Consider the following 64,268-nt stretch of genomic DNA (forward strand, 5'->3'; position numbering starts at 1 on the left):
GAGAAACTCCTCCCAGGTCCCAGAACTTCTGTGAACCCCTGTTTGGGACCCGCCTAAGGGTCTAGGATCCTCAGCCCACAGCCTTCTGGCTTGAGGGACTCACAGCAAATGTCCAGTCTCAACCGGCTGCCCGCCTTTATCCATAAACCCTCCCGGGACCGACAGCCCAGCGAGACTGTGTGCCAGGCTGTAACATTTCCTGTCTTTTTTCGGGGGCGAGAGAGCTCCTTGGAGGAAAGGGCGAAAGACTGAAGGATGGCTCCTTACTGGCTTCCTTCTGCCTGCGTCTCTGGTTTTGGAGGCGGCCTCGGTGTTCCCAGGTTTAAGGGTAGGGGGCAGCATCGTCTCCGACACCTAGATCAGAGACTGATGGCCAGGACTGCAGCTGTAGGGCGGGGACAACCCGGTATCCCGGCCCCAGGAGAGTGGCGCGTGCGCAGCCCGCGGGACTTCGCGTGAGGGGGCTCCGGACCGCGAGCTTTCGCGTCCTTTACAGAAACAGCCACGCAGCTTTGAGCAGCCTACACATACTTTATTTCGATTTTAGCCCAAGCCAGGTCTCCCTGAAGTCCTGCCTCCTGGACGCTCCACTCGCGCCCGGTCCTAGAAAACCACCCGGACCAGCGGTCACCTGCCTGAGGAGCGTCCGGCGTCCCCGAAGCCCCACGCCTGCGGCGGCCAGGCTCAGCAGTAGGGGTTGAGCACGCGGCAGGAGCAGGCGCTGCGGAAGAAGCGGCAGTGGCAGTAGGCGCACGGGTCGCAGCAGGCTGGCGCTGGCGGCTTGCAGCTGAAGCGGGTGGCCACGCAGGGCGTGGGCGGCGGGGGCTTGGGCTGCGCCACCTTCTTCACTGAAGCTTCTTTCTGCGGGGGAAACGCCAAGCAAGCTGCCTTAACCGGCCACGCCCACCCCCCTCGTCCTCACCTCTGCCTGGGAGTTCGTCCGGCTGTGAAGGCCCCGGACCAGACGCCCCCGCCTGGCTGCCCACTGCCCGCTGAAATCGTGCCCACACGGACCCCAGAGGGTCCCCTCCTGCTCCCCCAAGCAGGTGCCCCCCCCCCCCGCCCCCTCTATTCGTGGCTCCGGCCTGGCCCTCTTTTCTCCCTAGGGGGACCTACTCAGCTCCAGTTTTTGACTACTATCTGTGTTTTCCGCCTTCCAATCTATCTGCAGTCTCTGCCAGTTCTGCGTTCACAATAGACCCAGAGTGACCCACTTCTCCATTTCCACCGTTGCTCCCCTGAGCCATACCACCATCTTTTCCCCTCTGTCACTCTGGGCCCCTTAACGTAAGCAGTCCACTGAGTGCACTAAAGGGACCCTCTAGGAAGACCTATGATCATACCCCACACTAGCTTAAACACTCCCAGTAGTTTCTCTTTGCGCTTAGACTGAAACAGAAACTTTCTTTTGGCCCTTGAGACCCTCTGTGGTTTGGCCCCGGCCCACCTCCCAGGCTTGACTTTACCAAGCTGTGTCACTGGCCTTCCTTCTGTGCATGGAACATAGCAAAGTTCCTGCTGCAGGACCTTTGAGCTTGCTGCTCCCATTCCTAGGGACATTCTTTGCTAGCTGTCCCATATAGGTGGCTACTGGGTACTTGAAATGTGTCTAGTGGAACTGAGGAAATGAATTTTCAAATTTTATTTAATTTTAATTAATTTAAACTTAAAATTTAAAACTGAAGCAGCATTAATTTTTTTTTCCATTAAACACAACTTTGTTTTGTTAGGACTACATTTCACTTTGTTGAAAATGGAACATTGGAATTGAGATGTGCTGTAAGTGTAAACTGTGCACCAGATGTCAAAGATTTAACACACAAAGAATGTAACATATTTCAATAACTTTAAAAAGTAATTACATATTGAGATGTTAATATTTTGAATATAAAATATATAATGTTAAATAAAATATTAAGATTGTACCTGTTTCTGTTTACTTTTAAAAAACGTGGCTATAGAAAATTTGAAGTTATATATGTGGCTCACGTTGTATATCTATTGGACATTGCTGCTCTCTAGGTTACTGAGTTTTTCAGTCTTTACCTAAATGCTACTTCCTTAGGCCTTCCCTGACCACTCTTTCCTTCACTCTCTCATTACCATGCTGTATTTCTTTACAGCCTTTATCATCTGAATTTAGTTACCCACTTATTGATTTGCTTGCTGTTTACCTGTTTTTCCCCACAAGAATGTAAACTTCCTGAGAGCAGGGATGTATCTTTCTTGTTCACTGCTATATTCCCAGTGTCTAGTATGTAAATTTATTTGTCAATTATATATTCTTATCTGTCAATAATCTGATCTGCTTATTCACTTTACAGCCAGCAAAACAAGCTCAGAGAGGAGCAGGCACTTTTCTCAAGATCACTTATTTCTAGGTGCTACCTCCTAATGCCTAGTCCAATATTCCTTGCTCTGGTTACAGTTCATCTGATAAACTGAGGCACACTAAAACAGGAATAAGGTGTGCATTTCAACAATGCCTTAATCCAGTATTTCCCAAAGTGTGGGAACCTGTATTAATGGTGGTATGATTTTAGGTGGTACATGAATATTAAATGAGCCTGAATTACATAGAAACAATTCTTTTTTCAATCTCTTTCAACCTGAAAGGCTCAGTTTGGTGCTAGTATGTCTTTAATGCCTCTCCAACACTTTCCAATCTGCCTGTTAATACAGAGATCAGGCCTCACATTTAGAGCCTTTGGCAGGCTAATACCATCCAGCTAGAATTCACTAACAATGTTTTATTTTCACTTTACCTATTTTTATAATTACCTTCTATTTATGGCAAGTGATACTGGTTTCCTATCATAATTATATACAGTTGACCCTTGAACAACGTGGGAGTTAGAGGAACAACGTGACCCCAGAGCAGTCCAAAATTTGCATATAACTTCTGACTCCCCCAAACTTAACTATGAATAGCCAGCTGCTGACTGGAAGCCTTACTGATACTATAAAGTCAGTTAACACATATTTTGTATGTTATATGTCTTATATACTGCGTTCTTACAATAAAGTAAGCTAGAGAAAAGAAAATGTTACTAAGACAATCAGAAGGAAGAGAAAATACATTTATAGCACTGTACTGAATTTTGAAATACTGTAAGTTTACATCAAAGATGAATTGTCTGTCTCAAATGGCTGCTGCAGACCTCAGTCTGTGGTACACATGAAGCAATTTAACTTTTTCTTGTAATGTCATGACTTTTCTCTGCTTCTTGGGAGCACTTCCAGCATCACTAGTGGCACTTCATATGGGTCCCATGGTATCATTCAAGTTTTATAGTACTGCATTAAACACGAAAAATACTGGAGAACTGTGAGAGACCACTTTTTACTGCAATACCCAATTTGCTAGAGAGATGAACTAACTTGGAGATGATTTGCGTCATATGGTGTTTTAAGCAGATACTGGCAATACCTGAGTTCACTGCAATGGCAACAGGAGGTGGCTATGAAATTATTACAGTAGTACAAGATGTACTATAGTTAATTTTATGCAGTTATGATTTAATACATCTTTAAATTTGTTTATATTTCAACTGTGAATGAAGCCTCGTATGATCTGTAATTATAAATGTATTGATAAATTTTTTTTTTTTTTTTTTTTTTTTTTGAGACAGAGTCTCACTCTGTTGTCCAGGCTACAGTGAGTGCCGTGGCGTCAGCCTAGCTCACAGCAACCTCAAACTCCTGAGCTCAAGCGATCCTCCTGTCTCAGCCTCCCGAGTAGCTGGGACTGCAGGCATGCGCCACCATGCCTGGCTAATTTTTTCTATATATATTTTTAGCTGTCCATATAATTTCTTTCTATTTTTAGTAGAGGTGGGGTCTCGCTCTTGCTCAGGCTGGTCTCGAACTCCTGAGCTCAAACGATCCGCCCACCTCAGCCTCCCAGAGTGCTAGGATTACAGGCGTGAGCCACCGCGCCCGGCCCGTATTGATAAATTTTAAGTTTTTATAATAGATTTGTATATATTTTATGGTAGAAAATGATAAAATAGACTAGTATCTACATATATTTTATGTATTCATAACATACCTAACTTTTTCTTAAGTTTTTCAATATTTCTAGTCTACAAGTTTCACCTGCGAGTTTTTCAAATTGTCACAGATCTCCAAAAAATTTTTCCAATATATTTTTTGAAAGAAACATCCACATATAAGTGGACCTGCACACTTCAAACCTGTGTTGGTCAAGGGTCAACTGTATTTTTTTAAGTTTTAATTTTAATTTTAAATTTTATTATTATTTTGTGCTTTTTTGGAGACAGGCTCTCGCTCTGTCACCCAGGCTAGAGTGCAGTGGTGCAGTCCTAGCTCACTGCAACCTCAAACTCCTGGACTCAAGTGATCTTCCTGCCTCAGCCTTCTGAGTAGCTGAGACAACAAGTGTGCACCATGCCTGGCTATTTTTTTATTTTTTTGTAGAGATGGGGTCTTGCTATGTTGCTCAGGCTGGTCTCAAACACCTGGCCTCAAGCCATCCTCCCTCCTTGGCCCCCTAAAGTGCTAGAATTACAGGCATGAGCCACTGTGCTTGGCCTTAAGTCTTAATTTTAAATAAATAGGTGAAACTCAGATGTGGCAAAAGTTGTAAAAGTGGTTCTAAAATGACTGAGGTTTGGGAAACACTACATTCATCCAAAAGAATGAGTGATAGTGAAATTTCAGGCAGGAGGATAATTAATATAGGAAGCTGTTTTTTAGCAGATAAGCTATTTTGCTCCCTGGACTTCTGTAGGGGTCTGGCTCAGGGATCTAGGCCAGGAAGTCTTTAAGGTGGCTTTCAGTTTCTTTTGTTAATATGGGCCTGGAAAATCTTTCATTAAGTTCCCAGCCAGAGTTCGAGGCGTCCTCCCCTTTTAAGTTCAGTGTAACCCCTACAAGGAAAACTCCCAGGCCTACCTTAGAAGATTTCTTCTTTTCTGCTTCTTTTCTGCTGATCTTTTTGAATTTCTTGTTCAGAGCTTCAAAGAGAAACAGAAGGAACAAAGCCAGATGTTTCTGGGGGCCCTGGGCAGTGAAGTGGGAGGATGAGAGGGGGCTCTGGGAAGTCCTGGGGTCAGAGAGAAGAGGAGGGGTTGACTGGATGAGTCACACTGTGGGACTCAGGCCAGCAAGTTCTTGTTAGCCTGCCCGCTGACCTGGAGCCAGGGACTGAGGGCAAAGTGTCCTCTGAGGGAAGGCAAATGGGAAATCCAAGGAGGCCTTAGTCCTGTGGCATTTGTGAGGGGTCTGGTCCCTTGACCTAGTTGGCCCTGGGCCACTCAGAGCCACCCCAGGTTCCCCTTCTTTAGTCTCCAGTCTGGGTGCAAGAACTTTGTGACACCCAGAAAACAGACTTAGTATCGTGTACATGGATGCACCTGTATTTCCTATGTTCCTATTTGTCCATTTCTCAGAACTTTGGAGCCAGGCAGACCTGATTTGAATCCTGACTCTGCTGACAAAACAGCTGTATGGCCTTAGGTAACCTACTTAATCTCCTTGAGACTCAGTTTTCTCATCTGCAAAAAGGGTTCTGTAATACCTACCTTACAATGTTGTCTTGAGGATAAATGAGATATGTTTATAAAGTGAAAAGTCTGGCCCATTGAAGGTGATCAATGAATGTTGATGCCCCCTTTCCCGGCCCTTATTTCTCTGATATGTCTAGAATATCCTCTTTTCCTAGTAAAAGGCAAGGCAGTAAGGGATATTATTAATAGTTTTGAGCTTAGGTTCTATATTTAAGTACCTGAATTTGAATTCTGGCTCTGCTGATTAAGAATTGTGTGATCTCATGTTTATTACTTAACTTTCCTAAGCCTCAATTTCCTCAACTGTGAAATAAGAATAAAAACAGTACTCACCTCACAGTGCCTAACACAAACAGTATGTGTGTTATTATTAGGTGAAGTCAACCAGAAGATCTCCAATGCCAGGCTCTAATGCCTCTCATATTTTTCCCTGAACAGTAATTCTTAACCCTGGCATGACAGGCCCGGTTCATCTCAGCCTTGCTTATATTTTGTAGCATTTCCTAAAGTTTGTTATTGTTGAAAGGAGTTCTGTGATTCATTCAGTCTTAGAAATGCAGCTGAACCAAGTTCACCAAGTGTCTTGACTTCAGGCTTTTTCAGAGCCTCTAACATGCTAAACTGCATGTTAGATTAGTGACATGCAGGACTCTTCCAAATCAAATGAGTCAAGGGACACTTTATTCCCCCAGGATTAATTCAGGGAATGAGCAAGAAAGAGCTGTGACCACGGCAGTGGGTACTGGTAGCAGCCCAAAGAGCAGGCTTGACATCCTGCAGCCCCCTCCCATGGGTCAGAGCCCAGAGGCAGGCCCCAGGCCAGGCTACTTACCCACAATAGATACAGAAGAGAAATCCAATAGGTTCATGGAGGAGTTGCTCTTCAGGCTGCTGTCATCTTTGGGCTTCTCTTCAGGTGGTAGGTAGCTGTAGGTAGCGAAGAAGCACATGAAGACCAGCAGGGTAGCCAGGAGCAGGCGGGTGACATCCATCCCAGGAAGCCTGAGTGGGACAGAAAATGGTCAGGTAGGTGGGCCAGGGATAGTGGCAAGAGGATGTACCTTCCTGCTTTGGTTGCGTTTCTTTGGGCTGGTATTCTGACCCCATTCTGCAAGTGGAGCCAGAGGACTTGCACTAGCAAGGCTTAGGATGGGGAAGGGGAATTGATGAGGGAAGAAGAAAGAAAAGAGAAGATGGGAAGAGGAAGAGAGAAAGACAAGGACAAGAAGGAGATTAAAGCAAAGAGAAAAAGAATGCATTGCATTCATCTCTGCTGTCCAGAGGGTGAATTCTGGTATTTTTAAAGCTGGTGGCCCCAGGAAATGCTAGGCCTGGGCAGAGTTGTTAAAAGTCCTGTCTTGTAGTGGCAGAGGCTTTATGAAGGTGCACAGAATAAGGCTAACTAAGACTCAGTGAGAAAGTTGCAGGGAAAAATGGCTCCTTCAGACTAGTGTATATGTCACTAGACTTCCACGCCCAGAGGGAACAAATGCAGGTATGGTTTGTGTCAGGAGGATGGACCTGTGGACACAGGCTAACTGGATTGATTTGTTTATTTGCTAGCTGGATTCTGATAGAGGAAGATGGATCCTACAGTGGGTTTCTTTCCATGAGTGCCTGGGTTTGCCTCAATCATGGCTCAAAGCTTCAGCAGCATTTTTACCTTCCAGAGTATGGGGTCCCTACCCCTCACCCCGCATTTCTATATTTTATCTCTGGTCTGGGAAAAGACTGAGACTGCTTTTTTCAAGGTTCCCTCCACTCTAGCCATAAGGCCCTGTGGAGGAGAAGAGAATAAATAGTTTGCTCATGCTGGTCTTGCCCACTCCTGGGTTTCCCCTTATAGAAGCTTGGCCAGTTTATATCCTAATTTTCTCAGTCTTCAGCTGGATGGAGTCAAACTTTCTGCGTGTCTGTTACATTGCAGGAGGAGGGGATCCAAACAGCCACCTCCCACCCTCATTCCAAGCTTCTTGAAGTTGGAGGGGACAGTCCCGTCCTTTTGAAGTCCATCCTCTACCTCTCCCACCCCATTCTCCTGATTTCTTCAAATCTTTTTATCATTGGGCACTTGCCTGTCACAAACTGGCCACCAGTTTTCTTTCTCAAAGCCTAGTGAGCTGACAGAACAGGCACTGGGCTGGGAGTCAGGACTGCTGGATTCTTGTCTTGGTTCAGGCATTAGTAAGATGAATAGATTTGGGCAAATCCATTCTTTTTTCTGGGCTCCAATTTCTTTCTTGGTTAAATGAGTGGAGTGGGCTAGATCAGTGGTTTGCATTCATTTAGCAGGGAAACTCTTTCTTAAAAAAAAAATACTGATATGCATGCAGAATCCAAATATATACTGAAGAACTGGAATTGATAGTAGGAAAACGTGTGCTCTCTTTGATTCTAACTGATGCTGTTTGCTTCTGTGACTGTGCTTGCTTTTTTAGTTGTTTGATAAATATAGTTAATCAGAATGAAAAACAGGTAGGCATAAGAGCAAGGGTAACTCCATGATAGGCTAGGCTTCCTGGATGTGAGAAGCTAACAGCCTAGTTCTGCTTCTGTATATATGGCTTGCTGGCTTGGTGCTTAGCTTAAGTAGAGCCATGGCAGGCTTCACTAAAGTTAAGAAAAACAAGGCCCCGGGGAGGTAACCGCAAGTTACTTCCTGATAAAGGGCTGGAGAGTCCAGGGGCCCTCCAACCGACTAAGTAGATAAGAAGGGCAAGACATGATCAGCGCATGAACGGCTTGTGCAGAGCGTGTGTTCCCAGTATCGCTTGTAACCAAAAACTAGAAGGTATGCAACAACAGCCGCGCCGCCCCCCGCCCCCGTCGGAGACCCTCCTCTTCCCCTAAATGACGTTAACTACACCTGGCGCCGGCGCGAAAAGCCCGAAGCTTAGAGTCAACCAATCAGGAGCCAACGCGATCAGCCACTTCTAAAAGAACAAATAAACTAAAGGGGGATGGAGTGTAGACCAGTATGTCGTGTGCAGACTAACGTGTGGTGTGAAAACTAGCATACAGAAAAGTATAAAAGCTTAACCTTTACCCCAGGGCGGGGTCCTAGTTCGTGGAGAGGCCACTGCGTTGGTGCTCTGGGACTTGGACCCTAGCTCGAGCTAGCCAATAAACTCCTTTGCCTTTTTGCAGCCTCAATGACTCTGCCTCTCTGTTCCTGGGGCCAAGGGGAACCGGCTCTAACAATACAACAAAAAAGGCAATAAAGGGGTTTCTCAGACAGCTCATATCTTTGTTGTGTGGTGAAACAATACATATCCTTAGGCCCTAAAGGCCTGAAACATCTCCTGAAGCCCTAAGGTTTCCAGCTGCATGCAGTTTGATCTCTGAGGTGTAAGGTTTTTTTGAAGCAGCCGGTGCCAGAGAAAGAAAGACGAGCAGAGTTGAAAGGGAAAAGTAAAGAGGGTGCTCGCTTCAGCAGCACATATACTAAAATTGGAACCATACAGAGAAGATTAGCATGGTCCCTGCGCAAGGATGACACGAAAAAATAAATAAATTAAAAAAAAAAAAAAGAAAGAAAAAAAGAGGGCTTTATTGGAGCGCTCCCAGGTGGGGGTAACGAGTCCCGGAGAGAGGGACCCGGGCAGGGACCTGGGCGAGTCTCACGGGACCCACAAAGTGGGAACCAGAGAAGCCGCTCCGCCCAGAAGTCTGAGTGGGTTTATATAGGTTTTTAGGGCTGGGGGATGGGAGTTTCTTCAGCCAGGAGATGTCTGCGAGGAGTGAGGAATTTCTTTGTTTCAGCTTTGGGGCCGGTATTGAGGGATAGGAGGGACTTCTTTTTTCATTAGGGAAGGGAGGGGGTACCTGCCACCAGCCTTACATGAGATTCTTAGCCTCTCTATCCATAAAATTTAAACAAACAAACCGATAACAGAAAAGTCTGGGGACTGAGGTATAGTTATTTGCTTCATTCTCTGCTTCTCAGAACTTGTACTGTCCTCTATCAAAACCCTTATCATGTTGTTCATGTATTTGTCTCTGCCACTTGATTAAAAAATGTCATTTTTTACCCATTTTTATGACCCTGAATCTGGCACAGTAACCAGCCCAGAGCAATAACTCAACAAATGTGGCTGAATAAATGCTCACATCCTAAACTGATAGAGAAATGGAAAATTCCACTAGACAAAACCCTTCCCCTTCAGCAATCACCTATGTAACTGCTAAACAGCTGCACCTCTTGTTTCTGTAAACTGCTTGCAGCAACTTCCTGCTATGATAAAATAAAAGAGAAAGAAACCCGGAAGCAGGAGCTCAGAGTTTGGTGGTGAGCCCCCTCTGGGCCATTGGTCGTAATAAAACTTGATTTTCTACACCTTCCATGTGCCACTTGGTTTGTTCTCAGTCAGTTCTACAGTAACAGTTTGGTTCCCTGACCGGGAACTCCAACTGCGCTGGCCCCTTGAAGCCACCGGCTTGGGACAGGAGCGGCGGAAGGTCGGCTTTAATGACCTTGGTGGAGGCGGTGCCATCCGCCTTTTTGCGGAAACTCCCCTGCTCACTGGGGCCCCACCGACCGCCGACCACCGGGCCCTGAACCCACCCAGACGAATGTGAGGGTGCAGACGATCAGCCAGAAGATTTTGTTCATGGTAAGGTCCCGGGACCCTTCCCAGTCAGGCACGTCCTGCAGACGGAAGAGGAGCTTGATCACCTCCTTCAGGTAGAAGTTCCCTGGGAGGGAATGTTGTAGCCTCTTTTGTGTTACTATGTGTGCGAATGTGTAGGGTTCCGGCCCCTCGGCTAAGGAACTTGACTGGGTCCTGATCTGCGTATGCGTGGCAGCCTCCTGCGGCATAAAGGTGACCCACTCCCCAAAAGGGGGGTGACCTGGCCCGGGACTTACACGGGTGCACCTTATCCAAGACGTCCCTAAATCCCCACAAGGGGAGCAGCCAGGCAGACAACTGAAAGACCTCCCCACCCTTGTGTGACACCATTCACAACTTCATTATTGGAGAGACGGAGTCCAAGCCCATGGTCCTGAGGTGCACATTAAAGAATTTTAAGAAAGGATTTTCAGGTGACTATGGAGTTAAGATGACTCCTAATCGCCTTTGCACACTCAGTGAGGTCGAATGGCCCTCCTTTGGAGTTGGGTGGCCCGATATGGGCACACTTGATGTCCCGACTGTCCAGGCAGTTTGGAGAGCAGTCATGAACACTCCAGGACACCCAGACCAGTTCCAATACATCGAGTCTTGGCTAGAAATAGCCCAGACTCTGCCTCCCTGGGTTTCATTCTGCGTAGAAAATGGACAGAGTAGGGTTCTCTTCACCCAGAAGCCTGGAGGAGCTAGACGCAATCAAGTCCCAAGAAGTCAGATGTTAAAACTGTCCACCAGGGATCTCCGGAAGATGACTTGATTCTGCCTCCACCATATAATCCCACTGACCCGACCCCAAGGCCACCACCACCTATGGCCCCGGACACCACACCGCCATCTGTCTCATCGCCTCTGATGCCAGAGCCACTGGCTGGAGGGACCCTGTTGGCACACTGTCTCCACTCTGCCCAGAATCCAACTCCAGCCTTCCAATTACCAGTCCGTGAGGTCCGAGGCCAGCCCCGTGTGGTGGATGATGGACTGTCCGGCCTGGACAGCCAGTCCTCTACTATCAACCCTTCTCTACCACAGACCTCCTAAACTAGAAGCAACACACTCCCTCCTACACCGAGAAGCCCTCCTACACGGTGTTCAGGAAGGGGCTAAAAAGCCCACTAATATAAATAAGGTTGCTAAGGTTACACAGAAGGCAGACGAGACGCCTAGCGACTTCTATGAGCGCCTCTGTGAAGCATACAGGGTCTACACACCCTTTGACCTCGAGGCACCAGAAAACCAATGAATGATAAATGCAGCCTTTGTGGCACAGGACTACCCAGACGTATACTGCAAATTGGAGAAGTTGGAGGGTTTTGCTGGAATGAACATCACTCAACTGATGGAAGTGGCCCAGAAGGTCTATAGAAATCGGGATCGGGTTGCCCAGAGAGAAAGTGACAACAAAATGAGGCAAAAGGTCTCACTCCTAGCAGCAGCACTTGGAAATCCCACGGCCCCCCAGAAACCTGGCCAGCACCCAGAAAGAGGACCTTGAAGGAGGGGGACACTGAGACCAGACCAATGTGCTTACTGCAAGGAAACTGGACACTGGAAAAACGAATGCTCCCACTGGAAGACCACCCCCCACAAAGACAGAACTCTCCCCGAGGTTTCCAGCTGGAACCAGAAACTCAAGATCTCATTGGACTTGCTGGCTTCGGCTCGGAATAGGGCCGACCAGGTTCCTTCAGCCTTGGCCTCCAGGAACCCACAGTCCTTATGGATATGGGGGGGGAGGGCAACCAGTGACCTCCATGGTGCACACTGGAGCAGAACACTCGGTGGTGACAACTGCAATAGCCCCGTTCACCAGTCGGGAAACAACTATAGTAGGGGCCACCAGGGATGGAGTTGGCCAACCCTTCTGTCAAGCCCGAACTTGTCAGATGAGGGGACATAAAGTGACACATGAATTTCTATACCTCCAGGACTGTCCGATCCCTCTACTGGGGCGAGACTTCCTACACAAATTAGGAGCCCAGATCACCTTCCATCTGGAAGGTTCAGCCAGTCTCTCGCTCCAGGCCCCGGGATTCCTCATAGTGGCAATCACAATCCCAAGAGAGACAGAATGGCAATTATATAGTAAAGCCAGAGAGGAAAACAATCCTCTTGATTTCAGACAAGACAACCCCCCCGCCAGGCTTGGCACACCTGCAGCTACCTGTGATAGTGGAGATAAAGCTGGGAGCCCAACCCACAAGAAAACAACAATATCCTATCCCAAAGGAAGCCCAGGAAGGAATCCAAAAACACATAAACAGGCTCCAACAGGAAGGCATCATCACAGAATGCCAATCTCCCTGGAATACTCCTCTGCTCCCAGTGAAAAAGCCCAATGGGAGCTACCAGCTGGTCCAGGACTTATGGATGGATGATCAAGGAAGCCACAGTAACCCTCCATCCTGTGGTGCTCAACCCTTATACTCTTTTGGGACTCAATCCGCCAGATGCTGCATGGTTCACTTGCCTGGATCTGAAGGATGCATTCTTCTGCTTATGTGTGGCACCAGTAAGTCAACCTCTTTTTGCCTTTGAGTGGGAGGACCCCGGCTCTGGGAAGAAGAGACAGCTCACATGGACACGATTGCCACAAGGCTTCAAAAACTCACCAACCCTATTTGGAGAGGCACTAGCAGCAAATCTAGCCTCATATCCAAGGGAAGAGTTCGACTGCACTCTCCTGCAATATGTAGATGATCTCCTCCTGGCAAGCCAGACCAAGGAAAGTTGCCATCAAGCCACTCAGGCCCTACTCCAGCTGCTTGCCAAAAGAGGATATAAGGTCTCCTGGAAAAAGGCCCAAATCTGTAGGGAAAAGGTTAAATACCTAGGTTTCCACATCTCCCAGGGACGGAGAGCATTAGGACATGAATGGAAACACACAATCTGTACCATCCCAAGACCCCAAAATCGGAAACAACTTTGAGAATTTCTGGGAGTGGCAGGATTCCACTGCATCTGGATCCTAGGACTCTCATTACTAGCAAAACCACTCTATGAAATCCTATGCGATCCTGAGACCAGAAAATTCGAATGGGTGGAAGAACAAGAAGTCTTTAAGGACATAAAAACCTTCCTACAAAAGGCTCCAGCACTGGGACTGCCAGACCCCGCTAAGGACTTCAATTTGTTTGTGCATGAGCAAGAACATGTGGTGGTAGGGGTCCTGACTCAAACTGTGGGCCCATGGCAAAGGCCTGCGGCATATTTGTCCAAGCAATTAGACTCAGGGGCATCTGGATGGCCTTCATGCCTCCGAGCACTGGCGGCCACAGCAACCTTACTTAAAGAGGCAGACAAACTCACCCTGGGTCAGCAGAGCCACATGCGGATCCCACACACTGTTATAACCCTCCTCAGTAACATAGGGCACCAGTGGTTCTCCAGCAGCCGATTAGTCCAATATCAGGGACCGTTGTGTGAAAATCCACAGATAACCCTTGAAATCATGTGGACTTTCAATCCGGTTACCCTCCTGCCCAACGATCCAGGACTCCCAGACCATGATTGCATGGAGGTAATGGAAGAAGTTTATGCCAGTAGGCCAGACCTCAAAGACAGCCCCTGCCGGCCCCAGAATTGGAGCTTTTCATGGATGGCAGCAGCTATGTCAAGGATGGGAAACGGAGAGTGGGCTATACAGTCACTATACATGAGAAAGTGATCATGGCAGGATCACTGCCAACTAGGTGGTCCGCGCAAAGAGCAGAGCTATGGGCTCTGATCCAAGCCCTAAAACATGCAGAACATAAGAGGACAAACATTTACACTGACTGAAAATATGCCCTTGCCACCCTACATGTCCATGGAACACTCTAAAAGGAAAGGGAGCTACTCACAATAGGAGGCAAAGAAATCAAAAACAAAGAAGAAATCCTCCAATTACTGGAAGCCGTAGGGGAACCAAACCGAAGGAGATTGCAGTTATTCACTGCCGGGGGCATCAGAGGGGGACAGACCCAGTGGCCACCAGTAACCATTTGGCCAATCAGACAGCTAAAAATGCAGCTAATCAAGAGCCCCCTAAAGACAACCCCCAAGATATCAGTCAAATCCCACTAGCATCGGAATGGCCAGAGAAACCAAGTTATACAGTAGAGGAAGAGCAGTGGGCAGAACAAGAAGGTGCTACAAAGGATGAACTAGGATGGTGGCACCTATCGGACAACTGAGTCTTCAACCCTGGGAAATGAGCATATCGTATTACTTCCCAATATCACACTCTGTCCCACATGGGAAAAACAGCCCTCGCCAATTTGCTCAACAAATATTACTACATTGCCAGAGTCCCATCCCTTACTACAACCATCTGCGCTCACTGCCAAGTCTGTGCCAAGAATAATGTGACAACACAACACAGGCCTGTCCCAGGCATCCAGTACACAGGAACTTCCCCCTTCAAAGATGTAGAAATTGACTTTACTGAAGTAAAACCATGCAGGAGATACAAGTACCTGCTGGTTATGGTATGCACTTACTCAGGCTGAGTTGAGGCCATCCGCACATGGACTGAGAGGGCCAGGGAGGTAGTGAAAATCCTCCTAAAAGAAATCATACCCGGTATGGACTACCACTGTCATTCGGCCGTGATAACGGGCCCAGCTTCAAGGCAGAAATTACACAATCTCTGGCTAAAATGTTAGGAATCAAATGGAAACTCCATACTGCTTCTAGACCACAAAGTGCAGGGAAAGTAGAGCACATGAACCAAACCCTCAAAACCACTCTTGCAGGCGGACGTGGTGGCTCATGCCTGGAATCCTAGCACTCTGGGAGGCCGAGGCAGGAGGATCGCTCGAGGTCAGGAGTTCAAGACTAGCCTGAGCAAGAGTGAGACCCTGTCTCTACTAAAAAATAGAAAGAAATTAACTGGACAGCTAAAAATATATAGGAAAAAAATTAGCTGGGCATGATGGTGCATGCCTGTAGTCCCAGCTACTCAGGAGGCTGAGGCAGTAGGATTGCTTGAGCCCAGGAGTTTGAGGTTGCTGTGAGCTAGGCTGACGCCACGGCACTCTAGCCCAGGCAAGAGTGAGACTCTGTCTCAAAAAATGAAAAAATAAAAATAAAAAACCACTCTCGCAAGCTGTGTCAGGAAACATAAACTACTCTGGATATATCTACTTAATCTAGCACTCTTCAGAATCAGGTGTGCCCCAGGGCCAACAGGGTACTCACCCTTTGAAATTCTGTTTGGAAGATCCCCACCCATAATTAAAACTATCAAAGGAGACATCAGACACCCAGGGGAAATAAGTCTACATACATAACTTACCCTCCTGTCTAAAACCTTAAAACAAAACAACCACAGTGTCTTAGAAAGAGCTCCCATAGCCTCAGGACTCCCCCTCCATCCTCACCAACCTGGAGACTCAGTCTGGGTTAAAGACTGGAAAAAGACACCCTTAGAACCTACTTGGACAGGCCCTTATACTGTTGTTTTAGTCACCCCTACTGCTGTTAAAGTTACAGGTATCACACCTTGGATCCATCACTCTCAAGTGAAAAAGGCTGTGCCTGACAACCGCCTGGACTCCTGGACAGCGCGACAGGACCAAGAAAATCCACTCAAACTCCACCTGCGTTGGAAACCCACCAAGGCTGAGACACCAAGGACTGCATCAGGCAAAAGACCAACTGGCCCCAGGCATCGCCACCAGACTTATGGCCTTACTACTAGGACTCCGACTCTATACGACAACTCCTAGAGACTGGACAGTGGAGGGGGAGAATAACGTTTGTTATATTATATTGGGCCACTACAAGATGTTTCTTCTACCTTTGGCAATCACTCTAACCTGCTTATGCTTATCTACAAAGGCACACCCAACATGCTCATGCACAACAGGAAAAGCCTGTGTCCAAATGCTGTTGGGCCCCAGGTACTGTCATTCTGGTGGATTTACCTATACTATCTATATGCCAAGTAGTTGTTATACCATAGCCACCCAGTGTACCTATGGGGGAAAGTTGTTTTGGACTGGAACTATGACCGGAGATCCGGGAATATGTCCCTCCCAATATGGAAAGCAGGCATGTTGGACATATTATACTCATATAGGGATGTCAGATGGAGGGGGAGTTCAAGGTCAGGCAATAGATGAGTACAACAAAAAGTTAAAACAACTTATCAAAATAGGCTCAGCAATATCAGCACCATACAAACACCCCAATCTAAGTGGTATACAAAAACTTACAGACCTATTGAAACATCCCCATTAATTACTAAGTTCTTAAATATAACCCTTCAGGCCCTACCCAACCATACCTCATGCTGGATCTGTCTCCCACTCCAAAAATGAGTCTATGTTGGAATCCCAGTACCCCCAGAGTGGAATTGGAACAACAGTACATCAGAAGCAGGGACTAACTGGACTGTTCTCCTAGGGCCAGTAGCCAACAGTGTCAGCCTAGCTATTACCCAGAACAAGAACATTACATGTTACGGCCAGACACAAGGTAATGTCACAGTGGGAGAAGTTCCTGGAGAAATTTGCACACAAAACATAACCTCTCCCTCCGGTAATAATACAACCTGTGTCCCTAGAGGAATCTTCTTCCTCTGTGGGAACCAAGCTTACTCCTGCCTTCCAGATAACTGGACAGGGAGATGTGCACAAATCTTCCTCACACGGGACATATCTGTTTTCAATAATGAAGAGTTAGAAATAGCCTTGAGCCCTCCTCCAACAACTTGACAAAAGCGAGCCCTCCTAGCCAGCCTCCTAATTAGGGAGGGGAATTGCCACGGGAATAGAATATGCGGGTTAGGAACATAATTAAACATTTATTACAAACTATCTAGAGAACTAAATGAAGACATGGAATGGGTAGCACACTCCCTTCTATCCCTTCAAGCCCAAATAAACTCACTAGCCGCGGTAACCTTACAAAACTGCTGGGCTCTGGACCTCCTTACTGCTGAAAAGGGGGGACCTTGCATTTTCTTGGGAGAAGAATGCTGCTACTATGTAAATCAGTCACTAATAATAGCCACCAGAGTCAAAGAATTAAGGGAGAGAATTAGAAAAAGAAATCAAGACTTAGAACAGTCATGGGACTTCAACCTGGGATCATGGGCTACATGGTTACCACTCCTAGCAGGACCCATAATAACTATACTCCTCCTAATAACTTTGGGTCCCCTCATTTTTAACTCAATTACAAGATTCATAGAAAACACCATTTCACAAAGGACAGCCCGACTCCTAGTTTTACAAGGGCACCATCCATTACATGATGCATTTTGTAATAAGAATTTTGTAATAAGCATCAAAGGGGGCAAATGACAGAGAAATGGAAAATTCCACTAGATAAAACTCCGCTGCTATAAGATAAAAGACAAAGAAACCCAAAAACAGGCGCTCAGAGTTTGGTGCCGAGTCCCCCTGAGCCCACAGCATAATAAAACTTGATTCTCTATGTAAGGCTGGTGGCAGGTACCCCTCCCCTCCCTAATGAAAAAAGAAGAGGCCCCTCCTACTCCTCCATACCCTCCCCAAAGCTGAAACAAAGAAATTCCTTACTCCTTGCACCAACATCTCCTGGCCAAAGAAGCTCCCATCCCCCATCCCTAAAAACATATATATAAACACACTCAGACTTCTGGGTGTGGCGGCTTCTCTAGTTCCACTCGTGGGGCTGTGAAGCTTGCCCGGGTCCCTCTCTCGGGGACTCGTTACCCCCACCCAGGAGTGCTCCAATAAAGCCTTTTTACTTATCCCTTTCAACTCTGCTCGTCTTTCTTTCTCTGATGCCGGCTACTTCAAAGAAACCTTAAACTCTACACCTTCCTTGAGCCGCTCGGTTTGTTCTTGGTCAGTTCTGCGGTAACAAAACTAGGCTCCTCATTTTCCCAGCCTAGTAGGTTTCTGAAAAGAACATTATTGTCTCCTTAGCATCAATGATGATCTTCCTCCCTTTTTAAAGAGGATCTTGGTCTTAGATATACCTGTTGGGTGATGTGTGACCTAACCCCCAGCTCCAGGGGAAGCCTTGATTTATCCGTGACAAAGAGCATAATCCCATCCCATCTTCCCCAGTATTGGTTCAGGCATGAGCATGTGAGTAAAGATGGTATAACCAGAGGAAGCCCAGGCCTCTTTCTGATTGTTTAGGGACATTTTCTCTCACTAGATGTGTTAATGTAAAGCCAGCAGTCCTGGTTAGTGTTAGCAGCCATTTTATAAAGGGAGCCAACTTTAGGATGCAGCTGACATAGTGGAAGGCAGGCTGGACAGTGTAAAAAGAAAATCAAAGTCTTAGGGGCACCCCCAACTCCTTATGCCAAAGAGAAGCTAAAAGCCTCAGGCACTTGGGGAAAACTGGCCCTCCACAGGTCATTCATTAAAGACATTCCTTGCTAACCTCCCAGAAGCAAGAACATGCAAATTATACTTATGTCTAGCACCTAAAACTAAAGCCTATCCAATTCCACACTAATAATGAATTATAAGATTATCTTACAGGTAATAGAACTAGAGACAAGACAGAATCAGACATTCTTCCACTTACCCAGGAACATCTACATAATTGATGCTTCCTTCACTCCCTTATTTTATGTAAAATGTAGATTTCTTGGGCCTCACAAAAATGTAACCACTTTGCCTCATAACCCCCACCCGCCCTTCCCCACACCTTTCTCCTTCTCTCTGTATGCCTTTAAAATGCTGAAGTTTCCAACTTCCCCTTTGGGAAAACAGCCACAGCTTGTCTGTGATTTATTTGTGTTTTTTTCCTGGGCGCATCCTCAAAATCTTGGTTTAATAAACTTCCATTGATTGAGATTTTTGCTTCAGTCATTTACTTGGGTAAATAACAATAAGAAAGAACATTGGTAACACAATTAAGCTACTGGATCAGAACTTACCTGAAGCCCATGTTGTATCTGGACTTATCAGTTGGACAAGCCAATAAATTTTCTTTACTGTTTTTTTTTTTTTTTTTTAAGACTAGTCAAGTGCTCCTTTACTGTTTTTAAAAACCCAAAATAAGTGGTAAAGATCTCAGTAGATGGAGGTTTATTAACCCAAAATTTGAGGATGTGCCCAGGAAAAACACAAGCCACAGATGCATCTGTGACTGTTCCCCACCCCCCACCAACCCCCACCCCGAAGAGGGATTTGGGAATTCAGTATTTATTTATTTAATTAATTTATTTTTTGGATGAGTTGTGATGATATTTTATTTAGAAAAAGATAATCATTGATTTTAAGATTTTAAGTTTTCTTCCTTTTGAACGCCACACTAATTATACATAAGATAGTACCAGATAATAATAAAAGTATTTACATGCTGAATACAAAATAAATACAAAGTAATTATGGAACAAATTAGTTATTCCATCAATTCGCTTTGCTTTCCCATTGTCCATCCTGTTTCATTTTTCTTTGCCTTTTGTAAATCCTTTTCTTTCTTGTTTTCAAATCTATTTTTGGCTCTGGTTTTACCTACTGTATTTCTTTTTTTTTTACCTACTGTATTTCTATTGGTTTTCCTCAGCTGGTATAACAAACACATCTGCAGTGGGATCATGTGGAACAAGTGTCTCTCGCTTTCTCAGTTTGTGCACCTCTTTCACTTGCTGTTTCTCTTTGTATTTTGCAGCTGTGATGGATCTTATGACATGTTGATGCATGACTGGTGACTGGTGGTTAGGATTTTCATATAAAGTTGGTCCTCCAAAACTTCCCTGGATAATTTTTATGAGATTTAATACAAAATCGGGTCCTATTTCTCCAAAAGCAGCATCTTCTATGATCTGAAAATTCCAAAACCATATTCTATTATCCAAAATGGTAAAAGTAAACACATGGTCCACAAATGGTTGGCTTTTGAGATGATACGTGGTATACTAAAGATCCAAATTAAGAGTTCTTTTAACAAAGCATAGTGTGGTAATTAGTCAAAAGCAGGGTCAAAAGACAAAAAAGGCTGAGAACCTTTCAAACAGTTTCCAGTCATCTTAAGTTCAGCTAGGGTATGAATATTTTGAACAAAGAATTTAGCAGATGGTCCACGAGGTGAATTTGAAAGCCACATATAGAGACCCTCTTTTTTCTTAGCTTCAAACAGATGAATAGATGCATTTATTACAGTTTTTCATTTCACAGACCTCATTAATCACAAATAATTTATCTTTACGATCCATTTTAGTATCCGCTTTAGAATGAGGCATCAACATTCTCAAGGCCATCATTAAATGTCTTGTTCTGAAATTTATTCCTCTGGAAGAAAAGATGAGAATCTGTTCCTTATTTTTCCACCTGCCATTGCAAAGGGACCTGGGATAGGGTCTCCCTCTTCTTCCTCCACTTCCTCTGCGATGACAATAATGCCGATGATGCCCTGCTTAGCTGGCAGCTGGCGTCTTTTTTGTTTCTTTCTGACTTCTTCAGGTTGGGAACTCGGTATTTAAAGGGAGATGGCATACAGAAAGGCAAAGGAGGGAGGTGAGTAGTGAGGCAAATGGTTACATTCTTATGAGGCCCAGGAAATCTACATCTTATCTATGATAAAGTGGATGTTTGAACAGAAAAAGGGAGTAAAATAAGAATCAATTATGCAGATGTCCCTGGGTAGGCGAAAGAATGATTTATCTTGTCTCTGTTCTGAACCTGGGAAGATAAGCTTGTGATCAACATTATTAGGGTGGAACAGACTAGTTTTAGGAGCTAGACTTAGCCTGCAGACCCAAAGTTACAATCTGTGTGTCCTTGTTTATGGGAGGCCAGCAAAGAATTTCTTTATGAATGATCTGTGGGGCCAGTCCTTCATAGATGCCTGAGGCCTTTTGCCTTTCCGGGGAGATCTGGCTGATGCATAAAGTTAGTAACAGCTATTCATTTGGAAGAGGGTGTTGCATGACTCAGCCTCCAGGATTGATCTTCCCTTTTGCATAAGGAATTAGGTGCAGGGGGGTCCTGAGATTTTTATTTTCCTTTACATTTTAAACTAGTATGAGTCTTCTGTTACTCTCAACCCAAAGCATTCTTTTTTTTTAGACAGGATCTCACTTTGTGGCACAGGCTGGAGAGCAGTGGCATCATCATAGCTCACTGTAACCTTGAATGCCTGGGTTCAGGAGATCCTTCCCACCGCAGCCTCCCAAGCAGCTAGGACTACAGGTGCATGCCATCACATCTGGTTAATTTTTAAATTTTTTGTAGAGACAAAGGTCTCACTATGTTGCCCAGGTTGGTCTCGAACTTCTGGGCTCAACTGATCCCCGGTGTCAGCTTCCCAAAGTACTGGGATTATAGGCTTGAGCTCCTATTCCAGTTTGCCTTCCTGCCTGTTTTGGATCCCAGGGCCACTCGGATTCCAACTTCCTGCCCAGCTGAAAGGCTTTTTTAGCTTGGTCCAGTCTAGCCATCAGGGTTGCCTGGGATGGCTTGTAGGTTAGGACTGAGGAAAATGAGCTGAACTGTATTTGAACGAATCCCCTTCCTGTCCTTAGCAGCACCCCTCTAATGACACTGGCTGGGCCACTCAGCTTGGAGAGCAATTTCTCCTTCTCTCTTGTTCCTCACACCCAATCAATCAGTCACTAAGTTCTAGTGATTTTCATTCCCTCTATTTCTCACATCCATCGTTCCTTTTCCATTCCTTCTGTCCTAGGAGCACAACTCCTTCCCTCTGTTCTTCCGTAAGAGCCGCCTCACTGGCCTCCTTGTCTCCAGAACATATAACCAGGCTAAGCTTCCTTTTATAGCCCTATTTTCCTTCATTCACTCATTCATTCATTCACACATACATACATTCATCTATTCAACCAATATATGTTAAGTGCCTACTATTGACCAGTTCTCTGCTACATTCTTGGGTTACAATCATGACCTAGCCAGATATGATGCCTGTCCTCACAGAGCTGACATTCTAACTGGGAAGACTGACAACTAAATAAGTTATCCTAATAAAGCTGGTGCTATGGGAGACCTAAGCTAGTGTGGGTGCTAGGGAAGCTGAAAACAGAGGGATGAATTGCAGTTTGCCATGTTGGAGAAGAGGATAGAGGTGGTGATGGTAGTGTTGCAGAAACAGGAGTCAGATCACCTGAGTGAACCTGGCATTTAAATGGCTATGTGGCTGGCATGGTGGCTCATGCCTGTAATCCCAGCTACTCAGGAGGCTGAGGCAAAAGGATCACTGGAGGCGAGGAGTTTGAGATCAGCCTGGGCAACAAGCAAGATCCCATCTCTAAAAAAACTTTAAAAAAAATAGCTGAATGGCCCTGGGTCCATCTGGGCCTCAGCTTTCTCATCTATAAAATGAGAGGACAAGATTACATGACTCAGTACAGAGTATGAGGCACAGAGTAGAAATTTAATAAAGATTTGGTTAGTGAATGAAACAATCTAAGAATCTTTCTATTCTAAAATTCTATGAATCCTGTCTTAGTCCATTCAGGCTGCTATAACACAATACCATAGCCTAGGTGGCTTATACACAACAGAAATTTATTTCTCACAGTTCTGGAGGTTGGGAAGTCTAAGATCAAGGTGGCACCAGAGTAGATATGTAGTAAGGGCCCATTTCTGCACAGATAGTGGTCTTCTCACTCTGCCCATTTCTACACAGACAGTAGTCTTCTCACTCTAATCTCCCAAAGTGGACAGGGTCTCCCTTGGATCTCTTTTATAAGGCCACTAATCCCATTTATGAGAGCTCTGTTCCCAAGACCTATTTGTTAGGTTTACTTAGAGTGGGAACCCGAAAAATATCATAAAGCCTGTGAAACAAAAGCCGCATAAGTCTGAAGAGTCCAAGGTTATAAATCTAACTTCGACCACAGACAGCTGCAGCGACACAGGCTTTCCTATCCCCCCTGATAAAGACAAAGCCACCCCCTCTCCTATCTCTGCAGGTATTAATCACTTCCCCCAGAAAAACCCTCTACAAAACCCAAGTCTCTCCCCTCCCTTGGGTGGGTGGATGCTCTTTGGCCTCCACCCATCTGCACCCAGATGCTCAAAATAAAACAGCATTTTGCTACACATGAGGTTTCGTGTGTGTCTCTCTCAGCTCTGGACCTAACACTATTCACTTTCAAAGGGCCCCACCTCCTAATACTATCACCATGGGGGGTGAGGATTTCAACATGTGAATTTGGGAGGGCATAAACATTCAGACCATAGCAAATCTCTGATTTCTGTTTCTTGCCTCCTGGTCATTGTTCTATTGGGGCAGGTTAAATAGTTATACAAAGAAAGATTTTATAAAGTCCACTTATTGTGTATCCTTAAGAGTAGAAGAATTTATAAATGCAGGAGTGTGACTGAATCTGACTAAGCCCTGGAGAAAAGGGCATGAAAAATCATGACTAAATTCGATGATTTATGTAACCTAGGAATCTCGTTCACATGTGTGTATGTATGCGTGTGTGTCTATACACACATGCATGCTGTGTAAGAACTCTGATTGAGGGAATACAGGAGACAATAGTGTGCAGACCATCCCTGAGTGGGGTACACTAAGTGTATAGACTGTATACTGAGAGCATCCCCTTAGCTACGGTGATGGGGATAGCTTGTTATCTTAATCCTTTAGGGCCAGGGCCTTGGTCCCCAAAGGTAAGGAAAGGATCATAATCTCCCAGTGATGGGAGATGGCTAACTACCTAGTGGAACAGAGGTATAGTGAAAGATGAGAACTGAAGAAAAGGTGAAGGCAGCAGTCTTTTTGTTTTGGAGATGGGGGTCTCACTATATTTCCCAGGCTGGCCTTGAATTCCTGGCCTCAAGCAATCTTCCTGACTACAGGTGGGCACCCAGCTCCCTTTCTTATTTTTAATCATTTTGTTTGTTTAGCAGAGTCTTCTTGAAGACTGTGAACAGTGTCAGCTGCTGATCTTACTAGGTGTCAGTGAGGCACAACCATGACAGCCTGCCCTGGGCTTTCCTAGTGGCACCATTGAGGGCAGCCAGGGTATCTGGGCAGCCAGCAAGCTGGCATTGGAGGAGAGGTGACTGGGCTCAGTTGGTTGTAATAGTGGCTTCCATCAGTCCTGCCAAGCACCAATGGCCAGGGACCTGGGGATCTGGGTAAAGCTCATCCTTGTGGAGAAGAGTGGACAGAAGCCAAGAACTGTTCAGTTGGGGCCCTGCATGGAGGAGCAACTGCAGTCTCCAGCAGATTCCTACAGTTTAGCGGTGATACAGGCAGCTTTTCCTTTGATTAGTCTTTTGGAACAAAGCATATACGTGGGAAGAAAAGGGAAATGATAGCAGGAGGGAATTCTTAACCTTGAAATTGTCTGCGAAACTTTGTGCATATGTGATTTTTCAGGGGAGCGGGTCCATAGCTTCTCTGGATCCATAAGTGGGAGTCTCTGGCCCTTAAAAGCTCAGAATATTTGTATATTATATCCCTAAAACCTGAGTGGGGCTCATCCAGAATCACAGACACATGAGGACAGGGGATTTTTTTTTTTTTTTTCCCAGTTCGGGCAATAGTTCAGTTCTATTGTGGGGCAAGTGTCCCGTTGGACGAAGCATATCATTCTAGACTGATGCTGGTTTAGAATATCTTAAAGTAATACAATATGGAAATAATTTGAAAAATATAAACAGTGTGATCCTATAAACATCAAAACAGCCTCAAATATGTACATGCTTGCATAGGAAGAGAAAAGTCTGGAAGGATAAACATTAAAATTTTAATAGCAATTACTCCTTAGGAGTGGAATGGAGAATGAGGAGTGAAGTAGAGACATGCACTTCTTACTTTACGTACTTCTGTATTTGAGTTTTTTTAAAACAAGAAAATCATTACTTCATAATAAAAAACAAAGGGTTTTATAAATAAAACCCTTGACATAAAAAATATGTCAAGATGCTACTTGACATATCCTCAAATGATTTAAAGAAGCTGGATTAAGAGTTATATTTGATTTGTGAGAATGAGCCTGAGAAACTTGCAGGACCTTCCTCTCCTCTTCTACCTCAAATTCAGGGTAGAGTTTGTTCTCAGCTCTGTCACCAAAACATAAGGCTTTCTTGTAATACATCTTTTTACCTGAGGCCCCTTCTCTGCCCTGGGACACTCTCAAACCCTATTACCCTTCTGGTTCATCAGCTACTATTTCTGAAATGCCAAAATTTGGGAAAGGTAGCACAATTTTTGTTGTGGTTTAGTTTCTTAGCCAAACTAGCTGTCCTAAATTCTGAGGGGTGGGCCCCAGAGGAGAGCTGTCTTCCTTTCTGAGTTACCTAGATTCTGCACACCAGATGTTTAGCAGCTGCATAGAGAATCTGAATCCCCCCAACATCTTTCACCCACTTGGGAAGCTTGTTTTAGATCTGCGGCAAGAGCCTGGGTGGGGTGAGCATAGAAGGCTTGATCAGGGCTTTTTGTTAATGTTCACTGAAGCTTATCAGTGATGTCTGTGATCAAATGTAATTTCTGTGGTAGCATGAGCGTGGCAATATGTTTGATCTCCTTAGTTTTGTCCTAGAATAGCCAGTCAATCAACAAATATTTTTTGAATACTATGGGAAGCTTTACCTGACGGCCCCCCTCCAGGTGAGTTAATTATTCTCTCTTCCCTAAACACAATGTTTGGCAATTATTTATTCATTTGTCTGTCTCTTCTGGACTAAGGACTCATCAAGGACAGAACCTGTGCCAAACTTACTCCTTCCCTATAACCCCAGTGCCCAGCACCAATTCAGGCCTCAGGAAATGTTTCTCTCATGGATTTACTACCTGCTCAGTATAGATGAATAACAGACTCTGCCTTTAAATAGCTTTCGGTCCTATAGGGAAGAAAGACAAGAAACTGAAAAAAAAAAAAAAAAAAAAAGGAGGAGAGAAGTGCTAGAGTTGAGGAACAGGTGAAATGCATGCCTTGGGTATGCAGAGGAAAGAAGGTGGTTGAACATTACAGGGTCTTGGATGATTTTATGAATTACTCTCAAGCATGGACCTCTCTAATTTCCTTAGCCTCCTTCCGGTTTTGGTCTACAGCTCCTGATGTGCTCCACACTCCACACTTCACTTCTGTGAAGCTTGTGCCAGGTCCTCCCTCTCTCACATTGTGCAGCAGGCTGGAGTGCCTTTCTCCTCTTGCCTCTGCTGTCTTGCCTCTTCCATTCTCTTTGAATGTCCTGCCCTAGAGAGAGGCTTTCTTCTATAGCCTTTCAGGCCAATGGTGGCTAGATGTCCACAGCCAAAGCCAATTACTGAGATTTCTACCCTATTTTAATCAGTCATGTGAGCTGGAGGTTTCTTAAGAAGCCAAACCATATCCTGGGAACATCAGTAAGTCATGCAAGTCCAAATCAAGCAGGTGCCCCTGAGGATGTGGGTGGCCTGAGTCAGGAGTACAGGTACTAAGTTCCTGATCCTCTCCCAAGAAATAATTCTAGGTATTCCATTACTTCTCTCTCAATAAAACAGGGAGACCAAATTCTTCCTCATTCCTCCTAGGAGGTAAGTTATACGCAGGCTACCTAAATTTGTCAGGCCCTGCGCAAAATAAAAATGCAGGACCTTTTGTTAAAAAATTAAGAGATGGGGACAGGCGAATATTAAACCACACCTGAGGCCCTCTAAGCATGAGGCCTTGTGCAACTGCACAAGTTGAATGCTCATGAAGCCACCTGTGGTTACAGGATTGAGAAAGTTGACACTGATAATATGATATAGTTGCTATGAGGAAGTTTGCGGATTAGAGGAAACATAAATTACACTCACACCAGGTGTGGTGGTGTGCGTCTGTAATCCTAGCTATTTGGGAGGCTGAGGCTGGAGGATTACTTGAGCCTAGGAGTTCAAGACCAGCCTAGACAACATAGTGAGACCCCATCTCAAAAAAAATTATACTTAGTAAAATTTCAGCAGTAAGTTATTGAAAGGATGGTTGGTCTTGCTAGTGAAGTAACAGAAAAATGAGCTCTCTCTGTACTATGTCTCAGGCACCCTGCAGAGCTCTGTTTTCACAACATCTAAAAGGACCCCAGCAGACAAAAAGGAAATGTAATTTTTTTTACTTTATGATTGCTAGACCTATTGACTAAGAGTGCCTTTTTAGAACTTGCTTTTATAGGCTTGAGGAGTTCCTGAGAAGTTCCTGGATGGACAGCAGGGGGGACATACTTCAGGCCTCAGAGCCTGCCCAAAATCTTATCTGCCATCAGCCTGCCACTAGAAGGAGTGGATACAACAGCTCACAGTACCCTGTTAATTTGGCTATAGCCATAAACCTTCTTCACCTCCTAAATAAAAAGCCTGAGCACCTGATTTCTCTCTGCCAACACTATCTCCCTCTCTTACATTGTGTTGGCCCTTTTCTGCCCAGGAGAAAATAAATAAACTTCTTTCTATCCTAATCTTTGTCTGGAGAAATCTTTCTCAAAACTCGCATGTACTAGCTCATACCCTAACAGCTATATAATAATGAGACTGCCCGTAGACATCACCTGCAGCTGTCTAACCAGGGCTCTGGGCGTCAGATATCTCAACGGAAAGGAGTGGGGCAAAGAATGGATCAGCTTCCGCAAACATGGGTTCTAGACTTAGCCCTGCCACTAACTCGCTGTGCAACTTCTGGCAAGTTATTTCTTTCTATGTGTATCTTTTTCTTAACCTGTATGAAAAGGATTTGAATTAGATTTTTAAGCTCTCTTCTACTTGCTGTGATTCCAAATGAGTGGCATCCCCTTCAAAGAGGCTGTAACATATTCCTTTTGATAGGAAGGTCTTGCCTTCTGAGAGCAAATCTGATTTCTGGAAATAGACAATGATTTGCAGCTAACTCTGGTAAGGATAGTAATGTTTTTGGTAAAAATTGAACTGCGGTCTAAGTCATGTGATTTTATAATTTAAAAATGATTTTAATTTTTGGCTGACATAACTAGAATTGATACAGTCAGTTCAGTGTTTTTCCTTGAATTTGTAACACTGAGAGGCCTTAAATTCATTCTAATGTTTCAATTTCCTTAAAATATCTTTTGAATTCTAGACATACTTTCAGAGGCAATTTAAAAGTAATACAAGAAAAAGCATCACATAACATAATAATCACAACTTATACAATAGGACAGAAAACTGTTTCAGTTGAGGACCAGGTATATCAAAAGCCCCACAAGTAATCAAGAGCCATGTAAAGTAAATATCAACTTAAATTAGTCTTTCCTAAAAATACTATTTAGGAACGGGGCATATAAAATGTTAAACTCACTAGATTTTAGAATTAAAGACAGGAGAATAAAATAGACAGAAAAGGAAAAGAGAGAGGAGAAAGAAAGATAAGTACAAGGGAAAGAAAGACATAGAAGAGTTGTGGGGATTGGAGTTGAACAGTAAAGGGAACTTCAACTTTATCTGTAATTTTTTAAAAATAAAAAAGGTGAAGCAAACATGGTGATAAATAAGGACAATTCTGGGTGGAGGTGACATGAAATTTTCTATACTTAAAAATATTCTCACAATATCAAAAAAGGAAAAAAAAAAAGAAGTAAATTGTACTCTGGTCTGGTCTCTGTGTCTGGCAGATCACGGCCTTTGAAAAGTCAATTATGGTTCAGAGCTCTTGCGTCTTGAGATTTCCAAGAGTGGAGTCCTCAGAGTCTGGCGGTCTCCATTTTCCAGTAAGGAGGGTGTCTGAGAAGTAATGAGGGAAGAGGCTGACATAGGGAAGTGGAGATCTCTCTTTTGCAGCTGGTGGGGTTGGGCTAACAGGATGGGAAAGAATGGAGGGGAAGAGAAGAAAGCTTGTGGATGCTGACAAAGACTCTCCTTGACCAAACTTTAGTTAGGTGTCTCTGAGCTTTATTCTCAACTAGTACTTGAATTTGGCCCCTGGTCCTATCTTTGGCCTGCTTAGCCCAGTTTTAGCAAGAATCCTCGCACCCTTGGTATCTAATCAAGTTCCTCAACCCTCACCTTTGATGCACAGTACAAATCCTTGACCTGCCTTTAGCAAGAATCCCCCTTGATGTCGCCTCTTAGCAATTTTCCATTTCCTGACTCCCTCACTCTGATCTTTGGCTATAAATCCCCAGTTGCCTTTGCTGTGTTAGAGTTGAGCATGAAATCTCTCCCCTGTTTCAATATCCCTAGTGCAATAGTCTTGAATACCCTTTTCCTTACCGTTTAAACAAGAATCAGAATATTTTAACAACACAAATTTTTTTTTTTTTTTTTTTTGGTTTATGTTGCCTAGGCTGGTCTCAAACTCCTGGTCTCAAGTGATTCTCCCACCTCAGCCTTCGGAGTAGCTGGGATTATAAGTGTACACCATCGTACCTGAAGCAACACTAAAATTATTTGATCTCTTGGGCTGTATCTGTACACATAGACTGATTTGACTATTGTGACTGAATTATTGGCTCATCTAATTCTTATGCCTAAGAGATGCCAAATTGAATAATATTTTAATGAGTGGTTTTGGTTTTACGTAGATAGCCTGCTTCAGGACCATTCTGAGACCAAGAACCATATGGCAGTCCCAGGCTCTACCTAAAAGGCCCTAAGTTAGAATTTGAAAGAAGGCTTGAGGCTACATCTCTTCTCAAGAAACAAAAGGAAAAGAATCATTCAAGTAGCTGCTTGTCAGTATGAAATCTGTCTCCCTGTTCCATTGAAACAGGGGTCAGAGTCCAGGCTTCCCAGATAGTCATTCCCACAGTGTATAAGGAATACAATGTTGGTGGAAACTGCTAAATGATTTTTTTTTCTTCTTGTCTTTCTTTCTTTCTTTTTTTTAAGACAGGGCCTCACTCTGTTGCCTGGGCTATAGTGCAGTGGTGTCATCATTGCTCACTGCAGCCTCGAACTCCTAGGCTCACATGATCCTCCTTCCTTAGCCTTCTGAGTAGCTGGGACTATAGGTGCATGGCACCACACCTGGCTAATTTTTAAAAATTTTTTGTAGAGATGGTGTCTCGCTATGTTGCCCAGGCTAGTCTCGAACCCCTGGCCTCAAGCAATCCTCCCAGCTCAGCATCCCAAAATGCTAAGATTACAGGTATGAGCCACCGTGCCCTGCCTAAATGATTACTTTAAATCTCCTGACATCATTCCTTTCAGCTTGTTTTATCTTTCACTCAACAAAGACCTTGCTGGGTACTATATTGATTTTGTTTTTGTTCTTCAGAAACCACTTCTCTTCCTTTTCTTTGCCCTAGTAATCATGCTGTCTTTTGATTTCTGAATTCCTTTTACTTGGAGTGCATTCTGCATAAGCACTCACTAAGCATAGCCCAAGCCGAGCTGATGGTCTGTGACAGCTCTCAACAAATTTACAGCAGAAAGAAGAGAAGGGGCTTTAACGTCAGATGAAATTTTCTGCAGAAAAGGATCAAGTCAGTACCAATGAAATACAGCAAAATAAACCTTAAGAATATGTATGAATTAGTTCTGTTTGGAGAAAGTAGAAAAGGTTTTGAGATAGACACCTATGAAAGTATTTTTTGGAGTGGGTCAAAATTTCTTGATCCCACTAAGGCCCCCAAAATAACCAAAGAAAATAAAAAAATGATTCCAATATGCCATCTATTTAGCCTCCTTGAGCCTTTCCAAAGGAAACAATGGAACAAATATCCAATGTCACTGAAGTAGAGCAAATTCACCCATAATCGAAAACAACCTGAGGTTTTTTTTAATGGGCATTAAAATGTGTCAAAAAGGGCATCCATTCTGAAAAATCAAACACTTAGAAAAGAAAAGGAAGGCTCCACTCCCACTGCTCCACTTGACCAGCCTTAAAAAAAAAAAAAAGAAAAGAAAAGAAAAGAAAAGGAAGGGTGGTGATAAATGGAATTTTGGCTGTTTCCGCTCTAATAAATATGAAATGAGGCCATGGTAACCTGTTCTTGCATGCTCGTCACATTTTACCTTCCTCCTCTACTATTCCATTTATCACCTTTTCCAGTTCCCCTCCACAGAGAAAACCCCACACTCAAAATCTAAGGCAGTGCTCTGTCTAGAGAGTTTGGGCACATGATTTTTTATAAATGGGAAAGAGGGCTGGGTACAGTGGCTCACACTTGTAATTCCAGCACTTTGGGAGGCTGAGGTGGGAGGATTGCTTGAGGATAGAAGTTCAAGAACAGCATGGGCAACATAGTTAGATGTCAGCTCTACAAAAAGTTAAATAAATAAGTCATCCAAGTGTTGTGGCATGCACCTGTAGTCCCAGCTACTCAGGAGGCTGAGGTGGGAGGATCACTTGAGTCTAGGAGTTAGATACTGCAGTGAGCTATGATTGCATCACTGCACTCCAGCCTGAGCAACAGAGTGAGACCTTATCTCAAAAAAAAAAAAAAAAAAAAGGAAAAAATCAACAAAACCAAAAGCTAGTTCTTAGAAATGAGAGAGCACCGAATCCTAACCACTAGACCACCAGGGAGGCTTAGTTCTTAGAAATGACCAATGTGGACAAGGAGTGGTGGCTCATGCCTATAATCCTAGCACTCTGGGAGTCCGAGGCGGGAGGATTCCTTGAGCTCAGGAGTTTAAGACCAGCCTGAGCAAGAGTGAGGCCCAGTCTCTTCTAAAAATAGAAAAATTATCCAGGTGTTGTGGCAAGTGCCTGTAGTTCCAGCTACTCGCGAGGCTAAGGCAAGGGGATAGCTTGAGTCTAGGAGTTTGAGCTACAATACTACAATGATGCCACTGCACTCTACCCAGGGTGACAGAGCAAGACTCTGTCTCAAAAAAAAAAAAAAAAAAAAAGACCAATGTGATTGATGAATCTTTGATAAGACTGATCAAGAGAGAAGAACAAATAAATAATATTAGGAACGTAAAAGGGAACATAACTATAGATGTATCAGGGATAAGAAATCAAATTTAAAAAATTTATGTCAATGTGTTTAAAAACTGAGGTAAGGGGCCAAGAGCAGTGCCTCAAGCCTGTAATCCTAGTGCTTTGGGAGTCATAGGTGGGAGGATCACTTGAGGCCAGGAATTGGAGGCTGCAGTGAGCTGTGATTGCACCACTGCACTCCAGCTTGGGCAACAGAGTGAGACCCTGTGTTGAAAATAAATGAAAAAGAAATGAACCAATATTACATATGCAGACTGATCTTCAAATCTTAAATTTTGTTCTGTGAGAGTCATTAAAAATCTGATACTACAAACAAATTTCCAAAGACATTTAAAGAAGCGCTAAAAATGTGACTCTGGGGTCAAGGTTGATATTTAGGACTGCTTCTATCTTAGGATAATTTATTTTTATTTTTTACTGCTAGGAAGTAGAAAAAGCATGGTAAAGAGAAATAAGAAGCCACTAGTTAGCAAAAGATTGATTGCTTCCTTTACACTAAACTCTTAACTGCCCTGACCCATAAAAGTGAATCGAGTAAATCTATTTAACTTTCCAAGAAAATGGGATGACTGTCAAGTTTTAAACTTTCCTAAGTAGCAGCAGCTTCACTCATTCTAGAAGCAGATTAAAGTTGCGACCTAAACTTATATGCTTCCCCCAAAGAGCCAAGGCACTTCATTTTTCATCTTATAGCAGAGGAGATTTGCTGCTTGTCTGTAATTTCAAAGTTAAGAACAAGAAAACAACCAATCATACTACAAAAGTCATTCACTCCATCTCACAGGCAAGAAGACTCACGATGAAAAGAGGAAATGTTTCATTAGCTGAAAAGCAGCAGTAAGCAGGATCAGGAGAGTAGGTTTTATAAAAGAAGCAAAAGTCAAGGGTATCCTTTATTTTACAGAGGAGATCTCTAGCAACCCAGGTCATTTGAACCTTAAACTCAGAGAAGGAAATAAAATCTCTGTAGGCAGAAGAAAAAAAGAAAGTTGTTTCCTTCTACTTACAGTGCAAGTGACTATGCCCTTTATCAGCCTCTTTAAGGGCGGCAGCCAGAGCAGAGCGTCTTTCCTGTCCTTGGGTAGTAGAGGCAAGGCGTGTTGCTGTGAGATTTTTTAAAGACAACAGGAGCTCCCAGCAGTTGACTTCCCCATCTCATCTCTTTGCTTTCCACCAAGCAAAACTCCTGCTTTCATATTCATCCCGGTTGCCACAAGTCTTGTGGTCTGATCTCCCTATATTTCTCCCTAGACTTTGGAATTGGAATTGATGTTGACACTGAGGTTAAAAGGGATTAGTAGGGAAGTGGTTCTGCTGAGAATACTGCATGGGCAGAGTTTAATGAGAATTCAATTCAGAATGGATCCCAGGAGACAGAATGAAACTTTGGCCTAATGAGTTAACATAAAAAACCAAATCCTTCCAAAGAAGGGTTTTACTCAGAAATTCTTTGTGTTGGCTGGGCGTGGAGACTCATGTCTATAATCCTAGCACTCTGAGAGGCCAAGGTGGGGAGAAAAGCTTGAGCTCAGGAGTTTGAGACCAGCCCGAGCAAGAGCGAGACCCTGTCTCTACTAAAAATATAAAAATTAGCTGGACATCATGGCATGTACCTGTAGTCCCAGCTACTTCAGAGGCTAAGGCAGGAGGATTACCTGAGCCCAGGAGTTTGAGGTTGCTGTGAGCTAGGCAGACACCAGGGCACTCACCCTGGCAACAGAGTAAGACTCTGTCTCAAAAAAAAAAAGAAAAGAAAAGAAATTCTTTGTGAGTTAAGGAGCAGTTGGTGGAGAAGTTAAATCTCAGATGGGCAGATTCCTAAGTCCCAGCCTGTCTTATTAGTAAAATCTCTTTGGAAATTTTTTTTGGAAATATTGGTCTTAGAATTTTCAGATTTCTATTTAGATTTTCACCAGTTCAAGGGGCTTCTCGCTGCTGACTCCATAACCTGTTAGGATGTAGCTCTCCTCTTCTTACTCATTTGGTTTTTCCTTGAATCAACTAAAATATACAAGGTCATTCCTCACTGCAGGTATGAGTGGGGAAAAAAGAAAAAAAAAAAGAAAAGAATTTGCAAGGTCATGTGAAAGCTGATTATACAAATTGAGTCATTCTTGTCACACTCAACTAAATCAGAGTCAAGGGGCTGGGGGAAAGAAGGACTCAGGGCACAAAGCATCTGCTCCAAGAATTAAATTTTCTACAAGCCTAAGTGCTGAAAAGCCCTGCTGTAATCCTAAAACCAATTTTACCTAGTAGCTGCTGAAATGACCTGCTGTGACTCTAAGACTAGTTATACCTACCACCATAACTCACCAGTCAGAGCTTGCCAGCTCCCAAAAGCTTCCCTAGTGCCAATGAGCTTTCTTTCATGACAATACATAACATTTCTCTTTGTAATAAAACTCCCAATATTCTCTCCATTCCTTAGACATACTGAAGACTGCCTGGTCTATGTGTATGCCCCAAATTGCAGTTCTTCCTTCCAAAATAAAATGTTTTCAATTTAGAGATTCACCTCTACATTTTAATTTAACTTCAGCAGTCACAATTTATTACCCTCTGGATGAAGTGAAGCTCAGAGACTCTCCAGAAGAAAGTAAGTTAAAACAGAGCTCTGCAGCAAGCATTTGTCTGTTTATCCTTATTTCTAGAAACCAATTTCTTTCTGGTGGTTCGTAGAGATGAAGACAACTGGAAAGACAAATAAATAAGGAGTCAGGAGACTTGGATTCCAATTTAGGCTTTGTTATTTTCTCTCTGTGATCTTGGGCAAGTCACATAAACTGTCTGAACCCCACAATCTCATCTACTTACCACACTGGGCTGAAAAGAAGATCAGATAAGATGATGTAGACACCTTGAAAACTGTGAAGCATTCCACAAATGTGAATGTTTTCTAAATTTTAATTCTTTTTTTTTTTTTTTTGAGACAGAGTCTCGCTCTGTTGCCCGGGCTAGAGTGCCATGGCATCAAGCTCACAGCAACCTCAAACTCCTGGGCTTAAGCAATCCTTTTGCCTCAGCCTCCCAAGTAGCTGTGACTATAGGCATGTGCCACCATGCCCGGCTAATTTTTCTCTGTATATATTTTTCGCTGTCCAGATAATTTCTTTCTATTTTTAGTAGAGACCGGGTCTCGCTCTTGCTCAGGCTGGTCTCGAACTCCTGACCTCGAGCGATCCTCCTGCCTCGGCCTCCCAGAGTGCTAGGATTATAGGTGTGAGCCATCACACCCGGCCAATTTTAATTCATTATATGACCCACAACTAAGCACTTTGGATAGATAAGGAATTTGAATATGAGGTTGGCAGAAGAAGAGCAACATCCTGAGTCTGATGAATATTGGGTGATGGGATGGGCAATGGGGGTTGAGTGAAGTGGAAAAGAAAAATGAAGGAAAGAAAGCAGAAAAAACATCAAAGTTTCTAGAGAAAGCCTTGGCTCAGGTGCTAATTGGGGCTTATACCCCTAAAATATAATTATGCTCAAGTATAGAGCAATGGTATGTAAGTGAACAATCAAAAATTACTTCCTTAAAAGGAATTAGCCAGGAGAGGAATCTGGGAAGATGACAGAGTAGGAAGCATCAGGAATCTGTCTCCTTACCTAGATAAAAATCACACTGGCAAGAATCTGTAACTATTTTGGAACTCTGTAGTCTATTGAAGGCTGCAACTTCCAGGGGAAGGCTTGGATGGTAAACTGAGGTTAATTTCAGTCAAGTTCAGCAATTAGCACAGAAGCAGCTACCCATCCCCCAATCCCAGCCTCATCATGGCAGGCAGCTGTGCACATGCTCCTGGAGCAGCTTACACAAAACTTCTGGGAGCCAGGGTGGGCAAAAAGGATCTTGCTCTGATCGCTACTGCTGCTGATCACTTAGGTAAGGACAAAGAGGCCAGGGCCATTGTTGTTGCTCCTTCCCCATTGTTGCAAGCCCCTACCCCTCCTGCTGAAGTGACCTCCAGGGGATTTAAAGAGTGCCCTTCACTTTTTCTTCCCTTCATTTTTTCTATTTTTCCCCTTTGGGAGGCATTAAAGATGAGGGCATTTGAAAATAACTACATATATAGGGAAAATTAGAAAGTGACTACACATGCCCAAGGGAAGGCGCAGGCTCAGGAAAGACCTGAGAAGACTTTCCCACAGGCTGATTCTTGGCACAGAGATAGCCTACAACAATCAACAAAACAAAACAAACAAAAAAACCCTAACAATAACAAAGCAAAGCCCAAGGAAGGGAGAGAACCTGATTTCCAGAGTTACCATATTATTCGATGCAAATGTCCAGTTTTCAACAAAAAAATCACACGTCATACAAAGAAACAGGAAAATATGGCGATTCAAAGGAAGTAAATAAATCAACAAAAACTGTCCCTGTAAAAGACCTGGTGGCAGATCACTACACAAAGACATTAAAACAATTGTCTTAAAGATGCTCAAAGAACTAAAGGAAGATGTGGAGAGAGTCAAGGAAACAATGTATGAACAAAAAGGAAATATCAATAAAGAGATGGAAAACCTAAAAAGAAACCAAAGAGAAATGCTGGAGCTATAAAGTACAATAACTAAAATAAAAAATGCACTAGAGGAATTCAAAGGCAGATCTGAGCAGGCAGAAGAAAGAATCAGTGAACTTGAAGATAGAAGTCTGAGGAACATAAAAGAGATTGAAGAAAAGTGAACAAAACTATGTGACATGTGGAACACCATCAAGTAGAACAACATAGTCACGGTCCCAGATGCCTGGGAATCTCAGGAGAAGAGAGAGGGAAAAGGACAGAGAGCATATTTGAAGAAATAATGGCGGAAAACATCCAAAGTTTAATGAAAGACTTGAATATAAACATGTAGGAAGCCCAATTGTCAGGTATCAGTCTGAAATATCAGTTCCTGGCATGCTCATGGCCAAAGAATGACCAGATGCACCAAAGTAAGGCAAACACAAATAAGAGCTTTACTGAGGAGAGAAAGATAGGATTATAGAGCAAGAGCAAGATATAGGTTTACAGAGTGGGGTACATACACCACAGATGATGACCGGATCCATTGTTGCAGCAAAGGCAGAGTAAAAGGAATGGCAAAAAGGGCCTGGTTATGGTATACATCTTGTTTTATAGTGCCTCATCTCCCTTGTGGTTCAGAGGTCACCATGGAACCACTTTGATTGGACAGTTGGGAGTTGCATGACCTGAGTCTTACTACGCATATGGGTTGTTTTAGATCACTTTCCAGACTCTACCATACCTATGCTGCTTGGCCCATGGGCTAGAGAGTTTTCTGCATTCTTTTGCAATTGGTGTGCTAAGTGCTGATTGGCAGATTCGTAGGGTGTTCCCTCCTAACCCAGGTATGGAAGTTGCTTGGGAAAGGATTAAGGTGGGGCAGGACCAAGATGGGGGCCTGAGGCCCACCCTTGTCCTTCTTCCCAGGTGGGGCAATTGGACCAAGGCAAGATGCCCACTTTCATCCCTAGGAGACCTGGAATCCCTCCTTATCTACCTAACACAATTGAATTCCCAGTAAGATGAACACAAACGGACCCACACAAAGACACATTGTAATCAAACTTTTGAAAGCCAAAAACAAAGAGAGAATCTCGGAAACAGCAAGAGAGAAGTGGTGACTCATCACATACAAGGAATCTTTCATAATATTATCAGCAGATTTCTCATCAGAAACTTTGGAGGCCAGAGGGCTTCCATTCAAAATGTTGAAAGAAAAAAACTATTGGCATTTTGTCATGACAAGGGGTCCATTTGTCATCTGTGGCAAATGTATCTTGCTCTCACTCTGTAAACCTGTATCTTACTATTCCTCTATAATCCTATCTTTCTCTCCTCAATAAACCTCATTTTCATGCTAAAAAAAGGAAAGAAAAAGAAAAAAACTGGCAACCAAGAATCCTATATCCAGATTCTCTCAAGTGATGCAAAAAAAGCATTTGACAAAATCCAACACCGTTTCATAATAAAAACACTCAACCCAAGAAGGAAACAACCCCATCAAAAAGTGGGCAAAACACACAAATAGAGATAGAGAAATATTCTTTCAAAAGAATATGGACAGATGGCTAAAAAACATATGAAAAAATGCTCAACATCACTAATCATCAGAGAAATGCAAATTAAAATTACAATGAGATACCATCTTACCCCTGTCAGAATGGCCATTATTAAAAAGTCAAAAAACAATAGATTCAGAGAGAAAGGAACACTTATATACTGCTGGTGGGACTGCAAATTAGTACAACCTCTATGGAAAGCAGTATGGAGATTTCTCAAAGAACTAAAAGTAGACCTACCATTAGATCCAGCAATCCCACTACTGGGTATCTACCCAAAGGAAAAGAAGTCATTTTATCAAAAACACACCTGCACTCAAATGTTTATTGAAGCACAATTCACAATTGCAAAAATGTGGACTCAATCCAGGTGCCCATCAATTAATGAGTGCATATAGAAAATATGGTATGTGTGTGTGTGTATGTGTATGTGTATATATATATATATATATATACACATACACATACACACACACACATACATACATACCATGTAGTACTACTCAGCTGTGAAAAGGATTGAAATCATGTCTTTTGCAGTAATATGGATGGAATTAGAGATCATCATCCTAAGTGAAGTTTCTCAGGAATAGAAAACTGCTGAGCTCAAGCAATCCTCCTGCCTCAGCCTTCCAGAGTGTTAGGATTACAGGCGTGAGCCACTGCACCCGGCCCAGACCTCTCATTCTCTATCTTGACACCGATTTACACTGTTTCCCTCCCAATGTTTGCAGATTTCACACTTTACCTTGCCCCACCCATGATCTGGGTCCCTCATTGATCCTCAATGGAGGAAGCAGATTTTCACAAAAACTTCTGTGGCCATTGTTATTAAAGGAAATAACATGTGGGAAAGTATCCAGCACTATGCCTGGTATTAGCAGGTGCTCAATTTGTTGAATGGAGAAACTAAAACAAAATATAATATAGTATCAAAACAAATTCACTTACTAAAAATTATAACCAAGGCAGAAAATCTCATTTAAATGATTAATAACCACAGTGTAAATTTAGATATAAACATAATTCTCAAATGGATTAGTTCTTTTTTTACTGAGACTATAAACTAGCTCTCATCCGTCTTTAGTTCTAGAATATACAGACATATACACACAAGTCTAATGGGTAACAATAGCTTAATGGATATAGTGAAGGCATATTTTAACCTGAAGTTACATTCTAAATTCAGTATATATGGTGAAATTGCTTATAGTTAAAATTGCTCTTGAAATCCCTTAGGAAAATGCCATGTTGAATATTTACTATCAGTGTTGGAACAGATTGCTGTTACTCCAGTTGAGCACCAGATTAAGAAACTGGCTTGCATTTAGGAAGCATGCTGTAAAGGCATTCTTTAATCACTAGATTCACAGCTCCAAGAGAGGCTCACATAAGAATTGAGACGGCCTGAGAAAATAGCAGATGCCTACCTTCCATTTCACACTCATAAGATTATTGAGTAGAACAATGGAGGAATCCCCAGCACTTTTTAGGTCCCTCCCTCTCTTCCTTCTTTCCTTCCTTTTTGCTTAGCAATATGATTGAATTTATAGTATCTCTGTAAAGCCTCTTGATGATACAAAGTCTTAACCCAAAGAGGTAGGTCTTGAGTGAGAATATTTCTAACACTAGGGCAGGCAATGAACTGAAGCATTTTTTAGATTGGGTTGGCTTTCCTAAAGGTCTGAAATCACATAAAGCAAACATTTAGGTTCTCAATGACATCCAAAATATTAATTCATTCAATTTTGACAAATACAAATATTTGTTGAGCATCTGTTTTGTGCCTGGCATCATGGGCACTGGAGATACAATAGGAAACAAATTGGACAAGAACTCTGCCCTCCTGGAGCTTATAGAAGGAGGAGCTTACTCCTTTACTACTTTGTAAATCCTTCCTTTCTTAACGTTACTCCAAGTGAAGGAGAAATGAAGTTATGGTCATTTAAACAGATATAAATAACAGTCCAAGACTCAGGTTATCATCTCATTATCCTGAATTATAGTCACCACCAGACTGGCAGGTCCCACCACCCACAGATGGAACATATTAGAAAAAAATAATAATAACAACAACAAAACAATAAAAAATTATACAAATAAATAACAATATAGCATAACTATTTACATTGTATTAGGTATTATACGTAATTTAGAGATGATTTAAAGTATATGGGAGGATGTGCATAGGTTATATGCAAATACTATGTGATTTTATATCACGTAAGGGACTTAAGCATCAGTGAATTTTGGTACCCTTTCGGGTACTGGAACCAGTCCTCCTTGGATACCAAAGGATGACTGAACGAGCTGTTTTACCCTCTAAAATGATCTGAATATGGTCTAGCCCAACAGTAACAATAATGACAGTTACCAAATAGTGATTTCTTGCCATATGCCAGCCACTGTCCTAAGTGCTTTACATAGCTTATCTCATATAATGCTCACAATGACCTTATGGAATAGGTATTATCTTTATCTAACAGTTGAGAAAACATGGGCAAAGAGCAGTTAAATGACCTGTTTTGAACTATTTCACTATACTGCTTCTCTTTTTTTTTTTCAGACAGAGTCTCACTCTCCTGCCTGGGGTAGAGTGCTGTGACGTCAGCCTAGCTCACACCAACCTCAAAATCCTGGGCTCAAGCGATTCTTCTGCCTCAGCCTCCCGGGTAGCTGGGACTACAGGCATGCGCCACCGTGCCCGGCTATTTTTTTTCTATTTTTAGTTGTTTGGCTAATTTCTTTCTTTTTATAGTAGATGTAAGGCTGGTGGCAGGTACCCCTCCCTTCCCTAATGAAAAAAGACGAAGTCCCTCCTATCCCTCAATACCCACCCCAAAGCTGAAACAAAGAAATTCCTTACTCCTCACACTGACATCTCCCGGCCAAAGAAGCTCCCATCCCCCAGTCCTAAGAACCTATATAAACCCACTCAGACTTCTGGGCGGGGCGGATTCTCTAGTTCCACTCATGGGACTGTGAGGCTCGCCCGGGTCCCTCTCTCGGGGACTTGTTACCCCCACCCGGGAGTGCTCCAATAAAGCCTCTTTACTTATCCCTTTCAACTCTGCTCGTCTTTCTCTGGCGCCGGCTGCTTCAAAGAAACCTTACAGTAGAGACGGCGTCTCGCTCTTGCTCAGGCTGGTCTCGAACTCCTGAGCTCAAGCAATCCTCCCGCCTCGGCCTCCCAGAGTGCTAGGATTGCAGGCGTGAGCCACCACACCCCACCTATACTGCTTCTCAATTGTCCCTTAATACCACATAGAGGGAAATGTAGTTGTTGGATACTTTCTAGGTGTGCAGCCCTGGGCTCATCCTATAGGGAAAACAGAAGTAGAAAGAAGATTTTGTTCTTGATTTCAAGGAGCTCATCTCCCATCCTCTTAGATGGGTCAAGGAAATATTTCAATGAAGAAATAGGAATAGAGGTGTTCAGAATGACCTTGGTGTCAGACTATAAGTCAAGGCCAGAGTCAGGGCTGAGACATGAGCCTTCTAGTGTTGAACTGGCAGTGGTTCTTCTCTCCCTCTCAGAGGATCCCAATCCTGCCCCAACTTCCCCTCTTTTAATTTCTACCGAATTCTCCCTTGCCATTCCAGGAACTCCAGAGGCACCGTGGGGATCCCAACCTGATTTTTTTTTTCTTTTTTTTCCCAGCCTGATTTTATGAAGGAAACAATGGGAGTGAGTTTGAGGTACTTGCCTTTGGCCTCTGCAATCTGGGGGTTTGGAGAGTTTGAGTTGAATCTGACAGTAAGAGAAACATTACATTTCCAATATGAAAGGAAAATCTTTAGGGAAAGGTTTTCATGCCTCCTCAGGAACAAGTGAAATAAAGGGCCATCTTTCTGAGGCCCAGACCATATGACACTCTCTTCTACCACAACTATTTCCTTGTTTTTACAGAACTAATCGCCTCATAATTTGTTGAAAGATTCAGTGCTGAAGAATAGACAATAGGAACACATATTGCTACTAGGTTTCATGGGTATTCTGAACTTGTAAACTTATTGGAGATATCAGAGGGTGCTGTGATTCAAATCTACTGTTTATTACTTGACTTCCTACAGTCACAAGTTGTTACAGAATAAGCCTCAAGTAGTTTTTGCCTGGTTGTCGCCTTCATAACACATCTGACTGCCCAGACCAGGTGAGGGATCCCTGTTATACACTCTCATAGCAATCTTTACTTTTCTTTCTTAAAGTAAACATAATTATAATTGTTTGTGTAGTTTTTTTCAATTCCTTTATTTTCCTTCTAGAGTGTAAGCTTCATGGGGGAATGCATTTAAATGTTTATTCACCACCACTGTGTCCCCAGGTCCCAGTGTGGGACCTGGTCCCAGAGATGCCCAATTAATGTATGGTGAAGGATAAATGAATATATGATCTGGAAATCATGGAATTGAAGAACTGAAAGAGGCTTTGTTTAGTCCAATTCCCTTAGGTTATAGAACAAAAAACCAAGTTCCAGAAAAATGAAGAGCTTTTCCCATTGCTACATACTGTTTTGTGGCAGAATCTATGCCCAAACTGATCCTTTTAATTCCCTTTTATCTACATTATTGTACTTACCATTACTTAAAAGTAATAAAGGCATTAACCAGTAATTATAGATTCAATGGTTGAATAATGTCCTCCCCAAAATTCGTGTCTACTCAGAACCTCAGAATGTGACCTTATTTTTTTTTTTTTAACTATTCCCTAACTGATTTTTTCCTTTTCATTCACCAAAAGAGCATCTGCTATAAATACAGTCATGTGCTGCTTAACGACAGGGATATATTCTGAGAAATGTGTCATTAGGCGATTTTGTCCTTGTGCAAACATCATAGAGTCTACTTACACAAACCTAGATGTTATAGCTTACTATGCACCTATGGTATATTGCTCCTAGGCTACAAACCTGTACAGCATGTTACTGATCTGAATACTGTAGGCAATTGTAATACAATGGTAAGTGTGTATCTAAACATAGAAAAGGTACAGTAAAAATATGGTATAAAAGATAAAAATATCTGGGCGTAGTGGCTCACGCCTGTAATTCCAGCACTTTGGGAGGCTGAGGCAGCAGGATTGCTTAAGGCCAGGAGTGAGACCAACCTGAGCATGAGGGAGACCCCATCTCTACAAAACATAGAAAAATTAGCCAGGTGTGATGGCATGCACTTCTAGTCCCAGCTACTTGAGAGGCTAAGGCAGGATGGCTTGAGCCCAGGAGTTTGAGGTTGCGGTAAACTATGATGATGCCACTACACTCTATCCTAGACGACAGAGCAAGGCTGTCTCAAAAAAAAACAAAAACAAAAAACAAAAAAAAAAACCACAAATAAATGGTATGCCTATATAGGGGGTGCTTACCTGAATGGAGCTGGCAAGGCTGGAAGTTGCTCTGGGTGTGTCAGTGAATGAGTGGTGAGTGAATGCGAAGGTCTAAGACTTTAGGGTACACTACTGTAGACTTTAAAAACATTGTACACTTAGGCTACACTCAATGTATAAAAAATTTTTTCTTTCTTCCATGAATTAACCTTAGCTTATTGTAACTTTTTTAATTTTTGAAAACTTTTTGACTCATAATGCTTAGCTTAAAATATGAACACATCATATAGCTGTACACAAATACTTTCTTTCTTTATATCCTGATTCTATAAGCTTTTTTATTTTTAAAAGTTTTTTTTTTTCTTTTGAAACCTTTTTGTTAGAAACTAAGACACAAACACACACATTAACCTAGGCCTACATGGGGTCAGTATCATCAAGATCATTGTCTTCTTCCTGCACATCTTGTCCCACTGGAAGTTCTTCAGCGGCAATAACATGCACGGAGCTGTTGTCTCCCATGATAACAATGCCTTTGTCTGGAATACCTTCTGAAGGATCCACCTGAGGCTCTTCTTGAGGAGACGGCACTCTTTTCAGAAATTTGTCCATGGTGGTTTGCTTGGTTTGTTTCTTTTTTAAAATCATAGATGTGCTTGTAAGCAGATAATGCATCATGAACATTCTTCTCTATTAATTAAAACCTTTTGGTGTTGGGGTCTGTGTTTTCAAAGTTTTTAAGGAGGTGGTTGAGGTCTAAAAAAGCTTCTGCTAAATGCTTCACGGTGATTTTTCTTGTAGGTTCTTTTTTTCTCTTACTTCTTCTTCAGCTGTTCCAGTTCCAGTTCCAGTTCCTACAACTCCTCATTAGTCAGTTCCTCAGTGTCAGTTCCTAGCAGCTCCTCAATGTCATCCTCATCCACACCCAGGTTAAAGTTGTTGGCCATCTCAATCACAGCCTTGTTGATTTTTGCAGCCTTCTCATCCTTGGCAAATCCTTTGAAGTCATGGACAAACCTCCTGGGTGTCTTCTTTCAGATGCCATTCATACACTTCTTGGTGACATCACCCCAAGCCCAAACAAGGTTTTAATGCAGTCACAGATGTTGTAATCCTTCCAGAATTGTATCAGTGTCTTTCTCAGTTGTTGCAATAGCCTCGGCAGTGGTCCTTCTCAGGTAGTAGATGGCTATAACTTCTTGATCCGTTGGTTGGATCAAAGAGGTGGTGTTTGGAGGCAGAAATACCACTCTGATAGTGGGATAAAGATCATCAACATAATCAACAATAACCAAAATCTCGAAAGGTATGGTATTCTCCTAACAGTACTTCTCCATTTCACTGGCATAGCAATTTGGGAGGACATCTTGGAAGAGGAGCTGGGTCATCCAAGGCTTCTTATTGTTGCTGTCATACACTGGCAATGTGTACTTCTTTATATGTTTGAAGGCCCTGAGACTCTCATTGTTTCAGATCACAAAGAATTTCAATTTGTAGCCTGCTCCATTGCCCCCAAGCAACACTGTTACCTTGTTCTTAAAAGCCTTGAGGCCGGGCGAGGTGGCTCATGCCTGTAATCCTAGCACTCTGGGAGGCCGAGGCGGGTGGATCGCTCGAGGTCAGGAGTTCGAGACCAGCCTGAGCAAGAGCGAGACCCCCGTCTCTACTAAAAATAGAAAGAAATTATATGGACAACTAAAAAAAAATCTATATAGAAAAAATTAGCCGGGCATAGTGGCACATGCCTGTAGTCCCAGCTACTCGGGAGGCTGTGGCAGTAGGATCGCTTAAGCCCAGGAGTCTGAGGTTGCTGTGAGCTAAAGCTGATGCCACGGCACTCACTCTAGCCTGGGCAACAAAGTGAGACTCTGTCTCAACAACAACAACAAAAAAAAGCCTTGAAACCTGGCATTATTGGCCTCTTTATGGATGAAAGCCCTTTCAGGCATTCATTTCCAGAATAGGGAGATTGCATCCAAATTGAAGATTTGCTCTGGCAAGTCATTTTCCTCCACAATCAATTTATCTAGAGTTTCTAAAAATTCTTCAGCTGCCTTCACATCAGCACTCGCAGACTCACCTCTCATTCACGTTACGTAGTGTAATGAATAATGATTCTTGAATCATTTAAACCGCCCAGAGATAGCAGTAAATTGAACATCTTAGTTGGGTCTTTTCTTTTTCTTTTTTAAAATTTAAGTAGAGAGTTTATTTGGGCCAAATTTGAGGACTGCAACCTGGGAGCATAGAGTTGTCTTGAATATGTCCCCAGCCTTTTCTTTCAACATCACAAACACACTTTTTGCTTTGACTATAATTATCATGGTACTGAGAGGGATACGCTACTGTATCTGGTCTTCAATCCAGGTCATTAGAAGTTTTTCCATATTTGATATAGACTCTTGTTGAATTTTTGTTAATCTTGTTGCCTTCAACAAAGCAGATCCTTTAACAGTTTTGGTCACTTTGTTCTTGTTCTTCAAGATTGTAGCTGTTAGGTTTGTTCAGGGTGGGAACCCGAAAAGAATGAAATGCGGTTAATGGAAAACAGATTGTGATCATAAAGCCTGTGAAACAATAGCCACAGGGGTCTGGAGAGTCCAGAGGTTTTAAATCTAACTCTGATCACAGACAGTTGCAGCAACACTGGCATTCCTATCCCCCATGATAAGGATCAAGCTAACCCCCCATCTCTGCAGGATGAGACTGATGCAGGGGTCCCAGAAATTGGTTGTTTGAAAAGAATTTATTACAGCAGCTGTTCTGGCCCAGTTGCTTTAGTCCTTCCGGAAAAACCTTCTGTAAAACCCAAGGCTTTTCCCTCTCTCATGGTGGGTGGATGCTCTTTTAGACCTATACCCATCTGCACCCAGATGCCCAAATAAATGGCATTTTGCTACAGCTGAGGCTTCATGTGTCTCTCTCTTGGCTCCAGACTTAACATTAGCTATGGTGGAATGGGACATGTCTGACTGGTGAGCAATAGCCATCACTGATTTTTGACCTTGGTAGTCCTTAATCACTTTCAGTTTCATTCCAAGTGAATCACTTGACCTGGCTTCTTACTGGCAACATTACCTGTAGATTTGGTACACTTAGGAGTCATGATGAACAAAACAACATGAGATTAAATCAAGCACAAGATAAAATGATGCAATCAAGAGATGCAGTAAACATGAGATGTATGAGGCTGCTGCTGCTGGCATAAGATGGCATACATGTTTTACATGTTTTTACGGTAAACTTTTTTTTATATAAGTAGAAACAGTATACTTTAAAATAATGTAAAAGTATGGTAAATACATAAACCAGTAACAGTCATTTATTATCCTTATCAAGCATTATGTACTGGACACAATTATATGTACTATACTTTTATGCAACCGGTAGCACAGTAGGTTTATACCATCATGAATACTCACCACAAACACATGAGTAATGCATTGTGCTAAGATGTTATCAACAGCTATGACGTCACTAGGCAATAGGAATTTTTCAGCTCCATTATAATCGTATAGGACCACCTTTGTATATGTGGTCGATCATTGACCAAAATGTAGTTGTGCAATACATGACTATATAATCTTTTCTCTAAGTAGATCCTGTGTTTAAGATAGTGATTTGGGATTTACTAAGAAGTTAGATGTCAGGCAGCTTGCTTGTTGAACTCAAGATAATAACAACATAATAACTAAATTTGATTGACAGTTTACTCTGTGCCAGGCTTTGTGCTAAACAGTTTATGTGATTTATCTCATTTAATGCCCATAGCAACTCTAGGTGCTATTATTTTACAGATGAGGAAGCTGGAATTTGAGAGGTTAAAAAACTCATCCAGGGTTTTACAGCTATAAAATTCTTTAGTAAAAGGTGAAAGATGGCTGGGCATGGTGGCTCACACCTGTAATCCTAGCACTCTGGGAGGCCAAGGTGGGAGGATTGCTTGAGCTCAGGAGTTCGAGATCAGCCTTAGCAAAAGCAAGACCCCATCTCTACTAAAAATAGACAAATAAATTAAAAGTAAAAGGTGAAAGATTTATATAATCTGAAGAAAAACCAGAGTACAGCTATAAAATTGATGAAGCTGGGGTTCAAACCCAGGAAGTATTATTCCAGTGACTTCCTTCTTAAACAGCATTCCATAAGAAGAGCTCCATGCTATTCTTTTTTTTTTTTTTTTTTTTTTTTTTGTTGAGACAAAGTCTCACTTTGTTGCCTAGGCTAGAGTGAGTGCCGTGGCGTCAGCTTAGCTCACAGCAACCTCAGACTCCTCGGCTTAAGCGATCCTACTGCCTCAGCCTCCCGAGTAGCTGGGACTACAGGCATTCGCCACTATGCCCGGCTAATTTTTTCTATATAGATTTTTAGTTGTCCATATAATGTCTTTCTATTTTTAGTAGAGACGGGGTCTCGCTCTTGCTCAAGCTGGTCTCGAACTCCTGACCTTGAGTGATCCACCGCCTCGGCCTCCCAAAGTGCTAGGATTACAGGCATGAGCCACCGCGCCCGGCCCATGCTATTCTTTTTATTCTCCCAAATGAAATTTGCTTTATTGTTTTTCTTCTGCTTATAAAAATTAGTATGTTTAATCAATGCTCATTATAAAAAATCAGACAAGACATAAGAATTCAGGCGAAAGAGAATGACTAGAAATCTAGTACCCATAACTAACCACTAACCATATAATCATTTAAATGTATTTCTTGCAAACTCTCCTTCTATGCATATATACCACACATGCCCTTAAAAAAAAAGAAGAGAGGGAGCATCATACTACATGTAGGGAAATAGTATAGTGAGAGGTTCAGAATTTAGGCTCTGGAATCGGCCAAATTTGGTTATAATCTCAGTTTATGAGTTTGAAATCTTTTTGTAAAAACCTTTTGAAGACTTCTTTAATATTTAAGTAGAAAGATTTATCATAAGATTTGGTAATTAAGAATGGGATGCCAGTTCAACAACTAATTTGGGGAAAGTGATTTAACTTCTCAGAATTTCTGCATGTTTAACAATAAAATGTGTACCACTAGTAAACCTTACCTGCAAACTCACCCTGAGGATTGGGATTGGTCTCTTATATGTGAAAATGCTTTGTAAAACCAGGAATTAAGCAAAGTTAAGTTGATGTTAAAATAAATGTAAAAAATGTACCTCTCATTAAAGGAAAGAATTTTAGGACAGGAAGTATTTATCCGTAATTAACTTTTAAATGAATATAGCTCATCAAGTAGGATTTTTAAAATATTTTAAGGGCTGATTACATATGTCTATATATTCCATATATTCCTCTGTGTTATTATTGATAAACACAGGGAGTATTCAAAACAAAAATTTACATACTCAAATAATCATTCATATTCAAACATTATTACAGTTTAGAAATCTAAGGTATTTTGGTCCATTTGAATGAAAATAACATATAGAAGATTGCAGGAATAAAATGACATGCACCCGATACCTATTATTAAGATTTAAGAGATATTTTCATATTGCTGTATTATGTTTAGATCTTTCTTTAGGAAAACAAAAATGTCACAAAACAATTGAAACTTAGGCCTCCTTATGTCATCTCCCTTCACCTCTTTCCAAAGGGATATTCACTCTCCTGAAGTTGGAGTGTATTATTCCCATACAGATTTTTTTTTTTTTTTTTTTTTTTTGAGACAGAGTCTCACTCTGTTGCCCAGGCTAGAGTGCCGTGGCATCAGCCTAGCTCACAGCAATCTCAAACTCCTGGGCTCAAGCAATCCTCCTGCCTCAGCCTCCCAAGTAGCTGGGACTACAGGCATGCGCCACCATGACCGGCTAATTTTTTCTGTATATATTTTTAGTTGTCCAGCTAATTTCTTTCTATTTTTAGTAGAGACGGGGTCTCACTCTTGCTCAGGCTGGTCTTGAACTCCTGACTTGGAGTGATCCACCCACCTCGGCCTTCCAGAGTGCTAGGATTACAGGCGTAAGCCACCACGCCCAGCCCCCATACAGATTCTTACACATCATGCACATATGTATGTACTCATAAATAACACATAGTATCATTCTGTGTTTAAAAATTTGCATAAATAACATTTTTTAAATTAATATTGTTTTGAAATTTATCAGTGTTGATACATCTGCTTAATTTTCTATTATAAGAATAAAACTGCTTATGCTTTCACACAGAATCAGTTATGTTGTTTCCACTTTTTTCCCTCATATTACAAATAGTTCATTGGCAGGCATTTTCCTTCTTTAATTAGTGCTTTTTCAATGAATTCTGTCACTGAAAGTTCAGCACTTGTCCCCAAGGCTGCATCAGAAGAACGAGGACAAGTGATTTGAGGAGAAGGAAAGTGGAGTTTATTCATTTGCCAGCAAATGAGGAGGTTGGCAGACTCTTGTCTCAAAGTACCAACGTCCTCGAGCTTCAAATCTTGAGCCAGGTTTCCATACCTCATATTCCTCATCTGCCAAATGCAGATAATAATAGCACCATCCTTATAGGTTTGTTATGGGCATATATGACATAATACCTGTTAAGTGTTTCATATAGTGCCTGGTACAGAGTAAATATTCAATAGATGTAGCTATAATGACAACACGCAAGCTTGTGTAGCCTGCTTTTTCACGTAACATGCTGTAGACATTTTTCCATGTCAATAAATATAGATATACAACCACAATTTCAATTGCTGTGTAATATTCCCTATTAATAAAAATTTTGTTTGTAGTTTTTTATTATTACAAACAACACAGTGATGGACTATTTGTTCATTCTATTTCTAACAGCTTTATTAAAGTATAATTGACATACAATAAACTGGCATAAGGTTTATAATTTGATATATTTTGATACACTTGTGAAACAATGACCACCAGCAAGATAATGAGCATATCTACCACCATGAAAAAATTTCCTCTGTCTCTTTGCAATCCTTCTCTCCTGGCCCTCTTGCTGGGTATGCCAAGAGTGCAAGGCCCTGACTGCCCTTAACCCAGGCCATTTCTCAGGATTATGCCTGCAGTGAGCAACCTTGAGGGATAAGGTAATGTCACCCTCTAGGACAAAAACCAGAATTGCTTACTGCTTGCTATGAAATGGCATGGCCCCCAAGCTCAGGGTTCCTCTCCTATAATGCAACCCGCCACATGCATAGGCATCTACCTGGGCCATCTGTGTGTGGAGGGTAAGTTCAGTCCCAGTTTTTCCATCTTGATTGATTTTGTCTATTCTGTTTGAAGTAACAAAATTAAGGCCCTGAAGAGAAAGACGCTGTGTACTTAACCATCTGTGAGGGCCAAGCAAATACGATACTAAATTGTTATCACTAGCATAGTTGGTGAATTTATAGTATTATATTAATACTTCTTAGATAATGTAATCAAGTGTCAAAAGCATGTTTTTGGAGTTAAAGCAAGACAAATTTGGGTGTAAATTCCATCTTTATCATTAACTAGCTACATAACCATGGACAGGGAATTTTAGCTCCTTAAGCTTCAATTTTCTTATTTGTAAAATGAGGATAATACCTTTCTACTAGAGTTGTTGTGAGCATTAAATGAAATAACAAATACAAAGTGTCTATCCCAATAGTAGTACATAGTAAAATCTCAATAAATGGTAGCTGTTATTATCAAAGGCATTTGCCTTACTAGTACCATCAGTTTTTACATAGATACTCAAATTTAATAAACTACAAGCCAGGTGAGGACATTGTTGCTTTATTGTAAAGCTGTCACTTGTCTTAAATTTTGTGACTTTCTTGGATGACACTGCCTTGCAGATAACTTATGATGAAGTTTTTCTTTTTCTCTTTTTTTTCCTTTGGTTTTTAATTTAATAGGACTCCTGGGACAGGCTTTTGTTTTCTTTTTCTTTTTTTTTTCCTTTGGTTTTTAATTGAATAGGACTCCTGGGACAGGAGATGAAGTTTTTCAATAACACTTCCTGAGTAAACCAAATTTGCACTTATAATGACCCAAGAAAATGCATTAGCGAATTAATATAAATTATGTGCAAAATACACAGGTAGAATATTTTTGCAAATATGGTTAGCTGACATAGGAAACACATGTTCTAAGATAGTTGCACATCTAGTTACTACATAAATATTTAAAAATCAGTGGTTTTTTTATATGCCAATAACCCATTAAAAACTACAATGGCGGCCGGGCGCGGTGGCTCACGCCTGTAATCCTAGCGCTCTGGGAGGCCGAGGCGGGTGGATCGCTCAAGGTCAGGAGTTCGAGACCAGCTTGAGCAAGAGCGAGACCCCGTCTCTACTAAAAATAGAAAGAAACTATATGGACAACTAAAATATATATAGAAAAAAAAAAATTAGCCGGGAATGGCGGCGCATGCCTGTAGTCCCAGCTACTTGGGAGGCTGAGGCAGAAGGATCGCTTAAGCCCAGGAGTTTGAGGTTGCTGTGAGCTAGGCTGACGCCACGGCACTCTAGCCAGGGCAATAAAGCAAGACTCTGTCTCAAAAAAAAAAAAAAAAAAAAAAAAAACTACAATGGCAAAATAAACAAATCCCATTCACAGAAAAAACAATAACAAAAATGAAATAATTAGGAATATACTTAAGCAATTATGAGAACCTATATGAAAAATGCTATAAACTCTACTGAGAGACATGAAAAAAAGTTGAATAAGGGGAAAAACAAGCTATCTTTCTCGATGGTATGAATTATTATCATTATTATTATTATTATTTTTAGACAGAGTCTCACTCTGTTGTCCGGGCTAGAGTGCTGTGGTGTCAGCCTAGCTCACAGCAACCTCAAACTCCTGGGCTCAAGCAATCCTCCTGCCTCAGCCTCCCGAGTAGCTGGAACTACAGGCATGCGCCACCATGTCCGGCTAATTTTTCTATATATATTTTTAGCTGTCCAGATAATTTCTTTCTATTTTTAGTAGAGACGGGGTCTTGCTCTTGCTCAGGCTGGTCTCAAACTCCTGAGCTCAAACGATCCACCTGCCTCGGCCTCCCAGAGTGCTAGGATTACAGGCGTGAGCCACTGCACCCGGCCTGAATTATTATTATAAAATAAAAATTTCCTCAGATTAATGTATAAATTTAACATAATGTCCATCTAAAAATACCAATGTAATTTTTTTGTAAATTGTATCTGATGTTGATTTGAGAAAGACTGTGAAAATAACAAAATATTGAAAAAGAAGGACAATAAGGGGAGCACATCCTATCAAATGTTATATATGTGGTGTATGTATACCATGGAGTATTACTCAGCTATAATAACGGAGATACGACATCTCTATGGTTCTCCTGGAGAGAGTTGGAACCCATTATATTAAGTGAAGTATCCCAAGAATGGAAAAACAAGCATCACATGTACTCACCAGAAAATTGGTTTCCCTGATCATCACCTAAATTCACATCTGGGAATGATACCAATCGGATATCAGACTGAGGTGGGGGGTGGGGGGAGGGGATGGGTGTATGCCTACATGATGAGTGCGTTGCGCACCGTCTGGGGAATGGACACGCCTGGAGCTTTGATTTGGGGGGACAGGTGGTACATGGGCAATGTATGTAACCTGAACTTTTGTATCCCCCATAATAAGCTGAAATTTTAAAAAAATATTATAAAGCTATAATAATTTTAATAATATATTAATTTATATAATAATATTTAATAATATAATAATTTTAATTGTGTGGTACTGGAACCAGGATAGGTCAATAGAATCAAATAAAGCCTAAAAATAGGCTCAATAATGTTGATAAGAATTTTCTATATAACAAAGGTGACTATATTTTATGAAGCCTGTTGGTAGGCGGCAGAGGGTATAAAGATGAAAAAGATGCAATATCCAATCTAGAAGGAAGGTTGAGATGAGAGCACAACTTTTAAAATAAAATATTAACAAAAAAGGTAAAGTGGTATAAGGAATAAACAATTAAGGAACTATAAAAATTCAAAGACAAGAGAAAAAAGGCTTGGTCAGGTCTGCCCAGGCTTTGAATGCTAGATCTTGCTTTGTGTTCCAAAGATTGTCAGCACACCCTGGTTGTGCAATTTCAACCAGGATTGGGTCAGTGTGGGAGCCACAGAGGCTACTCCACCACACTTTTAAGTCATTTCATTAGAGCTCCCTCAGAAGTCCTGGTGGGATAATCCCAGGAGTCCTCTTTTGTTGTCTTACTTGATTTTCTCAAGCAAGTTCATTGAAGACCCTGGAATATGGGTAGTCCCTCCCTTTTTAACTCCAGTTCCCACAGGATCATTTAAGAAAATGTACGCATGTTTCTGATTCATTACTATGTTACGATGATCATTCTTACAAACCCTTTTGACGTCTAATAAGCCTTTAGGGGCACTCAGTAGGCCTGTCTGAGCCAGTCTGCTGGAACATGAGTCTCCTTCCCCTTCATGGCCAGTGGTGCAGGATGGCTTTGATCAGAGAAAATGGTCTGGCAGTCATGAAGCTGGGTGTGGTTAAGTCACAGGGATCCTGAGAAGGCATATGCACAGACACCAGCCCAATTATCCTTAGGAGGCAGCTCATCTTTCCCTAAATGTTTCTCAAGGGGTCTCCTGAGTACCTTCTGCATTACCATCACCTTAAGATCTTGTTAAAGATTCCTGGGTCCCACTTCAGATTTACAAGTCAGGATCTCAGGATCTAGGTCCTGAAAACATATTTTTCACAAGTTTTTCTGCATGCTAGGCCTTCTAAAATGCTTCCTTTTCTGTCTCTAGTTTTGGAGTTTCTCAATACTGCCTTCTAAGCGATGATTCTGACTCGAGGGTCCTTATTCATTTTTCAAAAGATACTTCACAAGCCCTGTGACCTAAATCTCACTGGAAGACACCTAAGTCCTAGGCTACTCGTTAGCTGTAGATCATAGAAGTTACAGCCTCATCCTCAGCCTTCAGCCTTTTCCCCCCATTCTCCTTCCTCCCTGTAGTCTACCATTACCAACCCAGTTCTTTTAGGTTTTATAAGCTGTAAGTGGGTATTTCCTAAGGTAAAAACCAATATCCTGGAGCTGAAGATTCTTTATATCCACATGCCCTATCAATCCTTTCTTTAAGATGTCCCCTGGGCTCCTTTCTTTCTATTCCCTCTGCCATACTCTAGACACCTTCATTGCCAGAATTAGCTCCACACACAGCCTCTTAATTTAAATGGTACCAATCTTCCCTTTCTCAAATCTTTCCCACCTACTATCTGCTCAAAGCCTAAAAGGATTCTTGGTATCAGCCATATCAAGTCTAAACTCCTCATTCTCCAGGCCCTTTTTAATGTATCCCATTTTGCTTATTAGACTTTATTTCCCACTATTCTGCATATGCCTTCCATTTATTGCCTATACGCATGTTCTGCTGATTTCAGCCCATGGGTCAGGTTCATCTCAGTGTCCCCAGAGCATAGTAAAAAGAGGCAGGGTAGGAGCCCAATAAATGTGAGCTGACTGAGTCAACAACTGGCATTCATTTTCCCTTTCAATGTCCTCTCTTTATTATCCCATAAATCGAGGTCTCAGATTCTGTTTGAAGACTTCCCCAGTTTCTCTAGCTCTTATGACATCATCATTCATTGGGGGAAGAAAAGGGAAAGAAAAAAGGAAGGAAGCAATAATCCACACAACAGAGAATGGGCTTTAGGAGTTACAAAAGCACAGTGAAGAGAAATAAAGTTTAGTAGTCTGATAGCAATCACTCCTTAGTTATTGAGGGAATAACTCAGTCATGGAATATTCAATGACTTTCCATAGTACTGTGTAATCTGTATCATTCCATTCAGAATACATAACACTATCCGTGTTCCTTGCTAAATGTTTCAAGTGTATTCATTCTGCTTCCCTGTGTTAATTCAGGAGTAATTTCTTCCTGCTTTCCTGATTCTCTATGTTGAGTTAAATGCTCCCTCTCCATGATCCCATAACACCCTGTGCTTACTTTTAATTCAATCTCTTTGTATTGAAAATGCCCATTTATGAGTCTGACTCACCCTTACACTATGAGTTTCATGAGAGAAGGCTCAGACTTACTTGTCTCTGTATTCTCTGTACCTTTTATAGGTACATCAATTCTGAACATATAGATGCCACATAAATGATCTCTGAAGTAAGTAGGTGTTGGCATTGGAGGATAAGGACCATGTTTTATATTTTTGGTTTTTGTACTTTGAGTACCCAGCATAGATGTTCAGAAAAAGTTTGTTAATGTTAACATTTCTGTGCTCTGTTCCTCTCACCATCCACAACCAACCTTACCTTGCCCAACAAGAACAACAACAGCAACCACCAAAACCCCTAACAACTGAGCAGTTAGTAAACAAATGCTCAACAGACTGCTATTCACTGAGATTAATGCTCTGATGAACATTGTGAGAGAGAAGCAGTAAACAAATTTATTAATTATACTTCTGTTTAGAAACTGTATTGCAGAGTCTAATTGTTTAAATAAGAACTTCTGCCTCTCTTTCCTGCTTTCAGAGACTAGGCTTTGGAGACAGGCAGAATTAGATGTGAATCTTGGCTCTGCAAACACACTAGCTATCTGACCTTGGGCAGGGATGGGGAACCTGTAGTCTTAAGGCCACATGTGGCCTTCTAAGTCCTTAAGTGCAGTCTTTTGACTGGATCCAAATTTTACAGAACAAATACTTTTATTTTTATTAATACATTTTTTCTTCATCTTTTATATTAATGTTTTTATTTTATTTTTAAAATTATTACTTAAAGTTTGGCACTTGTGCCTATGGCTGCATCAGAAGAATGAGGACAAGTGGTTTGAGGAGAAGGAAAGAGAAGTTTATTAATTTGCTGGCAAATGAGGAGGTTGGCAGACTCCCATCTCAAAATATCAACATCCTGCTTCTGAGCAGAAGTACAAGGCTTTTAAAGGTTCTGATTCATCCCATCTTTGACTAAGACAAACTTGTGACCTCCGTATGGATTCATCCCATCTTCACCTAAGACAATCTCATGACCTTCATCTGGACAATTCCCTTGAGCCATCTCCTGTGCACAGAGAACAAAGGACACTCCCTGCCCCTCCCAACCACTGGCCTGAGTCAGTGATATAGGTTTTAGTTCTCAGAAAAGGTAAGGGGTTTTTGAAGAGACAGAAAACATTTTTACCTTTTTTAAGGCCATTTTCCCTGTTACAAAATGAACATATTTAAAATAACAAAGAATAAAGTAACTTTCAATGAAATAATCCTTCCAGATTGACCAGCACAATTAAAACATTAGTAAGCCATAAGAGCTAAATTAATGGCTGCTATACCCATGATTTAGTTCTAACTTCCTCTGCCTGACTGGTGCCACTACTGCATGAGGCTGGTTGACCAAAGTTTATGGGGGTCAAGTATGCCAGTCTGATATCAGATTTTGACAAAGGTACACTGTGTTTCTGTTTGAATTGGAGTTTGTAAATAGTTGCACAGCTTGACAGTATTTTTTAATTCTGTCTGCTTAACAGCCCATCACATCAGGGAAGACCAAGGAAATGCTGAAGGAAGAAAACAGATTTTTTAATGAGGATTGGAAATTGGAATATTATCTTGTTTCTGCTAAAGAGAAGATGATTTGCTTGCTTGGTAATATTTAAATATCAACATTAAAGAAATTCAGTGCTCATCAGCATTATAATACTCTTAAGGACCACAAATATTTTAAGTTAGAGGGAGAGGCATGAAAGGTTGTATTGCAGAAATTAAAAGACAAAAGCAAAAGCAAAGACAGTTCTTTCAAGCAGCAATAAGACCTGGAAATAATGCCACTGAAGCAACTTATAAAGTAGCTTATATACTTGGGGGAAAAGGGGGCCATTCAGTGATGTAGAAATTGTGAGAGAACGCATTGTTGAAGTTGTAGGATTCTTAGACCCCAATAATGTTTCAAAGTATGAACAAGTGCCTCTTTCAAGGAGAACCATAACTGATTGGCAGCATGGATTAGCCTTCAACTTAATAGAACAACTTCATGCAATATTTCAAAAGAAAAATATATATCATTTAATCACTTTGGATGAATCAACTGATACTACTGACTCAGCACAGGTTTTATACTTCATTTGGGTCATAACAGAAGATTTTCTTTGCTACGAAGAGTTATTTGCTTTGAGCACTCACTCTTATGAACAGAACATGGGCAATAGATATCTTCAACAACTTTTAAGATAAATGTCATGAAGTTGAGCTGAATCTGGTAAATTTAGTGAGTGTACGTATAGATGCTGCACCTTATTTGACAGGAAAACACGAAGGATTTATTGCACAGATATAAAAAAAGGTATTAACGGATCCAGATACTCTCATTTCTTTTCATTGTATATTGCATCAGCAAAATCTCTGTACTAAAGCTACTATTTTAAGTGACACTTTGCAACAAGTTATAAGTATTTGTTACCAAAACTTTGGTACTTGTCCCCAAGGCCATATCAGAAGAATGAGGACAAGTGGTTTGAGGAGAAGGAAAGAGGACTTTATTAATTTGCTGGCAAATGAGGAGGTTGGCAGACTCCTATCTCAAAGAACCAATGTCCTGTTTCTGAGCAGAAGTGCAGAGCTTTTAAAGGTTCTGATTCATTCCATCTTTGACTAAGACAATCTCATGACCTCTGCCTGGACAATTCCCTTGAGCCATCTCCTGTGGCACAAAGAACAAACCCCTCCCAACTACTGGCCTAAGATAGGGATATAGGTTTTAGTTCTCAAAAAGGGTAAGGAAGTTTTGAAGAGACAGAAAACATTTTTACCCTTTTTCAGGCCATTTTCTCTGTTACATATTGTTAACTATATTCATGCAAATGTAACACAGCATTGTCAGTTTCATAACATGCTAAAGTTGACCAATGAGGTATTCAGTGTGTATTTGCTGTGTCATTCTAAATGCGTTGGCTATTGCAGGGACAGGTGTTAACTAAAACTTTATCTCTGCAAGAACAGATAGTTAAATTTTAGGAAGAACAGAATCAACAATGTGAATTATTGAAATAAGTTTTCTAAAGGAATGCAGCATTTATGTGTGATATCACGTCAAATCAAAACAATTTGAATATTTCTTTGCAAGGTAAAACTAAGTCTATATATAATATGTGGCAAAAAATCCAAGCAATCTTTTTTCAAAACATTTCTTCTTCAAAAGGAAATTTCAGATTAACATTTTCCCCAGTTAGCAAAGGTCATTGATGAGCAGGATGATATATGTGAATCATGTGAAGAATATGCAGCTGTTATAGACCTATTAATTGGAGAATACAATGAAAAATTGACTTTGAGAATGATGACATCACACTCAAATTAGCATTTCAGCCTCACCTAGTTGATATCACCAAGCCACCTAAAGAACTACAGATGGAATTGATTGAGCTCTCAGGAGATGACATTTTAAAGTCATTGTTTGATGCTAACAAAGATCAAATTGAAATATGGAAAAATGCAGAATACCCATGCCTTCAGCAATATGCCCAAAAAATGCTTTCTTGCTTTTCAACCACTATTGCTGCAAATCTACATTCTCCTATCTAACCCAAATCAAGATGCCCTTAAGGTCACAAATGACTGATACCCATCTAGAGGACCAACTGAAACTGTGGACCTCCATGCTGCAATCAAATATTCAGATGCTTTCCAGCAAAATGCAGACACGACGAAGTCATTAAAAGGTTAGTTAACTTTAAAATTAACAAATAGTTTTCCTTTTTTGAAATTATTAAGTACATAGTAGTTAGATTTTTATGAAATAATGTACATTTTTAAGTATATCTAATTGAATTTTCTTGAATGTCGCCTTATTTGATTACAGCTAAATTAATGCAGCCTTCAACAGAAAAAGTTCTCCACCCCTGACCTTGGGTATAGCCTTTTGGAATCTTCAATTTAAAATGGAAATAACAACACCTATTCTGTAGGATCATTATGAGGATTGAATGTGTAAAGATAGAAAAGGTGTCTTTGCACCATATTTGGCACATAATAAGCATTAAAAAAAGTTAGCTCTTACTCCTTCCTCAAGAGGGTTGTTTGGTTCACCTCTTTCCACAAAGTATCCAGTGGATTACACAACATTATCTAGTTTAACCTAAAGTTATGCTACATTCATTCCTTCATTTATTTTTGTAGAGATGAGGTCTCATTTGTTGCCTAGGCTGGTCTCAAACTCCTAGCCTCAAGTAATCCCCCTACCTTGGCCTCCCAAAGTGTTGGGATTATAGGTGTGTGCCACCAGGCCCACTCAAGGTTAGGCTTCTTGTTCTTATACTAGCTGTTCCCCAAGAGCTTTGAGTCTATGTATATATATACATTTAAACATGTAACATGTATGTGTGTGGGAGTCTATATGGCTGCCTATATGTGTCCATCTCTATACAAGAGCCATGGGCTTCCAGCTATCCTCACATTTGGTTTGAGAAACTTCAGAGGCTTAAGTTAAAATTGCTGAATAGGGCATATTCTCCTCTCCTCCTGCTCCTGCCACCTCCACTGGCCTGATTTTTCCTCTTAAATGACAGCACAGTGAGAAATTCCTGGGATTAAGCTAGAGTGAGCAGATTCCACTATCAACATCTAAAAGCAAATAGGAGTGCTCCCTGGTAGTACCCAGCTATAAGATCCACATACTGCTATAGCTCAATAATAAAAAAGGATAAATGGGTGACACCACTTTGCCTGGATAAAGGTAATGAGCAAGGGGATATTTTCCTCAACCTCCATTTTTTATTGGGGGGGCGATGGTGAGGGTGTGGTAGATTTATAAGGCACACTAAGCAGCTTTGGTAAGCAGCTCCATCTATCAAATTCTGTCTGTGGCCTTTCTCTCATTCCAATCTGAGGATCTGTGGTAGTTTTTCTTCCTAATAATGCTGAAGCCAAACCTACAAGCTAGTAATTTTACAGTTATCTCTGGAATCATGAATAAAATCTGAACATGTTTTCCAAAACAAAGTTAATTTTAATGAACTTATATTTTAAAAAAGTATGTCATAGAGTTCTATTTTGGTGAAGGCTAACTAATTGGGATATTTCACACAAACCTCTTGCTGAGAACAATTACAAAAGCTGGACAAGTTGTTATTTCTTAAAACACCAATTTGAAGACATAGAAGAGCCACCAAAGCAGCAAGATCTGGAGAAAAAGAGAAGCCAAGAAAGGTGAGGTTGGTGTTTGGGGACACTACCTGAAGATAATTGTTGATTCAAAAAACAAAAGCAGCGCTGAGAAGCTCAAAAGAGCTTTCGGCAGTTTCTTAGCCAGCACTGATGAAACAAAATTGTAATAAGAAGCCTGAAAAGGAGAAAGGGCCCTGATAAATAACCCGGGCTTTTGATTAGGACCATGAAAAGGCTTTGCCCTAGGAATAAGGGCAAAATGGAAACAGATCACCTCTCACAAGGACTAAAGCCCAGTTTTGAATTTCTCAGACACATATTAGATGGAAGGTGTTCAACTTCTAGCCTGTTTGATTGACAGAAATAAAAGTTAACCATCTCTGGAAGGGAGATAACATCACATAAAACTTCAAATCATCTCTAGAGTTCAGGAGGCTTTTTTTGAAAATATTGACAACGTGGTCCTAAAATTTACATGGAAATGAAAAGGACCTAGAATAACCAAAACAATACTGAAAAAATAACAGATTTATCTATATTCCTGAGTTCAAGATTTACCATAAGGCTATAGTAGACAGAAACAGATTAATGGGATAGAATTGTGTCCCAGAAATAGATCCAGATATATACAGTCAATTGCTTACCAACCAAGGGACCATATCGATTCAACAGGGGAAAGGAATGACTATTTAACGAATTGTGCTGAAATAACTGGGTATCTCTATGGAAAGACAACTCTGAGCCCTATGGCATTCCATGTACAAAAATTAATTAAAGATGGATCATAGACCTATGTGTAAAAGCTAGAACCATAAAGCTTCTAGAAGAATTTCTTTGTAACTATGCAGTAGACAAAGCTTTCTCAGGTAGAAAATAAAATGCACTAACCACAAAAGTAAAAATGAGATAGTGGACTTCAGAAAATTAAAATTTTTTGTTTATCAAAAAACACTTTTGCAAATAAATATAATAAGTGAGCAATAGATAGAAGAAAATCTCTAATACATATATTTAGCAAAAGAGCATAAAAAGAACTTTGACAAATCAATAATAAAAGATAAACAACCTAGCTGACAAATGAGCGGAGGACTTGAACACGTCACAAAAGATAAACAAATGGCCAATAAGTATATGAAAGAAATGTTCAGCATCCTTAGTCTTCAGACATATGCAAATTAAAACCATAATGTGATACCACTAGAAGGACTAAAATATAAGACAATACCAAATATTAGCAAAGATGTAGAGCAACTAGAACTCTCATAGGAACATAAAATGATACAAACACTTTAGAGAACTGGCAGTTTCTTATATAGTGAAATATATAATACACCTATCCTATGGTCAACAATTCTATTCCTAGGTATTTACCCAAGAGAAATAAAATGTGTATCCACAAAAATACTAGTACAATAATGTTCACAGAAGCACTATCCATAATAGCTCAAAACTGGAAACAACTTGGATATCTATTAATAGTAAAATTGATAAATAAAGTATAACTAATAAACTAATAGAGGAAATAAAATAATAAAAAATAATTAATTGGTCCAAAAGAAGCAAAAAAGGAGAGAAAAGGGAACATAAAACAAGTGGAACAAATAAAAACAAATACTAAGATGATAGATTTAAGTTCAAACATATAAGTAATTACATTAAATATAAATGGGCACAATTAAAATATAAAGATTATCAGGTTGTGTATTTTTTTTTTTTTTTTTAAGACAGAGTCTCACTCTGTTGCCTGGGCTAGAGTGCGGTGGCATCAGCCTAGCTCACAGCAACCTCAAACTCCTGGGCTCAAGTGATCCTTCTGCCTCAGCCTCTCGAGTAGCTGGGACTACAGGCATGCGCCACCATGCCCAGCTAATTTTTTCTGTATATATTGTTAGTTGTCCATATAATTTTTTTCTGTTTTTAGGAGAGATGGGGTCTTGCTCTTGCTCAGGCTGGTCTCGAACTCCTGAGCTCAAATGATCCACCCACCTCGGCCTCCCAGAGTGCTAGGATTATAGGCGTTGAGCCACCATGCCCAGCCTACCAGATTGTGTATTAATTTCCTTTTGCCACTATAACAAATTACCACACATGTCATGGTTTAAAACATTAAAAATTTATTATCTTATAGTTCTGAAGGTCAGATGTCCAAAATAGGCTTCATGGGCCTTTCTTCAAGGCCCTTTCCATCTTTAAAGCCAGCAGTATAGCATCTTTAAATCTCTCTTGCTCCAACTGTCCTGCCTCCCTCTTTCACCCATAACAACACTTATGATTATATTGGGCCTACCTTGATAATCCAGCATAATCTCCCCATCTCAATATCCTTCCCTTAATCACATCTGCATAGTCCTTTTTGCCATAATAGGTAACATATTTATAGTTTCCAGGGATAGGACATAGGCATCTGTGATGGTCAATTTTATGTGTCAACTTGTCTGGGCCAGCCATGGGGTATGTAGATATTTGGCTAGATATTATTTAAGGTGTTTCTATGAGGGTGTTTTCAGATAAGACTAATATTTAAATTGCTAGACTGAGTAAAGCAGATTGCCTTCTGTAATGTGGGTATACCTCATCCAATTAGTTAAAGGCTTGAATAGAACAAAAGGCTGACCCTCCCCCAAGTCAAAGAGAATTTTCCTGCTTGGTGGCCTTTGAACTGGAACATCAGCTCTTCCTGGTTCTATAGCAGCTTCTGGACTTCAGACTTGAACTAGCACATCAGCACTGCAGATTTTGGAGAGGCCATTATTATGACTACCACAGATTAAATAACAAAATTCAATTTTATGCTGCTTATAAAAAATATACTTTAAGTATCAGATCAATTTATTTATTTATTTATTGTTTTAGAGACAGAGTCTCGCTCTGTAGCCCAGGCTGGAATGCGGTGGCATGAGATCATAGCTCAATGCAACCTCAAACTCCTGGGCTGAAGTGATCCTCCTGCTTTAGCCTCCCTAGTAGCTGGGACTATAGGTGTATGCCACCACACCCAGCTAATTTTTTTTGTTTTGTGTAGAGATGGGGTCTCACTATGCGCCCAGGCTGGTGTTGAACTCCCGGCCTCAGGCAATTCTCCTGCCTCAGCCTCTCAAAGTGCTGGGATTTCAGGCATGAGCCACTGTGCCCAGCCTAAATATGAGATTTAGACAGTTTTAAAGTAATAACGGAAAAAGATACGACCTAAAAATACTAACCAAAAGAAAGCTGATTAATATCAGACAAAGTAGTCTTTAAGGAAAGAAGCATTACTATAGATAAAGAGATTCTTCATAACGATAAATGATCAGTTCAACAGGAAAATATAATAGTTCTCAAAACATATAAAGCAAAGATGGACAAAACTAAAAGAAAAATACAAAATTTGCAATTCTGCCTTTAGAAATGTGAGATTTTAATATTCCTCCCACAGTAATAAAGGGACAAATATGTTTAACGTTGTAAAACACTTAAACAACATGACTTACAAACTTGACCTTACTGACTTAATTGAATGCTGCACCCACCAACTGTAGAATATATTATACATTCTTTCAAGTACGTATAGAACATTTAGCAAAATAGACTATGCACTGGGCCATAAAGCAAATTTAAACAAATTACAAAGGATGTTAATCATAAAAAAATGTTCTTTATGGGGAATTAAGACAAAAATCAATAACAAAACTTGATAAAAATCAATATATATATGAAAAAGATAATAAAAGAATATTTTGAACATCTTTTCTAACAATTTGAAAATTTAGATGAAATGGAAAAATGCCTGGAAAAATGCCTGGAAAAATGCAAACTACCTAAACTGACAAAAGAAGAAAGAAAAAATCTTAATAATCCTTATCTGAAACAAATTGGTAATTTAAAACTT

The 64,268-nt window shown here is 41.4% G+C and overlaps 1 protein-coding gene, 1 non-coding gene and 1 pseudogene across 2 annotated transcripts; 1 reads left to right on the forward strand and 2 right to left on the reverse strand.

Annotated features, from left to right (window-relative positions):
• Positions 1-307: 307 nt before the first annotated feature.
• On the reverse strand, positions 308-6,523 carry ASIP (agouti signaling protein). The gene is made up of 3 exons (XM_069495991.1): positions 6,364-6,523; positions 4,918-4,979; positions 308-861 (listed from the first exon to the last, which is right to left on the reverse strand). The coding sequence occupies exons 1-3, from the start codon at positions 6,521-6,523 to the stop codon at positions 685-687; spliced, it is 399 nt and encodes a 132-aa protein (XP_069352092.1). The 3' UTR covers positions 308-684.
• Positions 6,524-8,951: 2,428 nt separating this feature from the next.
• Positions 8,952-9,059, forward strand: LOC138401274 (U6 spliceosomal RNA). Its single transcript, XR_011236438.1, has one exon. It is a non-coding gene; the product is annotated as a U6 spliceosomal RNA (small nuclear RNA).
• A 2,627-nt stretch (positions 9,060-11,686) lies between these two features.
• Positions 11,687-43,939, reverse strand: LOC138400701 (ribosome biogenesis protein BRX1 homolog; annotated as a pseudogene).
• Between the last annotated feature and the right edge of the window lie 20,329 nt (positions 43,940-64,268).

The sequence above is a fragment of the Eulemur rufifrons genome, chromosome 20, assembly GCF_041146395.1.
Source record: "Eulemur rufifrons isolate Redbay chromosome 20, OSU_ERuf_1, whole genome shotgun sequence".
Lineage (NCBI taxonomy): Eukaryota > Metazoa > Chordata > Mammalia > Primates > Lemuridae > Eulemur > Eulemur rufifrons.

What these genes read in the sequence shown, in the direction of transcription:
- ASIP (XM_069495991.1), bottom strand. Translation starts at nt 6,523, where the DNA reads ATGGATGTCACCCGCCTGCTCCTGGCTACCCTGCTGGTCTTCATGTGC. An exon ending in CTCTTCTGTATCTATTGTGG is followed by an intron (nt 4,980 to 6,363) that starts GTAAGTAGCCTG and finishes TTCTCTTTGAAG; the next exon opens with CTCTGAACAAGAAATTCAAA. An exon ending in AAAAGAAGAAATCTTCTAAG is followed by an intron (nt 862 to 4,917) that starts GTAGGCCTGGGA and finishes TTTCCCCCGCAG; the next exon opens with AAAGAAGCTTCAGTGAAGAA.